Genomic DNA, 60,006 nt, shown 5'->3' with positions numbered 1-60,006 from the left:
CATATGAAATGCTGAGACAACACCTATTTCTGCAGTAGGACTGTAAGCTTCTTGTGGATCTTGCAATTAAGACCTGCTGGGTCAGAAGAGACTTGGTCATTAGCTCTTTCAGGTGAGCAGAGTATCCAATTTTGAGACATACAACACAAGCTTCATCATTAGCATCTCTGACAAGTTGTGATCAGTAAGTATAATCCATTCAATGACAAATATCAGACACCCCCAAACTGATGAAAGTGAACTATACACACCAACTATTTTACTTTCTCTTGCATCAGGCAGTCCTTTGTGTAGTTTCTGAAGTCAGCTCCATTTTTTTCTACATTGCAATCTGCTATAGCAACTCTTGGCTGACACATCAGTGGCATCTACATCTTCAGATAAAGAAACATGGTAAAAACAGTGAAATAAAATTATCTGTAAAGCAGGATGCATCCTTGTCTCCTCCCCAGAGCAGCAGCACTGAAACATGGGGGGAAGTGAGAAAGAGAGGGAATCAATGCACGCGACACCAATTGTTTCTAAAGCAGTTTAAATAACAAAGCATACCGTCATTAAGTCAGCCCTCATCTTGGATGAAGGTTTCACATACATGTTTTCTGTCAGTTATAGAAAAGACAAGCAAGCCCCCCCGCAATTATCCCACTGCAATACTTACCATCATTGCTTGGTATCAGCTGCAGATATAAGCATAGGCTTAAAGTCTACAGCAAGCAACTGTGGTGACAGAAGTCATCATGCCACTGTCCCTTTTTTTCGCCCACAGCACACCTAATCTAAAGGTATGTTTGTAGAGAAGAATCAGAAGTAGAAAAGAAATAAAGGGGGCTGTACTTGTAATTCAGAATTCTTCAGATGCATGCAACCATTACTGAAAGTTATAGCAGCAACAGAGCATTATACTCCCTCCACTCTTTCTCTTCAGTGATGAGTATGGCAAAACAGGACAACCTGGGGGTGGGGAGAAGCACCTCCTGCCCCAGGACACCAGGCATTTTACAGGAGAATGGGGAAGGCAAACAACTGGTACAGATTCTTTAAATGGAGGAGCTGGATTTAAAGAGATGGAAGAATGGCACGCATTGCCATAGTATCAACAAATCTTGAAAGGCTGCAAGGTTCAGGTTAAATAATTTGTAACTGCATCATAGAACATCTCATGACATCCTTCCTCCATCATTCAAGTGTATCCTGGGGTAAACAGACTACTATACCTCTGTAGCTATTGTGAGGCAATATCCTGAGCAAAGGCATTGCACGTACCTCCAGGAGGAGCCAAAGCATGAAATAAAAACTTGCAATCCCATTTTTCCTGAGCTATACCACTACTGGACTTTAGCCAAGACTTCCAGTGAGCCTGCGAAACTCTTCACAGCTCTTCTCAATGGACTATCTTCTTGAAATAATAAAGCACTTTATTTCACAGGAAATCAGCTGTAACTAGAAATGGTGTTATTTCACAAACCATGCAGTAATCTGAGTGTCCTCCCTCCCAGTTTTGAGCAAAGATCTTCCATGTGCTATTTCAGTAACTCCAGTCCTCTTACGCCTAACAGACATTTAATTAATCGCTCATTCGGTGAATGGATCATTTCCCATTCCCCAACACAGAAACTAACACAAGCAGGGATGATATTCAGTGATGTTCAGGAACGTCTACAACCTGCTGCTCAAGATCTAGCCCACCTCCTACAAGCCAGTCAGAGGGTATGCTGAAACTCAGACAGCACCTAGTCAGCTGGCTGAGCCATGCCAACACTAGACAGCGAGCGCAGGTAAGAAAACAGGGAAGCAAGGTAGCTTGGCTGCCCCCATACCCTGCTGAGAACTCTCACACCATCACATCCATTCTCTCAGCTTTTTCAAGGTTGATTTACGTCTCTACGGACGTACTGAGGACAGCTGCCTTTAGGAGGGAGCAAAGCTCCTCCTGCTGGTCACACTAAGCCACATATCTGTGACAGCCAAACACTATTACTGCAGTTATCAGGCAGAAGCCACAACCCTTAGAAGAGCCTCAAATCAGCAAGCACAGGCTGTCACCTGGTGTGTGACAAGGGCACGTCCCAGCCTGCTCCCTGCCGAGGGCCTCCCCCACCAAGGCCAGGCCAAGAATTCAGCCCTCCTCTTTAAACCGCAGTCTGTATTTCCTCCCAGGCAAGGCCCAAACACCTCGGCAGCTACAGCCCCCGCACGGGGCCCCTCTCCCCGGCGGGCGCAAAGGGCACAACCCCGAGGGCCACCGGAGCCGCCCCGCTTTCCTGCACGACACACGGCAGCCTCCCCCTCCGAAACTTGCACCGTCCCAGCCCCGACACGCACCGCGGCCGCCTGCCAGCCTGCCCTCACCACCGTGACCAGCAGCCCCTTCCAGCCGCCTCCCCCCCAGCTCCTTCCACAGACCCACCTCAGCGGGCGCCGCTCCCGCGCCACCGAGGCTCGCCCGCCTCAGGGCCCCGCTGCCGGGAGCGCACCAGCCCCCCTCCGGCCCGCCAAGGGGGCGAGCCCCGGGAACAGACTCCCGCCTCCCGCCTCGCTCCCGCCACGGAGAGGCACTGCCCTACCAAGAGCCAACAGGCACCGAGGGACAACCGGCCGCTACGCGATGTCCTTCGGGGCCCTCCACAACCCGCCGCGCCCCCTCAGCCACTTCTCAGCCTCCCCATTCTCTCTCGCCCCCTCACACAAGCTCTTTCCACCCCCTAAGAACCAACACCTGACTCCCACCCTCCCTCTTTTCCGACATCTTAACCCGGTTCCCCGGTCGCTCCTCCCGAGCTAAGAGCATCCCACGCCATCAACATGGCGGCCGCCACCGCCTCCTTCCCCCCCACCCCGCCTCCGCTCCCGCGCCCCACTGCGGCCGCGCAGCGCGGGGCCTGCCGGGAGATCGAGTCCTCGCTCTCCGCTCTGCTGCGCAGCGGGCGCTCTGGAAAAACTACAAGCCCCAGAAGACACCGCCGTCGGCGGGCGCCAGCCAATGGGGAGGCGGCGGCGCGGCCGCTCGCCCCGCCCCGGCGGGCGAGAGGGGTGATGTCATTGCCCAGCGGGCGGCCGTGGGGGCGCGCCGCCGTTCATTGTGCTCCGCCGGTGCCGCCTCCTGCTGCCGCTGCCAGTGCTGGCCACGGCGGGGGGGTCCCGCTCCTGCTCCCGCTCCGGCCCCCTAGCACCGGCCCGGGGCGGCCCTGCTCCTGTACCAGCCCGGGGGCCTGCACTGCAGCGGGGGCGGCCCTGCACCCGTCACCGAAGGGGGTTGCCTTGCACCGAGCTCCGCTGCACCCATCCCGGGGGGGGCCTGTCCTGCCCCGGGAGTGGCTCAGCACCCATCCCGGCGGGCTGCGCTGCACGGGGAGGGGAGCTCAGCACCCATCCCCGAGCGGGGCTGCCTTGCGCCCGAGCCCGCTGCACCCATCCCGGGGAAGCTGCCCTGCACCGGGTGGGTAGCCAGCACCCATCCCCGGGGGAGCGGGCTGCCTTGCATACATCCCCGGGGTGCTGCACCGAGCCGAGGGCGGCCCGGCACCTACCCCCGGGTGTGAGGGGGCTGCACCGCACCCAGTCCCTCTATCCCCGTCGTGGGGTGGCCCGGGGCTGCCAGCCTTTTCCCATCGCCGGTGACCGGCTTCTGGCTCCCGCCTCGTTTTATGGTCGTGGAGAGGGAGGAAAAATCCCAAACCAGGTGAGTTCTGCGCGCCTCTTCTTTTTTTGCTTGTTTTTCCTCCCCCTTTTACCCCCTTCCTCCCCGCCGCCGCAAACCCCCCCCGTCTCCCGATGCGCTTCCCCGCACTGTGCATTCCCCAGCGGCGAGAAGCGCTGCCGAGCGGGGCTGCGCCGCCTTTCCCTGGCAGTGCTGAAAAAGGGGGGGGGGGGGACCTCCCCTAAATCAGAGAAATACCGCGGAGATGCGTACCCCTCCCCGCCCTTCGGGCCCGGCGGGCAGGTGCCTCCCCGCCGCGGCGGCATCTCCGCGGCCGCGCTGCGCGTCCCGCAGCCCCCGGGAAACTCCCGCAACTTCGGGATGCTCCGGGCGCCCCGAAATAGCGCGGACGCCGCGGGGGGAGCCCTGTCCCGTTTGCCTTCTGCACCGTATAACAGCGGAGAAGAAGATGGATTTTTAATTGCTGTCGCTAAGTGCCGCTGAGCGCCTCTGAGACCCGGGGTTCCTGGGGAGGAAAAAAAAGTATCTTTTTAAAAGTCGAATAAGCGAGGTCTGTTTTAGGATCAGTTTTGGGGTGCTGGTGCGCTATGTCTTGCAGCTTCTGTGTTTTGACGCCCTCGTTCCTCCCCTTTTTCAGAGATGTGGGGGGATTTGAGTCAAACTGGCTCTCAATTCCAGCTGCGTGCAGTTGGTCTAGGTTTCTTTTCCAAGTCATATCATGAGTATGCATCTTAAAAATTGTCGGTTGGACAGCCTGATGGTTTATTTCAACTTCCAAACTATCACTCTGGTCTTTTTCCCTTTTATCATAAATACAAGAAGTGCGTATATTAAACTTTTTAAAAACTTTGTGGTCCAGCAGAGCTTGGTTTTAATGTGTTTTTTTATTTGTTTCCCTGTTCTTTGCTGTTTGCGAGATGCAGTTCCGATCTTTACTTGAACAGTGCTGTGATATTAGTGCACGATACTAGATTTTTTTTCCTTAGTGCATAACATCGGGAGGTTTTTCCCCTTCTATAACTACATTATCGCTGCAACTGCTCGTGGACCCCAGATATCTGACTTTGTGCTGGTGGCAGTGAAATGCGTGCACGCAGAGGGGTCCTGCTCACCTCAAATCTGTCAGCATCTTTCGGTGCCCTTTAAAGTTAATCTGCTCCAAAGCCTGACTTGGAGGCTGTTCTGAGAGCAGCAAGAGAGCGTGCAGCTGAGCTGGGCTGATTTTTTTTTTTTTTTTCCCCTCTGCTGCATATTTGCTTCTGCGCTTCTCTTGTGTAACTGGCACTGTGTGTCCTCTGGCAGACTCCCTGGAATCTCAGCGCTGGGGAAGGGTGACATGAGTGCGGTGGGGACAATGAAACTCCCTGTTTGGTTTGATCAAAGTGTTTGTAAACACCAAGGCGGTGGTTGGGGTGTCCGTATGCAATGCACGGCGTTTTACAGCCTCCCCTCTTCAGGTGGGATAAACATGCTTTGTCTACACCTCCTCCTTGCATTTATTTTATCTGTGTTTTTTCCTTCCTTCCTCTTTGTTACTGACTCAAAGGGAAGAACAACACTGCGTGCAGGAGTTGCCTTTGTTTGGTTGGTCTTTTTGAACATTTTTATTTCCTGGAATGGCATTTTCCTCTTTATTTTACAAGGGAGGGAACGGATAATCTAATAGAGGGTTTCCCCTCTTGGCTGTAAAAGGAGAAGTTTTATAGCAGTGATTTTGTTAGCTATGGAGAGAAGGCACTGGAAATGAAGTGATAATTTGAAAGTGTAGCCTGGGAATTGTTCTGGGAAATGTTGATACAGAAGTTGTGGAGAATAAGCAGGGAATCCATGGCCAGGGATTTTTTAGTTTAAAAGTAATGACATTTTTGTGATGTCCCTCTTTAATTCTGCTTTCATCTTTATATGTGTATATATCTTTACAAAGATATATCTGTGTTGGTATTTATGCTTGTTTTATTATTTTTCCAAATTATCAAATTTATTGAATTTAGAAAGACTTGTGACAATGTTGTCTTGTGTGCTGGTGTTTTCAAGCTATATTATACTACTGCAAGAAGTGGATAAAAATGTAGCTCAGAAATCTGCACTATTAATAAGATGAAATTTTGCCTTGCAGCAACAGAAATACAGATGCATAAAAATGGACCAAAAGCTGCAAATCACTCAATAGATGAGTGATTGCTGTGAAAAAGCACAGATGAGCTAAGGGCCCCTTCCTTTTGGGTAATTTGAGTCCAGATCCTGCAAAGACCTAAATGCAATGTATGCATTTACTGTGATTCAAGAAGTCCCCAAGATGCCAATCGCTGGGAGCAGAGAGACTATCCCAGGAAGGCAGCGCGAAATATTTCCTCTGGTCTCTTACTTTTTCCCCGATTTCTTACTAGTGTCCAGTGTCTGAAAGGGGATTCAGGGCTAGATGGTCTCGTGATCATACCCTGTACAGTTTTCTTGTATTGTAGTCCCGTTCTTAATCAAATTGAGTTTGATGCCATTGATTGGCTTCTTAGTAAAGCCAGAAATCACATCTTTGTAAATTGGCTTTATCAGCATCCCCTATGTGCCCTGCTCAGTGTTAAATTGCCCATCCCAGAACTGTTGTAGAAAGAGGTTGAAGCTGCCCTGGGATGCTTGGGTGTCTCCCAACCTGATGTATGGGGGGACCCAAAGACTGGTGAGGTGAGGGGAACTGGGAAGAGCCAGAGCTGGGACAGACTTGCTGCCTCTTAAGCTTCACTTTCTTCTCTGCTCCAGAGCTGAGCTATGAGAGGACAGTGTTTTTTGTTGCCTGGAGTTGGCGTCTGGTGAGGCAATTGGAGTTTCTGAAGGGAGAGACGGATGGATGAAGAAAGCTCTTTGGGGAGGGAACTGAGCAGTTGCTTCCCAAACAGGCATGGGGAGGGAAGGTGAGAATTGAGGAGTGGGAGAAAGGTGTCTGTGAGCAAATTGAACCTCTGTTTGTTGCCTTCCCGTGAAAGAGCTTTCCTCTGTTTGCTATCTAGGCTGCGTGCTCCTCTTCTTCCCAGGCCTACCTGCGGGTGGTAGATGTTGCTCGCAGCCTGAGCTGGAGCATTGGGGCTTTCTAATGCAAGCTGCAGAGCTCCTGGTTTTAGCTCTGGAGCTGCTCTCATTCGGTCCTCGCCATGATAGCCAAACTGGCATCCATTAATTGGCAAGCTGAGGTGCTTGCTCTAAGTTTTGTGGCGTGTCCCAGGCAGGTGTATCTGCAGCTGGGTGTTTTTTTTGGGGGGGGGGTATAGAGTTGTTGGCATTTTCTTATTTTTACATAAAATATAGCCAATATAGAAATTATAATAGCTGAGAATTAGATAAATTCCTTTTATAATTTTAAGGCATACTGCCTTTTTTTTTAGGGCAGGATCAGCAGTTTGAGTGCAAAGCCTTGCTCTTGGCAAGTACAGAAAGAGGAATGGGGAATGTGCTAGGAGCTAGTTCATGCATATTGCCAAATAACCACGCAGGCAATGCGAAAGTTCGAGATACTCATTGCAATGGTGTGGCTAGCATGGCAGGAGAGCAGAAGGTAGCACAGTGATGAGGCTGTTTAAACCAGGAAGCCTGCATGGATGCTTGCAAGACTTTGGAGCAGGAGATTTAGGAGACAATAAAATTCTGTATTACAGATATTGGGTTTCTGACACCAAAAATGTCAACCCTTGGGGCAGAGATGCTCAGCAACAGCACTGCTTTGGCTGGAGGACAGATGAGATGACCTAAGGCAATGTTTTGATTTACTCTAGTTTCTGTAATTTCATTTTGCAGCAAGTCATTTAGCTTCCTTCCCCCACAGTGATTCTGTCAATAACTAACTAAATCCTCATTTTGTTTTTAATGGCTCTCTTACAGCATGAAACAACTGATCTGTCATGTTTGTCATATAACCCTGGTGCCTCTTGCTCAGCCTGCGCTTAAATCATGAATTTAAACAGGGAGGGTTGAGTCAAATATTCCTCAGGTGCTAATATGTTGAATTAATTAGGGCAGAACAAGGATGAACTTGTCCCTTAAAGTCATTGTCAGTATTTAAACAGAGTCAAGACCACATTAAAGTCTGTTGCTGTTACAGTAGTTTCATAACTAATCTGTGCTATTAAACATTGGCCCTGAATAAGGGATTAATAAAATTTGTGTTATAATGTCATTTGATTTCACCCTGTGTAGATAAAAATCATTAGAGAGCTTTGTTGCATTGAGCTGGGGATAGATATTTAGGTTGCAAACAGCTTGAGACTGAATTGCTATTTGTCATCTCGCCTCGCCTGGAGTTACTGCTCTCACTACACTGCACTTCTCTCTGTATGCAGGGGTGCACTGCTCCCTAATATACTTAAGGCAAAATTTAAACCACCTGTTTAAACTAACCTAGCTATTAGTTTCCTGAGATAATTAGGGAATACTTGTACAAACAGAGGAGAAAACCTTCAAGTAAGGTCTTGCTTTGCTCAATATAGATAGAGCCTAATGGAAATCTGCTGCTGTCCTTTTAAAGATCACAGAATACCCTGTTTATTTTCCTTTCTTTTAGGTGCTGCTGAACTAAAAGTTAACTGTAACCTTTAAGTATCTGAATAGTGTTTTCTTTTAGACCTTACAAAGAGTAATGGGAAAGGGAAGAGAGAAGAGGAAGGGGAGGAAAGGCTGTGCTGGCATGAAAAAAGATGAGCTTGCACGTGGTTTCTCAAAAGACTGTATCCTGCAGGGTAAATTTAAAAGGGGAGGAAAAAAAAGGTGTTAGAGATGTCAAAGTGTGCAGAAGTCAAGCAGTGTTTGGGTAACTCTGTCCTGCTAAAGATGCTCTCCACAGAGAGAGGAACTTAATGCAGGGCCCCAGCAGCCTGACCCACTGCTGCACTGTGCTGCTGCTTGTCTGTAATGAAGTTACTGAAAACTAAAGTCTACTTTTTTGATTAAGCAATAAGTCAGTTACTCAAAGGGCAGCATGTGTGCGTTTAAGGTGGGAGTATTTCTTGGTATAAATCCAGCCTATTATTTGCAAGAGGGAATTGCCATGGAACTACCATCCTGTAGGCTGGTGCTGAGCCTTGATGCCAATTTGTTGGGAACAGTGAAGGAAACGAATCCGACTGTGTATGAGACTCTCATATCCTGCAGTAGCAATCAGTTGTATGTGCTTTCCAGAGTGTTTTGGACTGAGCCCCTCATGTCCAAAAAAAAAAAAAGAGCTTTTATTGCTTCGGCAGGAGGGATTGCTCCCTTACCTGGCTGTGAAAGTATGGGATCCCTCTCCAGAGTAATCAAGTGGTTAGAATAGAATAGTTCAGTTGGAAGGGACCTACAAGGATCATCTAGTCCAGCTGCCTGACCACCTCAGGGCTGACCAAAAGTTAAAGCATGTTAAGGGCATTGTCCAAATGCCTCTTAAACACTGACAGGCTTGGGGCATCGACCACCTCTCTGGGAAATCTGTCCCAGTGTTTGAGCACCCTTTTGGTAAAGAAATGCCTCCTAATGTCCAGTCTAAACCTCCCCTGATGCAGCTTTGAACCATTCCTACCTGTCCTGTCACTGGGTACCAGGGAGAAGAGATCAGTGCTTCCCTCTCCACTTCCCCTCCTCAGGAAGCTGTAGAGAGCAATGTAGTCGCCCCTCAGCCTCCTTTTCTCCAAACTAGACAAACCCAAAGTCCTCAGCTGCTCCTCACAGGACATTCCTTCCAGCCCTTCCACCAGCTTCGTTGCTCTCCGGCAAAGCTGTATGGCGTTATACGGAATGTTTCACCTGGGGTGTCACTACTGAGGCAGTACCAGCTTGAGGGGAACTGCTGACACGCTTGTTCCATCTGCTTTCTCCGTGCTTGTTTTCCATCTGCCTAAGCCTCTCTTTGCTCCGGTGCAGCCACCCCACCTCCCCTTCCCCCTCTGCTTTTCTTCTATCTAGTGATGTTCAGCAATAACCTGTGGAAGTTTGGATACTCCCCAGCTACAAATGAATCCAGGTAATGCTGTGAATGGGTGTAAATGGAGACTTGTCTGAAGAAGTTGTGATGCCAATAGAGAAACGGTTACTAAAGATGTTGGGTGGAAAGAAGAATGTGTTATCTGATTAGAAAACCAGCCCACTGATGCTCTGCCCTGCAGCGGATGAAACTTAAGGCACAGGAACTTGTCAAGCCCTCCTGTCTTTCCAACGGTCACTCTTTTTGCTCCAAATACCCATTCATCCATAGATACAAAAGTGGTGGGAGATCCAGAAAAATCTGTGCTCCAGAAAAATCCCAGATCCATATTCAGGAGGAAGATCAACACCTTGAGTTGAGAGGTGAATGCCAATGTTCAGACTTACTGGTAATCAAAGAACAAGTGAAAGGGATTGCCAGGATTAGAAAAGAAATCACGTTTCTAAACCCCCCAGATTTTGGGTTTGCTGTGTTGCAAAGAATGCTTTCGGTAATGAAAAGCTGACTTAAAAAATAATCATTAGCACTTCTCTGTGATTTAAATTTCATTGCCTGAACTCAGAGTAATGGAAAATAGATCAGTCAAGGCTTTTTATCTAGCAAGTTTTTAAAGGAAGCCAGCTTCATGTCTAATTAGTGAGAAGTTCTCCATGGTGCCATCTCTTATGCTTCCAGGGTCTAATGCATGGTATTTTCATGGCGGTTGTGGCTGCGGCATGGGAATATTTACTTAAAATAACATCCTTTCTTAAAAACATAGTAAGACAAACTTGTATATAAATGCATTTCTTAGACAACCTGAATTCTTGTTAGTGACCTCAAGAAATCCCCTAAGGGGTCTCCATGCTGTGTGGTCTTATTTTCCTGTTGCTTTTTGCTGCCAGAAGGGAGTTTTGTATTCCATCTTCTCCAACGCTGGAGATTCAAGCTTTATTATAATGGCTACTGAACTTGGTTAACTGAGAGAGATGACTGCCACTTAAAAAAAAAAAAAAAAATCCTTTTTTTGTTCTTGCTTTATAGCTATTAACTCAAATACCTGAAAAATAAATGTAGGGTTGAGTCATTTGGTATCCCTGTTAGATCCTCTGGAGAAATCAGTTTATTCCATCCTGAGATGAGTAATATTTGGAGGTGAGAATCAGGTAGCCTTTCTCTTTCATCCTGAAATTGCTGTGGGGTTATCAGTTAATTTTTGTGTATCGGGAAAAAGATTAAGAGAAATAACGTTAGCCTTTTTAGTCTTGCATCTCTCCTGAAGTTCATGGTGCAGCGTGTCCTGTGGAGTAAAGGTATTAACTCAGATAAACCTGCAGTAATGAGTTTAATTAAAACCCCAGCGAAGACTGGAGTAATCTGTAGCTTTCATGGGAGCCTAAGGGCAGGTTTGGGATTTCTGTGCATCTCTGGGCTGCCGAGGACCCTGGGATGGCTGTTTCCAGCATCAGGTTCCACGTCCTGGTTGACTGGAGATGTAGCTGCAAGTTCAACCTGTGTGATGACGGGTTTGGGCTCTGCTCCTCTTCTCTGTAATCCCTGTTTCTGTGACATAACTACAGAAAAGTCTTTTCACTCTAAAGGGGTCGTTTTAACACAGTTTGCAGCTAATTCCATGTTTTCTATCTAAAATGCGCTCAAGTGAAGCAAATATCTGCACCATTGCAATTACTCCAGCCCTGCAGGAAATAGCTGTCTCCTGTCTGTAGCCAACAGAAGATCGTGGCACCCTCTAATTTCTTACATATCTGATAATATAAAAAATATTTGCTATTGAGAGCATTGGGCAGTTATGGGGTGATTCTTGCACAATGTTGGGTCTATTAAAAAAAAAAAAATCATGCAGAGACTGTATCTGAGCTGCATGTACCAGAAGCTTGAAACATCAGAAGCAAAATCGGTGCCTGATTTCTCTATTGCATTTGTCCTTGTTCTGAACAGTTTGTTCCTTCTAAAAAGGGAACTGTGCCCATTTTTTTCAAGTCAGCAGCATTCACATTTCTAAAATATGGTAGTAGTGTTTTGCTCGGATAGATAGATGGATGGATGTGTGTGCGCATAAAAACTCCCAAATAAACCCAGGTTTCTGTTAACTCTTTAATTTCAGCAGGCAAAAGGGAACCTCTAGAGACAAGCTATTAACTCCAGGATTTCTGCTTGACCTATTTAGGGGAGGGAGGCGTGAGCGCATGGCTCGGCTGGAAACTGCTTTGTGGTATCTGTAGGAATGAGGTTTCCTCTTGTGTTGTGACCTGCTGTTGGGCGTTGCCATGCGCCGACCATCTCTTGCAGGGATGTAGTGTATGTTCGATGCAGAAACAAACTGTGTCTTTTTAGCAGTCGCTAACCCCAAATTCTGAAGTTTCTTTTGCCTCCCCCCCCAAACTGGAAGACAAATATATCCATATTGTGATCCTGAGGTACTTCTCAGTATTTCCATTATGTTTGTAAACCTTGGAAACTACTTCTGTTAATGTAGAGTGTTTCCCTCTACTAGGAAATCTTTCTTTCCTTTTTTTGCTTTCAGTAGCAGTTCTGTTGTCACAGTTCTGCAGGAAAACTGTGTCTTGGTGCACTTGCACTTAGCTGTGCAGGTAGTTGGTCCCTGTAGGTCACCGGGAAGCACTGACGGAAGTGTCTTCAAATGCATGGCCTGTGAGGAGGGTCTGCTGGGTCACGTTGGACATCCCTGTGCTGTAGATGCTTGAGATTTCCCTGTCCTGTGCCATTATACATGGTTATAATGGACCATTCAGGAACTTTCTACTGCGGATGTGAATGTAGTACGGGGAATTTTTAAAGCTCCTTCTCATGCTGCTGCATGGCCAGAGACATTTGTGCTTCCATCATTAGTAACTTCACCTCAGTCATTGTAAACCTTCAGCCTTTTGTCAATGGCCATCCCATTTATATCAGTGTTGTCTCTAGCCAATCTTAAAATTGTTCTTTTTTTGCTAGGTTAATTTTTTTGGGGCGGTGTCCTCAGGCTGATTCACTTTGCAGCCATGCAGGTGGTTAGCTGGTATTCAATAATAATAATAACAAAAGCATCTTTAAAACAAATCCCCCCTAGTTAGAAATTCAGAACTGAAGAAATTCAAAATAAATTGAGTATTGACTTGCACACGAAATAACCAAGGAAAACATTCATTGTGGGCTAATTCTGTTAGAATAAAGGAGGCTGATTGTGAAATAAATATTAAATAAAGTGTCTCATTAAGTTCTGCAGTTTTACAAAAGCTGTCGCCACAGGGAGGAAAAACCTGGCGTGAAATATTGTTTGTTTACTGCAGCTGTCAGTCATCGCGGCGGTGAGCGTGTTGCATCAATTCGTAGAGTAGCCATTAGTAACCAGGCCATCCCGCTTAAATGTCAGACTGCTTGCTGGAAAACGTGTGAAACTACATAAAAATTCTTTCCATCTTGTTAACACATCTTTCACAATATTTCTCATTTTGCTTGATGACATCAGTTCTTGGAGATACAGAAGAAGGTTTTAAAAATATCTCCTGGGCAATGTTGGGTGATGCTTAGTTAATGAATTTAGTTATGTGGGTCTGACACTGGAGGACTGGTCCATTCCCAGTTCAGCCTCTGATGCAGTTTTTGAGTCATTCATCTGTTTTTGACTGTTCCTGTATTTATGTATAGATTGGATTTTATTATCCATGATAAGGTCTTTGGGATAGGGCTTTTATCTGTTAGTCCCTACCTTGTACAGTGAGAAACTGCAGTTCTCTGCAATCTGTAGGTGTTACTGCAACGTGAGTAACCAGTGCTGTAACTTGGGGGGGAATAGCCATTAGTGATTTTGGGGAATGACAGTCTCCTTAATTTCACTGCAAATCAACCTATATAATTTGCAGTTTTGTCTAGAAAGACATATTTTGGACTTCGAAGGCAAGACAACTGAATTCTGCATCTGTTTTGTGTTTATAGGCAAGTCACTGCTAAACTTTCTTGGTTGCCTCCATCTGTAAAATGGAGATAACCTCAGAGGGATGCCTTGAATATTCATCAGTGATTTATTGTATGCCGCTGAGGGAAAAGTGTTACAGGCAATGTTAATGTCAATGTTAATGAAGTTTATTACTCAGCCTCTCTGCTGCACGTTGATCAGTATTTCAAACATTCACGGTCTCCAACAGTGAGCGCTAGCAAATTCTTAACTGGACTTAGCCTGTAGATGACAATAATAACTTCAATTTACATGGGGCTTTTCCTGTGGAAGAGCTCCAAAGAATTTTGTAAACTGTAAGGCAAACCGTAGTGCAAATATTGCCTTAGCAGCCACCAGCTATCAGTGAGGTGCTGCATGATGGATATTGCAATGCAGCCGGCAGCTGTATGCGAGAGGATAGCAAAAAAGAGAAGTAACACTGCAAGCGGTGGAGGTGACACAGGCAGGGAAATAGGAAGACAAAATGATACTACCTGAATTGTGATTTTTAGCTTTGTGATCAGCGATTCCTGGAGATCAAGTGACTCATGTGAAACATGGCATTTTTGTTGCAGTCCTACAGTGCTGCAATATTGGTTCAATTCCCGTTGAGCAGAAAGAGCCCTGCTAGCTCCCAGGGTTTTTTCTTGCAGACCCTGTGTGTTTCTGGACATCTTCGTTCAAATGCTGTGCTACAACAATGTGATTTCAGTGGTTTCTCAGGCTGGTATGACTGTCTGTGTCATGTCCTCCTCTTATGGAGGCAAAAGGCACAGTCACTTGGAGTTTGCTCTGTACATCCAAAAGACTTGAAAGTATAACCCAGATAACTTACTCTCAGACTGAAGTCCCGTTAACCCTAAGTCCTTTCAGAAAGTGTAAATACATTTGCAAAGATGTTGGCTAAGGATTTGTTGTGTTTGGTTGGGTTTGCTCACTGAATGATGGAGCCTTGGCTTCTCCCCTGAATTGTAGGCCCCTAAGTTGGGTTGTCTAAAGTTGAATGTTGTTATTGTAGGTCCCAGATACCATCACTGGAGAGAGATGGCAGATTCAGAAGTGCTCCGAGATGCTTGTCTCAGTTTGATAGGGAGGCCAGACCTTGTATAAGACTAAGTTGCACATCTTAGCGCCTCAAAGGTAGGTAAGACAAAACAGTGCCACTGTGTAGGGTGTAATCTGCTGGACCACTATAACACATTACTGCTTTAGTAGGCACAAGGCTCAAGTTGTCAAATCATTTATTAATGAGAGGTTCATCAGCTTTTGTGTCCCACATAGGAACACATTTTGGAGAGGTTTTGAGCACTTTCAACTCCAGTGGCTGAGTGCTGAAGCTTCAAGGGCTCAGAACCACTAAAAACCAAGACAGAAAGGTCCAGAAACTGGGTAACACAAATGAATAGCTGCAATTGGAAGCTATGACAGGAACATCTGGAGAAGAAATGCATGGCTGCTACGTGGCGGACAGGCATTTGTGTCCTGAGCAACCAGCCAGCTGCAGCCAAACAAAAATGGCAAGGGCAAGGGTCAGCTCAACTTACTTACAGTGTGGATGGTGATTTGGGGCTCATCCCAGCTGCCTGTTGGTCACAGGAATTGTAGAAAGTTTATTTTCTTTGTAATTTTGCCAAAACAGTCTTTCCTTCAGTAACTTTTGAGCCTGTTGGCCGGGCTAGATGATTGCAAAAGCTTGTTTTCCTCAGAAAATAGGGTTAAAGTGTGTATAACGCTTTAAGGAGAGGGGAGCTTGTTGAATTCAGATGCTTGTTTGGCAATGTTCATCCAAAGCTTGCCTGGTATGGAGAAGAGGTTGCATTGTATCATCTTTAGGTTTGGTCTGGATAAACCAGTATTTCTGTTTGGAGCACCCTGGGCTAATGGAGACCTCAGCAGTCAATAGAGCAGAGTTTGAGGCTTGGCTTCCTGCCTGGCTATATGCTTACACCAATCTTTGCAATAAAAACAAAACACAAAGTGTAATTATAGCCTGGTGGATGAATTTATATTTTTGGTATGTTGTGTTGCTGGGACTATTTTAAAGCCTCTGTGTCCAGGATTCTGATCTTTCTAGATATTTAAAACCCCATCAATTCTGTATTTTGCTAGGCCCCACCCTCCATTAGATACATATATTGATAACAGTCAATGACTGCATTAATGTTTAATCCAGTACATTTTTCAGTTTTAGGATCCCATTCATCCATATTGCTGTAATCGATTCCTCCTGGAAATACCATGGTAATTAGAGGAGAGACTGATTTGCAAGCATTACTGTGACATGTGTAACCAACCTGTCTTGTTTTGATCCTTTCATTACCTTCACTTATGACTTTAATTGTGTACCATCTCGAGTAGGACCGCGGGAAGGAGGAGTGTGAACTTTTCATTTGCATGTTAATGGCACTTTGTCTGGGAAGGTGTTACGGGGATTCAAGCAGTGCTATGCAGAAAAAAATTAACATGACTAGTATGCAAACAACTCTGATGGCTAGTGGTTCAGACGTTGCTAATAATAAGGGTCTTTTTTCTTCCGATATTGGAAATGCACCTTTCAAATGGACAAGGCAATTGGTATGACTTAGGAAGAGAATTGTTATGGAGAACACCTTCCTGTAATTAGCATCTATCTCCTAGGAAGGAAGAGCTTGTAATTTGTGTGCCCTTTTTAAAGGGAGAATGTATTAATTGAATCTTAATATGTGTTGTGACACATAGGGATACAGTGGAAGAAGTTGTACACTGAAACTAGCTAGATTTCTCATGTGCGAGAGGTGCATGTTGCTGGGAGCGTGGGATATTCTCAGGAGCTGAAGGACTGATGTACAGGCTGTTTTGTGAAGCTTGTTTGGCATTTGAGGGTTTTGTCCAAAGCTCTGACATTTTACTCTCCAACTTCTGGTTTTAAAAAGGAACATCTGTCATTTTATCCTAACCCTGAAGTGGTTCTCAGTGTGCCTTACTTAGTGTGTGATTGGGGTCGTTTGTCCTCTTGCAAAGCACAAACTCATAATGGCTATTTTGGCCATTCCTGGGAAAGATCCTTTCCATCACACTTCTGCTTTTACGTGGAAAGGCCTGCCTCTGAACACAGAAATCCCTGTAAATACCAAAAACACATCTTGTGACACTTCAAATCCTTCCTTGTAATTCCCTGCTCTCTTGCTGTTTGCAAGAAACCTGAGCCATGTGCTTTCAACTCACCATCAACATCTCAGCCTGACGGGGCCGGGATGGATTGCCATCCTCCGTGGATCAGACCTGGAGGAAAATGAGTGGCATGGGAGTTACAGCCTGGCATTTCCACTTAAGGACAGTTGGATAAGCCTCAAGAGGGGAGACTTGCTGCTTTAAATTAAGGGTGGCCCACCAAGAAGGGTCCCTTCCTCTGCCTCTTGCTGCTGTGTGTTGCTGCAGCATCCCGTGGTCCATTGTTGCGTCCTGAATAACTGTGCAAACACAAAACACAGTTTCCAGCTGGCAGAGCTCAGCTCTTTCTGGTGGGTGACAACAGGTCATGGTCACAAACAGGCAGGGAAAGGCCAGGTAACAGCAATATTTTTGAGCAGGAGACAGCTTGGTGGGTTTTTGCAGGGAGATGTGACCATGCACGAGAGAGAGGGTGGTTGACACTGCTGCTTTTGCATTGAGGATAATTAGTGGGATGTAAGCTAAGCTGTAAAATAAATGTGAAAAGTAATAACAAGGAGTTGGGGAGCCATGGAAGGAAGAACAATGGGAAACCCTGAAGATGCAAATTGGGAAAATTGTCCTTTATTGGGATTTTTTTTTTTAACGGGGATGCCAGTGATCCAAGATGAGATCTGTCAAGGCCAGAGAAGGACAGTCACAGTAACTGAGATGCAAGGGGATGTTGGGTTGGATTAATCCTGAAGGGACTTTATTTTAGAAGGATTCACTGATGTACTTCTGCAGGAAAGAGCTCTCTTGCCAACAGAGGTTAAGCCAGTTCTTCACGTGAATAACCTGTGCGAATGGTGAAGCTGCTAGCTGGTGAGGCTTTGGTTGGGAAGGGAAGAGCTGTTCTCTGGAGGAAAGGGGGGAGAGGATTTAAGAAGAGGATGATGTCTGTTTTAAGCTGGAAAACTTCCTAGGTAAGTATCATCAGCTCCTGGAGCTTCAGAGCTGCTTTTGCTGTCCAGGAGTCTTCCAACCTGCAGCGCAAGGAAAAATAGTATTTTCTTGCCGTTCACAGCTTTACCAGTTCAACTGCTGCTTGCAGAATGTTAAATTAGGATAGAAAGCATTTCTTTCTACTGGAGTCTGGGGACAGAGGTGGCACTAAGGCGTTAGCGGCTAGGGGAGAATTTGGGTAGTTGCAGAGCAGTGGCATGTGGCCTGTCTGCATGGAGAAACGATGAAGACACCCAAGGGAAGGCTGCGCCATCATGGGTGACCTGTCCTCCAGCACCTTGGAGTGGGTAGGGGGAGAAGCTAGAAGAAAGACTTATCTTCTCTATTTTGGTGGCTGTAACTTTTATACAAGACTTATTAGTTAAAAGGGGGAATTTCCTGAATACAGCCCAGGAATGGTTCCCAGAGAAAAATACCAGCCCTATTACACCTTTCTTGGCAGGCAAAAACAAAAATGCATGTAGAGAGCATGATACCAGGGCAGAGGAAAGGCAGGTATCAAGACTGCAGAATGAAAAGAAGAGAGATCATGGAGAGTAAAGAAAAGCAAAGCAGTTGGGGGCGGCAGGGGGTAAGGACGCTGGAGAACTAAAATAGTCCAACGAAGAGAGCATGAGGCTTAGGTCTGGCTACATGGGGGCTACTCCCAAATTTCTGACCTTGGGCAAATCATTTGATCCGTTACTTTTTCCCATCTTGCCTGCGTGTACGGAGTGCTCAGAGATGGAAAAGAATGCTTATTAAGTGATTTTTGTGTGGCACGGAGTACAGCGAGGCTATCAGCCTGGCTTGGATTTAAGTGTTATCACAATACAGATTTGAAGTTACTCTTAATGATGAGGAAAGAGTCAAAATGTATGTACTGTTTGAGCATGACTTGCTCTCCCTTTGAAACTTGAAGGATGTACGTGTGGGCATGTATGTGGTGGAAAGTGTGCTTGGACACTCCCTCCATGCAATAGTTAAATGTTGAGTGAAGCTTTTGGGTCGTAACGCCAACCTTTTAAAAATGCCACAGGCCTCTTTCAACATGATGGACCGAAAAAATTGTAATATATTCTCTCAAAGCAGAAGTCTTATTTACGTTCTTGGAGTCCATACAACCTTCTGTACAGCCTGGTATAAAGCAAGCTCATAGTGGACACACCAAGGTACCAACAAGTAGCAAATAACAAAAGGGAGAAGAAAAGTCTGAGAAGTACGCAAAACAGAGAAGCCACACATGTAGGGTCTGTAATGTTGCTCTTGTGCTCTTAAATAACCCAGTTGATGTTTGTGTTAGTTTCATGTTCGAATTGTTGGTGGTTGTAACAGCATGGTGAATGAATAATTTAACTTGATACAGTATTATATTTTTAATCGTGGCTTCCTAATCCCTACATGCTCATTACAACCAGGATCAGGATCTGTCCCAATAGTGCATTTGTGTGGAGGGTGAAGGGGATGATGTTTGTAACCATGCTTGGACCTTATTTTGCTGGCTTTGGGGCAGACATGAGAGGACAGACCTTCTCCGAAGAGCACGCACTGTCTTCATTGACTGTTTAAGTGTAATAAATGTACAAAGAAATGCAAATGTGGTGCTTTCTGTGTGATTCTCGTTATCTGCAACTCTTGTATTGTACCTGGGAAGTCTCACTCAGTACTTACCCAATTTTGTGGGAGGGGGAAGAGAGGTTATTAGTTGCCAAGAAAAGAAACTCAAACCAATTTAAGTGAGAACTTGGAGCTGCCAGCTGTAACCCTGGGCAGTATGTGAGGCTACTGCAGAGCAGCAGAAATAGAGCCATGGACCAAGGAGCGGATTAGCGAGCCCACAGTGAAAACTTGGATTTCTCCACTGGAGGTGAAGTTCTTCACTCCAAAGGGTACAAAGACTTTTTTTGATGTGGAGCACTTGTCTTTGCTGCAAGCCAACCTACATTTCTATGCCAAAACAATACTCAAAACTGTCCCCTTGTATTGCACCACAAATGGGATACTTGACGCTTAATACCTAATTTTCCCTGATGGTCTTGCGTTGTTTTGTGCTTTTGACAGTGAACTGAAAGCCGATTTGTGACTTACAAATGCGTGTTTTATTACAGACGGATGTGTTAGCTGGGGTTGTAGCGACTGTTGTTCAGGCTGGCACTGAGATTTGCACTCGAACCCGATTTGTGCTCACTGCTTGAATTCAGATTCCCAGATCTAATGCATGGTCTCACCACAATACAAGTCTCCTTTGCAGTTTTAAAAATGGAGCATTTTCCAACTTTTGGCAGAGGTAACCCTAAAGCTTTTGAGTTTGTCTCCGCAGGTAGCTGGCGGGTGTCCTTCCAGGGTTAGGGATAGTTTTCTGCCAGTTTGTTCTTCCCATTGACCCCTCTGGGCTGCATTTCTCCTGCTCTTGTTTTGCTGTGCTGGGCACGGATTCTCCTCCGTGCAGTGCTGCTGACTGGGCTCATGCCTTGGTGCTCCAGCAGCATTCGCGTAGACATCTTTATCCTAGATTCATCCCATATCTTTCTGTGCTTCCTGTTTTCCCTGTCTTCTCACCCTATAACTTTTATTTTTTCCTTTTTTAACCCTAACCTAAAATTGCCTCACAGTTTCTTTAAACCACTTTTTTCTTTTAAACTAGATTTTCATAGCTATAACATGTTTCCTTTCACCATCATCTGTAGCAATTCAGGGTACTGCCAGCTAAGCAAATACCCCAGTCCAGATGAAGCCAGTTTTACAAGCCTTGTTACCCTGCCTGGATTCTTTACCACCACAGCAGCTTCTCTTTTGCTTTTTATCATGCATGTATCCAGTTCAAGTTGGCTCAATTTAAGTTGTTCTGCACGTGACTATTGCAGAGATGGAGGTGCTTATGCTAAAAGGGAGCAGCAGCATACATTAACAGTGAAGATTTCTCTTCCCTTGGAGAGAAACTAAATAGATTGGAGAACGGAGTAATTTGAAAAGGTGGTTCAAAGCTGGAATTAGCTTGTTCTTGCTGGAGTTAGCTCACCGCAATAAAATTGCACAAGTCATTGTAAACCCTCTGTTTTCAAAGAGAAAACCAGTGACTTTGAAAGCAGATTTACAAAGTGAAGTCTTGAGGTAATGCTTCTGCAAAAGTTCCTTGCTCGGAGCTCTGCAGGATGGGGGGGGTGGTCTGGTCTTGCAGTGCCACTTCAGGGCAATGCATATAATGATCGTCACATAGGGAAGAATAGAATCCAAAATGCCATGTAGGACCTGTCCTGCAAGCTGTTGTCGGCAGAGCCAAAAGGTCTTCTCATATTCTGACTTCTAGTCTTTGTCTTTATCCTCTCAGCAGGGAAACAAAGGTCAATACACACACACAAAAAAATACCGTGTTTGTTTTTCGATTTGTGATGCAGTCCGATTTCAGTCATATATAGTATAGAAATACATATAGGAAGGACTAGAAGTAAATATAGAACTTCTCGAGAAGTCTTTTCTTTGCTTTAGATGGGCTCTGTTAGACATGAAATCTGTTCGTAACTAATGGCAATTTGCTGTGCAATAGCAGCTGGTACTTGTGCATTGCTTTATACTTGATGGGAGCATGCTCGGGGCAGGAAGGCTGCGCTTGTGTTTGATGGAATAAATGGCGAACTGAAATGTGAAGAGGCAAATCTGTATTTTACTAAATGAAAATGCCTTATGCTGAGTTTTGAACTACAATTAGTATTTTTGGGTAGACTGCCCATTCTGTTAAGGAACAAATAGTGGAGTCCAAATAATTTTGTATAAAATTGGGGAACTGTGAGGAATGAACAAATGTGACATATTCCATACCTGCATAAGCACAGTCTCTCTGGTTTGTGCCATCTCCTTTGATAAGCCATATCCTAAAGAAAGAATGTCAAAGTGTATATATTTAAGAAGCTGCTAATGTGATCCTTTTTGTGACCAAAACACACTTTTCTTTCAGGATTGCGTGTCAAGGCCTTGAATACCTGAGTGTAACTAGCTGGCATTAGCCTCTGGACAAAGTCTCCTAGTCGGGATGAAAAACATTCGCTCTGTCACATCCCTTCAACTTAAAGGATTAAAACTGTGTGGTGTCCAACAATGTCAGCCCACTCCAGTGTAATACCTTAAAGAGAATTATTCTTGCTTGGTTTTCTTTGTTTTCCTTTTTCCTCTCAGCCTGTCTTTTAATTCCCCTTTGGCCTGTGCTTTCTCCCTTGCCCATCCATCCCCGCATCCGCCCATGTGTATAGCAATCCAGAAATGCTCCGGATCCCGAACCACCAGAGGACTGCGCGTGCGAGCCAGCAACCCTTGCAGGGAAGGGATGCTGTGGGACCGGCATGCCGAGAGGTACTCTGGCTGGAGTCCTGCATGGAAAGATCCTGTTTTCTGTGCTTTTGGCTTATTGCCTGGGTGAAAGAGCTGAGTTCCCTTGTCCCCTGGGTTGTGATTGCATTTCCAGTAACTTCAGCAGCCTCAACGTTTCAGCTCTGCAGTGTGTGGGTGAGGGTTAACGTATGAGGCTTGTGATACAATTCACAGGGTTTGAGCTGAAAAGTTATTGTGGAAATCTGTTTCTCATGCTCGATAGAAAGTGACCTCCTTTTGGTATGTGCAGGCTGTAAAGGAGAAGGTGGGTGTCTCACCTGCAGTACTGCAGGCGCAGCCTGGCCAGGGAGGAGGACGATGATGAATCTCCTTCCTTCTGCCTCATATCCAAAAGATAAAGGATCCAAACTAGTTATCCTTGTTATATTCTGTGGCCTTTAGCTAATTTGCTTGGGTGTCCCTGATTGTGGCTCAGTTTTGTGGATGAAGTTTGGGGAGGAGCACGGTCTGGTTCAGTTTGTGGTCGCGATGAAGGCTCTGCAGTGCAGATGTGTGCTGACGCCTGTGACTTTGGTCGAATACAGCCCTCGGTGTACGTACACAGCCAGCATTGGAGTGCGATGGTGTGGTTTCATACACAGCTGCTTTTCGGGGAATATAAGGGAAGGAGCTTGTGGCTTTCATTAGAGAAGGGGCTGCCTTCCAGCCAGCCGCACGTGTGTGGTTGTGCAACTTCTGGTCACCCCTGCGCAATCACAACGGATGGAGGTGGCAGAAAACACCTAACCCACAGAGGTGCATCGCTTACAACACTGTATAATAAACATTACTCCTTAGGATCCTGTTGTTCCTTCTAGACAAAAGGCCTCGCGTTGGAGCTCAGGAGTGAAGAGAAAGATTTGCAGGAGGGGAAGGGCTGGAGACAAAATGAACGAAATAAGACCTGGTGGTGAAATGAGTGATGTAAATCTGCCACGTGGATATCCTCAACTTCCCAGCTTTTTAACATGTAGCCAAAAACAAAAGACAGTGTGGCTGGAAGGAGCAGGGTCTCTGGGTCCTGCTCCTGAAGTTACAGCCAAATTATCTCCCACCTATATTCAGAAAAATCTACTGTAAGGTGTGTGGTGCTGGTCGTGTAGGTGGGGTGCAAGGCGCTCTGGATTGCATGTGTTGGAGCAAACGCTGGGGCGTCTTTGCTGCTGTTACCTGTCTGGCAGATTAAAACTCACAGAAAAACTTGTGGTTTTGGCTTGCTTTGAGAACGCATGAAGAAACTCCCGTTAGCGGACACGTGGCAAGAAATGCTGTGGTGATGCTGAGTATGGGAGGGGACTTGTGCTGCTGCCAGGCTCCCCTGGCCATGCAGTGCCAGCAGCCTCCCTGGGGAGCCAGTGGTGGAGCAGTCGTAGAGCTGAGACCCCCCCCCAGCTAGTTCAGGCTCCCTTTGGCAGGCAAGAAGTCACCACATTTAAAAGCATATGATTCTCATTACCCGCGCCTGAATGTCTGTTGGGGCTGAATTGCCTGGATCCCTGAGAGTTGCTCAGTAAGCAACAGCAAACATTTTTCCTGGGAAGGAGCAGCTGTTTATATATAGTGTGCAGTGGGTTCACGAGTGATTATTAGGAAAACATTCCTTTCTAGTCATTAAAAAAAAAAGGCATTTTTGTTGTCATCTTTCCTCTAAAACACACAAATCGGAGAGTCAGGGATTTTCATTTGCCATGACAACCAATGAAACTGCCGAGCCATGTGATTTCTCTATCCTTCCTATGATTAAATCTTTTTTTTTTTTAAAGGCCACGTTGCTAACAGAGTTGGGAAACATCAGGTGTTATTTGTTTTTCTCATGTAGATTAGGCAGGATTTAATTTGCATGTTTGCTTGGGAGCTGTAGAGAGCTGGGGGATATTGATATTTCCATGATTCATGGTAAGAACAGTGTCTTAGTTCTGAATTACTGTATTGTACTGCAGTCGCTTTTTTTTGCTCTTTGAGACAGTGCAGACTTGAGGGGTCCTGGCTCCCACAGGACAAAAACCATTGTGGGACCCATGAGTGCTGCTGAACAGTGATGAGGTTCAGAGCCTTCAGCCTTGGAGACGTTGGTTTACACATGACACAAACAGCTTAGAGACTTTATGAGCCAATAAATCTTTTCCTATTATGCTGGGGCAAGGTTTTGCAAAGGCAGAAAATGTGATGGACGTGACTCTTGATGCCTGGTCCATGTGAGGACTCCTGTTGGCTCCAGGTCTGAGCACTTCATGCTAACCGAAAGCCGGGGGGGGTGTGTTACTGTCAGCAGAGCTTGAGTGCCAGCATTTATCCTCTCTTTTAAAAATTGCTATCTTCTGCTCAGGAATTTCCCCAGGGTGCCAAATATAGATTCAACACCAAAAAAAAAAAAACCCAAACCCAACCCCAAGAGCTGCTCTGTTGCTAAGGAATAAAAATAAATGGTCATAAACACAGTGCTGACGTGCCAAGTCATGTCCCCATGACCATGAAGCTGTGAGTGTGAAGGTCCCTAGCTGGGCAGTGACAGCACTGCCCAGGCTGCACACGTCATGTTTGCATCGGTGTCTGTGGAGGACTGGCTACTGTTTGCTTTAAGTCAACAAAAGGAAATAGCTTTCTGCTTCCTAATGCTAGTCCCAAAGAGGTCAAAACTTCAGTAGGCTGCTGCCAGGAGATCAGCAGTAGTAAAGGACAATCTCTGAATTTTTATGTGGTTAACATAGCAATGTCTATATCAGAAAAGCCCTGAGAGATCATGTTTGCGATGGGAATGTATTTTTGAGCAAAGGGCATGCACATACTGTGTATTGGGAGACCTTGGGCTATGTCATCAGGTTGTTCAATGTTGACAACATCAGAAGGGTGAATATTGGTGCCACAGAAGCTGTGGTTGTGCCTTCACCTTCTCTCCAAATGCAAATCTTTATCTGCAAATCTCTGTGATAATGTATTAACCCATGTGGCTGGAGATAGGGAGTAGCTGAGCTGGGAGTAGAGGTATGCAGAGGTGAAGACATGATTTATCTGGGCTAGAGAGCTTCTGTGACCAACATGGTCTTTTAATGTGTGTGTGCATGCGCATGCGATGCTTGGTTTTGTGGGGGCCTGCCTGCTTTAGCCCTCACGGTACCACTTGCTGCATGAGCTCTAAATAATAAATCTCAGTCCTGGTTTCGGCTGGGATAGAGTTAATGTTCTTCCTAATAGCTGGTACAGTGCTGTGTTTTGGATTTAGGATGAGAATGATGTTGATAACACACCGATGTTTTAGTTGTTGTTAAGTAGTGCTTACACTAGTCAAGGACTTCTCAGCTTCTCATGCCCTGCCAGCGAGAAGCTGGGAGGGGGCACAGCCAGGACAGCTGACCCAAACTGGCCAAAAGGATATTCCATACCATGGGATGTCATGCTCAGCACAAACATGGGGGGAGTTGGTTGGGGGGGGTGACTGCTGCTCGGGGACTGGCTGGGCATCAGTTGGTGGGTGGTGAGCAATTGCATTGTGCATCACTTATTTTGTATATTTTTATATCATTATTATTCTTATTATTATTTTCCCTTCCTTTTCTGTCCTATTAAACTGTCTTTATCTCAACCCATGAATTTTACTTTTTTTTTACCCTCCATTCTCTCCCCCATCCCACTGGGGGGGGGCAGTGAGCAAACAGCTGTGTGGTGTTTAGCTGCCTGCCAGGTTAAACCACAACAATCTCAAAGACCCTGTCCCTGGAACACATTTTTTTATTATTTTTTCAGATTTCAGGCTTTTAGATAAGCTGTTTGAGTAATGTCCCTGCAGTGGTAGGAGACCTAGAGCAGAAAGCTTCCACTAAAGAGTGGAAAAAACTGCTTTTTTGCTTTTTGGGATTTCTTTTAGTGTCAAATTTAGCCCATGCAGTCTCTTGAATTGCAGCTGGCCCAAAGCTGAAATGAGGTTTTAACAGCAGATAGCTGCCCTAGATGAGTAACTGTACTTTTGTGGTGGTTTAGGACAAATGAAAAGTACTGTAACCACCTGAAACTATAAGGGGAACTGAAAACAGGCTATGTGTTAGCGCGTGAGCTGAAATTTAACCAGAACATGAATACTGTTCCTTACTCTATGAAGAGACCTGTGGTATCCTTACAAAAATCTTACTCGGAGCTGTTATGATATTAAATGACCATTATAGAGATACTAGTTACAGTAAAGATACTTTTTTACAAAAATGAAGTTCTGGGACCAGGGCTGTAACATCTAATTCTGCTGTCCCACCCCCAAATTTTTCCCATCTGGTTTGGGTCCCTCCTGCAGCTGGCTGGGTGCGGGCAGGGCTGGGAACCTTCTCTTTGGAGGCAGTAGGGCTTAGATCCACTTAAACCAGCCCTGAAGCTACACCCAAGTCTCTATTATTTCCACTTTCTTCCCCCTCTGAAGAATTTGTTTTCATGAAACATCTGCTTCTCTGGCAGATACTTGCAGTTAAAACTGTACTGAAGTGTTTCTTTGCAGAAATGCAAAGAATATTCCCCATCAGCTCAGCTGCTTGCCAGACAGGCTGGCTGATCCCAGTTGGGGGGTTTCCATCAAATGAGAGCATTTTTAGAAGGGAAAACTTTTTAGAGGGGAGAACTCTTGCTGGTGGTGCAGTTTTGTTAGGAAGCAGAAGCATATATGCTTGGGTGCATGAGCATGTATGATGTTACAGTGAAATGTGCTTCCCATCTGGAAATAAGAGGAGGTGATGAATTGGGGAGCAATAATCAGCCTAGGACTAGCCTAGACCCACCACCCCAAACTTGACCTTAGTGGCAGAGAGGACCCTCTGTTTTGGGATTTCAAGCTCATCTTTGGAGGGAATGGGGACCTGGGAGATGAGCTTCCCCAGGCTGCCCTCAGCTGCTCCAGCACCTTCCCCATCTCCCTCCCTGTAAGGATTTAAATAGCCAATGCTATTGCATTACCTCTGCCATCTTAATGGGAGCCTGTAACACTTCACTCCATTTTATTCCTCCATCATTTCATGTTCAAAAAAAGCTATCATTTCTGGAGGAGAAACCTTCCTTTAATATGCACAGCGGAGGCAGAAATCCTTCCTAAATGCAAACGTGCTGTTGTGAATTGCCCTTTCCTACTGTGGTGGCACAGGGGTGTGATGCACAGCTCTCATGTGGCTGGCTGATGTTGTGCGTGTGGTTGTGATAAGGGAGCCTCTGGCTGAAACATGGGATCACTTCTTTATTTCCTCCTCTAAGTTTAAAAAAACCAACAAAAAAGCAACTTTTCTCTTAACAATCCTACTCTGTAGTAGCACTTGAATTAGAGGGCATGCCTGAAAGTTTTGCCTAGGGAGGCCAGCCTCCTTCTTGAGCCACCAGGAAGATGCTGCCCTACAAAATCCAGATGCAAAAGACTGATTGAAGATGGGTTACCTGTACTGTGCAAATAATTGCCCTAGTAATTTTGTGTTCCTTCTTGGAGAAAGCTCCTTCAAGCAATTGTCTTGGGAAGCCTTCTTTGCTGTGCTTCAGGCTGTGACATAAAATGTATGAGAGGTGCTAGTCAGGGGTCAAGCTCCTCTCAATGAAACATCAGTCCAAATGCTTCAGAGGAACGTGATTTTTTTTTTCCTTTTTTCTTTTTTACAGCTTCTACAGTGCATGTACAGTTCTTACAGCTGTAGTGTCTTGGCTTTTGCAGTTTTGCCTTTGATTCTTGCTATTTTAAGCGAACCAGCACAAATGCACGTAGCTGTAGTAGGAGAACGTGCATGTCCTCTTTGGAGATCTGGTGATACTGGATGCAGATTGAATCTGGTGTAGAGGAATGGCAGGTATTGTGTCTGCTCCTCAGGAGGTCTAGCTGTCTGAATATTAGTAAGATCAACTCGATGGATGATGAAATGCATTGTCAAGAACAGCGTGCAAGATAGTTTTGGGGGGTTTTTGTTTGTTTTATGATGGGGGTGGTGAGACACTGGAACAGGTTGCCCAGGGGAGTTGTGGATGCCCCATCATTGGAAGTGTTCAAGGTCAGGTTGGACGGGGCTCTGAGCAACCTGATCTAGTGAAAGATGTCCCTGCCCACGGCAGGGGGGTTGGACTAGATGACCTTTAGAGGTCCCTTCCAACCCAACCCATTCTATGATTTTTATCTTGCTTATTACCTCTTCCCTTTACTGCTGGTATTGCTAATTTATTATTATATTTCAGGAAAGTTACCTTTAGGTCTGATACATCTGTCCCAAGCCACAGAACCAAGAGCGAAAGGTAATTTTTCTTTTTGTGGATCCTGTTGTCCATTCTGAACAAACAGCAAACTTGCATCTTAACATAGCAGTTGGGTTTTAGCTTTTTGATTGCTATTGTGGGACACTGTTGGGCTGGCCCAGTGTGGCCTCACCGGTGTCATGGCATGACACAGTATGGCACGGCATGGGAGCGTCATGCATGATGCTGCATGGACCCCACAGCCCAAGCCGCAGGGTACCAAGTGCAGCCTGGCAGACACTAATCTCAGCTACATGAAAGCGAGATTAGATGAGGCTTAATTACTTGTTACTTCTACTAGCTTTGGTGGAGAAGTGATGTAAATCCTGGTAAATCACAAGCTAACTTCAGCAGAAATCAAGAGATGGAAATAACTGCTTATTACTAGATTGGACATGAGGAAAAATTTTTTTACTGAAAGAGTGGTTAAACATTGGAAGAGGCTGCCCAGGGAAGTGGTTGAGTCCCCATCCCTGGAAGTATTTAAAAGACGTGTAGATGAGGCGCTTATGGACATGGTTTAGTGGGCATGGTGGTGTTGGGTCGACGGTTGGACTTGATGATCTTAGAGGTCTTTTCCAACCTTAATGATTCTATGATTTTTTTTAAATTAAAAAGCATTCTTACAAAACAACACCTTATTAGCAAAAATTTTTAGTTTGTTCATACCACAGTCTCTGGCACAATCAAAACAAGATGCTCAACAGCAGTAAGACATGTCATTGTAGTTAAAATTTAAGAAAGTTTTCTTGGACATGCTTTTATAACCCAAACTCTCTAATGTACATACTCATTTTTCACAATACATTTGTGGGACTTATGTCCTTGGTTAATGACATACTTGCACTTATGCTACTTCCACACTTGCAACCTCATTTGAGTCACCATGTTCTTGTAAATATTTTGCTGAAACCCTTTAGTTGTGATAGCTTTTCTCCTATCTTGTCAAAAATGTTGGTGTCAAACTGTCTAATCTTGCAAGTGTTTTATCAGAGTCCTGTCACCAGTGTCAAAACATCTCCACGTACGACTGTAATGCCACTCAACCCCCCCATGCCAGCCCAGCAAACTAATGTATCGGGAGACTTCTTTGCCTTTTACCTGGTTAACATGCATAAGCCTTTCTTCTGCACCAAGGGCAAATCATTTCTCCTCCAGCTTTGCCTCCCTGCTTGTAGGGCTGCTATCCCCACAAACCTTGCCCAGCTCATGTGAGACACCTGGGGTTCAGCCTGATCCTGCACCTGGTCTCTAAAGGCAGACAAATTCTCACCTAAGGTCCTGATGGGTTTCCCTGTTTCAGTGGGTCAGGTCTTGGTGCAGGAGCTTTATTTCACATTGTAGAGAGCTGGACTTAGGAAGCTTTCCTGGCTTTTCCATGCAAGATGTGTTCCAGTTAATGCTTGGCTGTAGTTTTAAAAAATCTTCCCCCCCTGCCCCCACCCTCCTTTGGGAAGAAGCTGTTGTTTTTGAGTGGATAAAACAGCATTTTTGGCTGGATTTCTGGCAATGCAGTTTTCCATGCTTGGAAGTCAGCCTGTTTGCTGTGCTGGCTGAGTCTTTAACTGCTTCCATGCAAAAATGTGTTGCTGCAGAGCATATAGCTTGGTGGTCTCATGCTTTGCTAAAATGCGGCCAAAAGCAACAGAGTGTTGTTTTGAGCATGCAGTATTGGGTCTCCATGTCCAGGCATGTCTTGAAAGATGTTTATAAAAGCACGCGTTAAGATTACACTGACTTTTTCGCAGTCAGAACCCAGATTCTGCGAGTAAATGGAGCGCGGGGCTGTTCTCATGCTTGGAAACAGTGTTCCAAAGATGGTGTGTATCCTGGGCATGCTGCCGCTGTGTGGTTTGGTCACCAGCCAACTATTGTGGCATTGTGGATGTGCATGTTGGCATTCTTTTTTTAATCCTAAAGAAATTAATTTTCTATTTGTTATTTTGCAAGTACCGTCTGTGTATCTCATTTTTCCTAAGTAACGCAGAAATCAGATTAGTTCCTTTATCTGTGCGAGGAGGAGAGTCATTGATTAACAGTTCAATCCTCAGATATATTTGATGGAATAGAACTTGCTGTCTGCATGTGATATTTTGCACTTCCGTGGCCGTTCCCAACACCGAAGTGCGTTACAAATGTCACTGAGCTGAGCCTCCCTCCAGGAGGTGGGAAAGTTAAATGGGGACACTGGACCGCAGAAGCTGTGACTTGCCTGGTGTCTCCTGAAGAGCCTTTAGTGGCACTGAGACCCTCAAGAATGTGTCCAACCCAAACACCACCCATCCTTCCACCATCCAACAAAAAAGGATTAATGATGTGTGTTAATGCTGCTCTTGACACCAGTACTAGCAAAGCCACCCAGAAGGCTTTACTCAGCGGTGGACAGCATGGACGCAAGGCCTTTTCACCATCAGGGGATGCCAGAAGCGCATGAAAATCCAAAGATTGCTCCTAAATGTGAGATCTGTAACCTCCACCGTTAAGCAAAGCAGGCAGACGAAGAGGGCAGTCTGCAGTCAGTTATCTCTGGAAGTGAGGAGAGCTGGTGTCCAGCCATGGGCTGTGGCAAGGCTGGGCCCTCTTGTGTTGAGCGTGGGCATCACAGCTGAGCATCCTGCTCCACCGAGCTCCTTCTGCCCAGTAAAGCAGAGCTCTTCCTTGGGATGGTATTGGTGCTGGATTTACCTGCTTGTTTTATGGTGAAGCGCCTGTAATCGCTGATCAGTGGGTTCCTCCGTAGCACTCGCATAAGCTCCTGGCAGCCAAGTGACATATGAGCCATGACCTGATCAAAATAGTCTGGCGAGCTGCAAATTTTTCCTGGTGGCAAAAGAGGTACGGGGAAGGGCTGTGTGCACTGTGCAGTCATTGATTCAAAACCTCTCAACTTCAGCTCTTCAGTATTTTCTAAAAATATCTCTGAGATAAAACATACCTGTGGCATACAAGAACTTGGACCTACTCAGCTCGCTTGGTTTCTATAGGAGAAATATCCTGAGCAAAGGGCTGAGGAGCAGGAATCTCTCCAAATAAAATTTTTGTGTAGGGCTGAGGTTTTCATAATGTACTGCTTTCTCTAGCTGGAAAGTTTGGGTGCAATTTGCTCTTTTTTTTAATGTGTCTAGACTTTTAAATGACTGGCAGCTGGTCAGCCAATGCTGATGGGGCTGCCATGCACGGGGAAGCCCCATGCCTCCCTGCACTATGTGCATAGTTGCTTGATGTCTCCTGTAAGTGTTGGAGGGACTTATTGAGCCTGAATTTGTCAGTGGTAGTGTGAGCACACTGCAAGCCCGATGCACCACGGAGGTGTGTGCACTAATAGTCTGTAGGTGATGCGTGTGCAGGATAAAAGCTGCTGTGTTTCTGCTTGGGAAATCATACCTAGAGGCATGGTGTTTCTGCACTCGGGACCTTCTCCCTTCCTATGAGGGACCATCCTTGATGAAAAAGGGATGTTTAGGATTGCCAGTGTGCAGGCAACTGGATGTTGCTTGCCTGGAATGGCAGGTGTGATGGGCAGAGATGGGAAATGCCGGGCCCTGCAACTCCCATGTGCCTGCATAAATCTTTCTCCCTTGAATTTGGGAAAGATATCCCTGGAGTTTTAATGTGCCACCTAGCTGAGAGCGTGGGTCCCTTGTGGCTTTGCCATGACCAGCACAGAGCAGGGCTGTGGCGTGGGCGGTCCAGGCTTTTGTGGGGATGAAGTCGCTCTTAACTTTTCCTGTGTGGATGGAAGTGAAATTAAACCTTGTAAAGAGAAGGAGTGAGGAAGGTGGGCAAGGGAGTAGGAGGAAATCCAGGCTGCTGGGTTGCAGAGGGCACGAGCTGGGCTTTTGCTTGCCAAGTGCAGGAGCCCGCTTGGGTTGGCAGGTGCTTTGGAAATGAAAATATTTTATTCTGAGTTACGTAATGCAACAGCATGTCCAGACCTGAGTTCCCTGCAATTTTCTGGCCCACAAGGAATAATTTTCTACTTGAAATATTAGCCTTAGCTTTGAATTTCCTGGCTCATATGGCATGTGCAATCAATGTAATATCTGTATACGTAACTGCTGCTGTTTGAACTTGAGATGTTTAGGTAAATTTATTTTTGTTTATAGCTGTCGGATGATGAAGAGCAGAAAATACTTGTCATTAAGAATTGTATAAATACATCAAAACCCACCCTAACCTACTGGTTAGATCCAGCAGGTGGAAGAGGCTGCAAATCCTTCTCTGTGTCTAATTGAAGCAGTAGGTTATAATGAGGATTTGAGGGGGAATAGAGCTGTGGTGCAAATTATCAGAGTTCCTGGCTTGACATAGTTTCAGTCTTTATGCCTAAATGTGGAGAAGCCTTTGCAGCTGTGGGTAGTTTTTTTTTTTTTTACCCAGCTCTTCACTAGGTAGAAAAACTGGCTGGACGGCCGGGCCCAGAGAGTTGTGGTGAATGGAGTTAAATCCAGCTGGTGGCCGGTCATGAGCGGTGTTCCCCAGGGCTCAGTACTGGGGCCGGTCTTGTTTAATATCTTTATTGATGATCTGGATGAGGGGATTGAGTGCACCCTCAGTCAGTTTGCAGATGACAGCAAGCTGGGCGGGAGTGTTGATCTGCTCGAGGGTAGGAAGGCTCTGCAGAGGGACCTGGACAGGCTGGATCGATGGGCCCAGGCCAACTGTATGAGGTTCAACAAGGCCAAGTGCCGGGTCCTGCACTTGGGCCACAACAACCCCATGCAGCGCTACAGGCTTGGGGAAGAGTGGCTGGAAAGCTGCCTGGCGGAAAAGGACCTGGGGGTGCTGGTTGACAGCCGGCTGAACATGAGCCAGCAGTGTGCCCAGGCGGCCAAGAAGGCCAATGGTGTCCTGGCCTGGATCAGAACTAGTGTGGCCAGCAGGAGTAGGGAAGTGATCGTGCCCCTGTACTTGGCACTGGTGAGGCCGCACCTCGAATACTGTGTTCAGTTTTGGGCCCCTCACTCCAAGAAGGACGTTGAGGTGCTGGAGCATGTCTGAAGAAGGGCAGTGAAGCTGGTGAAGGGTCTAGAGCACAAGTCCTCTGAAGAGCGGCTGAGGGAACTAGGGCTGTTTAGCCTGGAGAAGAGGAGGCTGAGGGGAGACCTTATAGCTCTCTACAACTCCCTGAAAGGAGGTTGTAGTGGGGCGGGTGTTGGTCTCTTCTCCCAAGTAACTAGCGATAGGAGGAGAGGAAATGGCCTCAAGTTGTGCCAGGGGAGGTTTAGATTGGATATTAGGAAAAATGTGTTCCCCAAAAGGGTTGTCAAGCATTGGAACAGGCTGCCCAGGGAAGTGGTTGAGTCCCCATCCCTGGAGGTATTGAAAAGATGTGTAGATGTGGTGCTTAGGGACATGGTTTAGTGGTGGATTTGGCAGTGTTGAGTTTGTGGTTGGACTGTATGATCTTAAAGGTCTTTTCCAACCTAAATGATTCTATAATTCTATAGCCATGCATGGGTCTGCATCACCTGGCTGTGCTAAGCCTGCTCTGATTTGACCTGTTCTGTTTTGGGCACAGTGGTCCCCTAAACATGGCTTATAAGCAGGACATGCCCACAAAGCCTTCTGATGCTTCTTCAGGCTACAGGAAATGAAAACCCATGAATGAGACTGGTGAGGAGTGAAGGGGATGCGCCATGCACTCCCTGCTGCGGTTGTCTCCTGGCCCTGCGGAGATGTGAACTGCTGCTCCATGACTCCTGCGCCTCTAACTCAGAAGAGGACTGAGATGCCATGGAGATTTAGAAACAACAGGTTATTTCTGTTTTGTTCTTCTAAAATGAAGGTGTGAAAACATTCTTTTAGACATGAAAGGTTTTTAACTTCAGATGAAGGCTGTCCATCGTGTTTCCCGAGCATGTGTTATCTTGTGATCTTTAGGGAGGGTAAAAGACAGGCAGAGGTGGGCACACTTTGTGGTCAACTGAGAAAGGCTTGCTCTTTTGAAGTTTCCCACCCTACTTTTGGCTCCATGAGCCAAAACAACTGGGGCAAATTTATCATCGTAGAGCCTGCTCTCATCATGCCTAGAGGTGGAAAGTCTTCCTCGAGCAAAGGAGTCGAGAGAGAAGCTGCAGAGGTTTCTTTATCAGCTAAAAACCTCACTCATACTTGCTGGTTGTTTTGTGCAAAGGCTGGTCCTAGTGTAAAAGCTGATGAAGGACAGGCAGAATTGTGGTTTCATCCATCTGAAGGAGAATTTGATCACTCCAAAGTCATTCATGTCTCCCAGATAGTATTTGAACCTTTGCCTTGTGTTTCTGACACTTAGTTGGTACCCAAAGAGGCTGAGCATGGCATGGTCAGACCAGGTCAGAGATGAGGAGGAACCCACTGTGCCCATCCAAACTAATTGGTGAAAAAGCACTGCAAAAAGAAGATAAAATAATTGGTTCAGGTGATGATAAACACTGTCAAGTAAACCCAAAGTGGATCAGGGAGAACTAAGAGGTAAATGGAGCAAATGCAGGGAGAGGACATCATGTAGGGGAATAAACTAAAACATACCTGGATATCTTATTCCCCGAAGCATGTATTTATTGTGCATAAACGCCTTGCCTTGTGGCTTGTGGTGAACAGAAGCAGGAGGGAGCGTGTCTTTCTCCTCCATCTGTGCTGCTATTCAACATCTACAGGCAGTGAAGAGCCCGTGGTAGGGTGAAACAGAGGACCAAGTCCTGCTGGCCACACTATGGGAGAGTTTCTAGTAACCAAGACACTGGGAGAAGCGGGAAGGAGTGGTGCATGTCTGCCTTAGCAGCAGTCCTTGCTGTATAGGGAAGGCAGCCCATGGCTTCTGTGCCTCCTTTTTTGGGTGTCTCCATGGGAGCTGGAGCTTGCTTGTGTGAGCTTGCATGGGGGGAAGGAGGGGTGAAAGCCCCTGGCCCTTGTGCTTTTATTTTGGATGGATCTCACCAATCTTTTGGTTGAATTGGAATTAATCATTGAAAAATACGAAGAGCATTTACTGCACTGTCTTGCCCAAGTAAAGAAAACCAGCTAAGCCTGAAATGTGTCCTGCTATCCTTTGGCTGCATTCCTGCAGATGGACCACCTCTCTGGGTGGTTGCAGCGCTTTGATTCATCCCTCTTGGCTCCTCGTTCCTGCCTGCAGTGACCATGCGTGGAGCTGCGTGGTGGAGTGAAGCTGAGCAGCGACCCAAACGAAATAAAATCCTGCAAAACTGATCCCCTGCGAGGCTGGTGGGAACAGTCCAGGGGGGTCATGAGACATGAGAGCTGGATGGGGTGTGAGCTGCGTAAGCTGCCTCTGGGAGAAATGACTGTGAAACCCAATTTTCTGCCTTGCTGCCAGCCTCAGGCTCTGCTCCTGTTTCAGCTCATGATAGGGCATGTCTCTGTGCTGTAGCCAGCCCTATTCATGATTTAAACAAATGTGGTGAGGGGTGGCTGAGGCATGGGCAGGCATCCCGTCCCCTGCCCTTGCTTGCAGGGTCTTGTCTCTGCCAAAGGGCGGGACAGGCAGCTGCGGCCCTAATGCCTTCAACCACTGCAGTGATGCGAGGCAGAGCCCTGCGCCTGCAAACACAAGAAAACAAAAAGGAAAAAAACAAACACACACCAAACTCCAAAACCAAGCAAACAATGTTGCACTCTGCATATATATTTATTTTTTAAGGTATATAATTCAAAGTGTGATGTATTGCTGAGATGCACATTCCCTGACCGTGGCAAGCAGGGCAGAGGTTGAGACACATCTTCCCTAGGGAGAGGGAGTGTTGCATGAGCCTGAGTCAGGAGCAAAGGTCACTTGGCTGAAAGGCTCGGCTTGCAGAGGGAGAAGATTTCGTAAGGGTAACTGATGCAATGTTTCTGTGTTCAGCGCTGACGCCGTGGTGGGTTAGTGTGTGTGCACGTTGGAGGGAGAAACACCAATTTTGGTGAACAGGGAAATGACAGGGCAGTGATGGTCAACCTCACCTGCCCACTCACCTCCCAAATTACTTCTGTCTCTTCCTTGCTGCTCAGTCTGTTGCTGTCTCCCCTCCTGTGACCCCACTTTTTGTCTTTTCAGTTCTGGCATTTAATCTTATTGTTGCATTTTTGTTTTATGGCCTTGGCTCATCTTCCAGTTCCCGTTTGGGGTCATTATCACATGTGATTAGTCTTGGAGCCTAATGAAGGGGATCAGACATAACTCTAGGGTATGTCTGAGCCATTTAGCATTTCTGAGCTCAAAGATCTGCAGAGGAAGTTTATTTTTAAGCTTCCTGAGACGATAAATTTGAATGTTGGATTGTTTAGGGTACAAGTAATAGAACTGAAATCCCTCCAGGGGGGAGCAGTGCCTCTGGGATTTGAAGCATCCCAGGGATAATTATCCAGTGCTGAGTAAGTCTCGTTAGTCTTGAAATAGCTTTTAGTGGATGATCATGTTTTTCTTCACGTTGGCTAGTGTGAAAGCTTGAAACCGTATATTAACATTTAGCCTTCATTGTAAGAGCACTGTCAACATGTTGTTATCCAGTCCCACTCTGGGAAAGCCAGGCATGGAGATACAAAATGATTACACAAAATAACAACCCCAGAAAATAAAAAAGGGCATTTTTTGAGGCTGCTCTTTAAGGTCCCACTCTTTCACGCTATTAAGAGATAGGAGGGGGCTGCAAGGTCTTGTGTGGCAGAGCAAGGTGAGGTTACAACATCCTCAGGACAGCTCCAGCTGCTGCTGTTTGGTGGCACTTTGCAGAGGACCATAGCTCCAGCTCAGCAAAGCAGCAGCAGGGCAGGTGCTGTGCTGTGTCACTGGCCCAGGCGAAGTGACATGTCTGTGTAGTGACTCAGCTGTGTCCCTGCTAACCATCTGCTGATGTGATGTAGATCGTTAGTCACTAATTGGTGTGGTTACCCTTTTTTTAGGCTGCTGGAAAGGCCAAGGATCACATAGATGTGAAGCAGCTGAGTCAGTCTTCCACCTCTTTTGCCTTCAGGTCCACCAGGCTCTCGGTAGTGCTTGGAGAGCTGTTTTGGTGTGCCCTGCCAGGCAGACCCAGACTGTCTCAGTTTTATCTTGTACTCTCTGGCTGTTTGACTATAAGCCTATCACAGCTGTATGGTGGGACTGGGGTCTGTAGCTGGGGCCTTCTGGTGTGCAGCCACAGCAGGGTGGCAATGAACTGTCCCAAGGAAGGACTTTTGGAGGCAGTGGGAGAGGGCACTCTGTCTTTGGGCTGAGTGCGAGAAGCTTGTTTCACCCGTGCTGCATTTGCTTCCTTTGTCAGCTCTGTAAAAACCCTCTAAGCAATCTGGGGCTTTACTGAGGATAGCAATTTCCTAATACTTTTTTTTTTTTCATCATTTTTCCCCCACCCATCTCCTATTCTTCCTGTCTTTGGCTCTAACTCCTCATCCAGTGCCTAACCTATAGGTACTGGTGGGTTAGGTACCGATGTTCAGGTATTACCTTACTTGGTATCTCAACTGACAGCTTGTAAATCTGCCTCTTTACTGATGTTTCTTATGCCATTACCCTAGAGCAGTCTTGAGGACAGGTCTTTGAGGCCACGTGTAATATCCGGATCCTGCTGGACACAGCTGGGTTTGGACACTCCTTGTCCAAAACTGCTCCCTTGGCTGTGGGTTTTTCTGCCTGCCTAAAATCTCCAACTGAATCTTTTCTGCCTGTTGTTGCTTTTCTTGAAGGTTACAGACCCCTTCTCTGGTCATGGTGCCGGCAGCACCCTTGGGTGCACTGGAGATGGAGGTGTGGATACTCATCCCTCATGCCTTGCTCAGCCGCAGCAAACTACATTTATCTGTTCAGTCCTCCCCATTCCTTGGGTGGCCTAAGGAAGCCCTATAGGTCTTCCCCTGTGTAGGCAACCCTGCTCATCTCCTGTGACGTTGCTGAAACGTCAGTCTCTGCATCCTGCCAAGGAGGTTGGACTTGGTGGGGGGGATGTGTGCTGGATACCCCCCCAGGCTCCTCTGTGTTCACTTCCCATTTGAGCTTTACTCCAAGCAAGCTATCCTCACAAAACTAGAGCAAATCATCTTAGTGGGAATAGTCCTAATAACATCTATTATTTCTTTATTTACTTCAGCCAAACTGTTACCCGATAAAGTTTTTGATTCTTGGAGAAGTAAAGAGGGGCGTCAGCAGAACTGCTACCCTGGACTTCCAGAGGGCAGACTTTGGCCTGTTTAGGAGACTGGTTGGCAGAGTCCCTTGGGAGGCAGTCCTGAAGGGCAGAGGAGTCCAGGAAGGCTGGATGTCCTTCAAGAAGGAAATCTTAAAGACGCAGGAGCAGGCCATCCCCATGTGCCAAAAGTTGAGCCAGCGGGGAAGACCACCAGCCTGGCTGAACAGAGAGCTTTGGCTGGAACTCAGGAAAAAAAGGAGAGTTTCTGACTTTTGGAAGAAGGGGCAGGCCACTCAGGAGGACTACAAGGATGTTGTGAGGTTATGCAGGGAGAAAATTAGAAGGGCCAAAGCCCAACTAGAACTTAATCTGGCTACTGCTGAGAAAGACAATAACAAATGTTTCTATAAATACATTAGCAACCAAAGGAGGGCTAAGGAGAACCTCCATCCTTTATTGGATGTGGGGGGAAAACATAGTGACAAAGGATGAGGACAAGGCTGAGGTACTTAATGCCTTCTTTGCCTCAGTCTTTAATAGTAAGACCAGTTGTCTCCGGGTACCCAGCCCCCTGAGCTGGAAGACAGGGATGGGGAGCAGAATGAAGCCCCCATAATCCAAGGGGAAATGCTTAGCGACCTGCTACACCACTTAGACACACACAAGTCTATGGGGCTGGATGGGATCCACCCAAGGGTACTGAGGGAGCTGGCAGAAGTGCTCACTGAGCCACTTTCAATCTTTTATCAGCAGTCCTGGCTAACCGGGGAGGTCCCAGTTGACTGGAAGTTAGCAAATGTGATGCCCATCTACAAGAAGGGCCAGAAGGAGGATCTGGTGAATTACAGGCCTGTCAGTCTGACCTCGGTGCCGGGGAAAGTTATGGAGCAGATCATCTTGAGTGCCATCACGTGTCACGTACAGGACAACCAGGTGATCAGGCCCAGGTGATCATGGGTTTATGAAAGGCAGGTCCTGCTTGACTAACCTGATCCCCTTCTATGACAAGGTGACCCGCTTAGTGAATGAAGGAAAAGCTGTGGATGTTGTCTACCTAGATTTTAGTAAAGCCTTTGTCACCATTTCCCACAGCATTCTGCTGGAGAAACTGGCTGCTCATGGCTTGGATGGGCGTACTCTTTGCTGGGTAAAAAACTGACTGGATGGCCGGGCCCAGAGAGTTGTGGTGAATGGAGTTACATCCAGTTGGCAGCCAGTCACGAGTGGTGTTCCCCAGGGCTCAGTACTGGGGCCGGTCTTGTTCAACATCTTTATCGATGATCTGGACGAGGGGATCGAGTGCACCCTCAGTCAGTTTGCAGACGACACCAAGTTGGGCGGGAATGTTGATCTGCTCGAGGGTAGGAAGGCTCTGCAGAGGGACCTGGACAGGCTGGATCGATGGGCCAAGGCCAACTGTATGATGTTCAACAAGGCCAAGTACCAGGCGGCCAAGAAGGCCAATGGCATCCTGGCCTGGATCAGAACTAGTGTGGCCAGCAGGAGTAGGGAAGTGATCGTGCCCCTGTACTCGGCCCTGGTGAGGCCGCACCTCGAACACTGTGTTCAGTTTTGGGCCCCTCACTACAAGAAGGACGTTGAGGTGCTGGAGCGTGTCCAAGGAAGGGCAACAAAGCTGGTGAGGGGTCTGATGAGGAGTGGCTGAGGGAACTGGGGTTGTTTAGCCTGGAGAAGACGAGGCTGAGGGGAGACCTTATTGTGCTCTACTACTACCTGAAAGGAGGTTGTAGCGGGGTGGGTGTCGGTCTCTTCTCCCAAGTAACAAGCGATAGGACGAGAGGAAATGGCCTCAAGTTGTGCCAGGGGAGGTTTAGATTGGATATTAGGAAAAATGTCTTCCCCGAAAGGGTTGTCAAGCATTGGACCAGGCTGCCCAGGGAAGTGGTGGAGTCCCCGTCCCTGGAGGTATTTGAAAGACGTGTAGATGTGGTGCTTAAGGACATGGTTTAGTGGTGGACTTGGCAGTGCTAGGTTAATGGTTGGACTCTATGATCTTAAGGGTCTTTTCCAACCTAAACGATTCTATAATTCTATTCTGTGATTCTATGACTCCCTACTATGATTTTAGCAAATGAGCTCATTCTGTCTTTAAGGCAAACACTGCTGCTTTTATTTTTAAATCATTTTAATTTCCCTGTCTGTTCTGCTCCCATGCACCTCCCAGCCTTGCTCTGTGCATACCTAGCACCCGCCTGGAGGAGCTCCTGGGGGGTTTCTGGGTATTGCCCTAACAGAAATAAATTACACGTTCCCCTCAGACAAGGTGGCAAAGTCCACACTGTCCTTTGGAGCTGACACAGTTAAAAGCAAAACAAACATTTGGGGAAGTCTTAAGAAATGGTGGCTCAGGTTTGTGGAGCCTTGCTCCAAAAGCTGAAAACGAGCATCTGTAATTCATGGGCAGCCAGGTGAGATGGCATGAACGCCAAAATGTGGCCAAGGTTTCGCAGCAGCTGACGCTGGATGACGTGGATGCCCCGGCTTGGAGAGGGAAGGGCTCTTCTCCCTTATCTAGGGAGCCGTGTATGCGCCAGGAGACCTTTGTTCTGAATATTTGGAGGCATAAAGTTCAGCAGGAATAAAAGGGCATTTCCCCACCACCGTGGTTCATGTCATGTTGCTCTCTCTCTCTCGCAGCTGCGTAAATGAGTATGGAAGATTATGATTTCCTGTTCAAAATTGTTTTAATCGGCAACGCCGGTGTGGGGAAGACCTGCTTAGTCCGTCGCTTCACTCAGGTAAGGTTGGCTGCCATTTGGATGCGGGATGTCGGGGTGGGAACAGCACTGGGATGGGAGCGTGGAGCCCATGGCTGTGCACCAATGGCTTCACTGGCATTGCAACTCCAAAGTAATCTGTTGTCTGCACTCTTGGTGCATGCATCACCTTTAGCAACATACTGGCACAAGCAGCACATCTGTATCTAGTGCTGTACTTAGCCCTGTTGGGGACCTTGCACTGGAGAGAGCTCATATCTCTCTGAAGATGGAAAGTCCTCTCTGAAAGCCACTAGGAAAACTCCTCCTGATTTGAGGTGCTCTAGACTGGTTGTAAGAACCAACACATCTCCTGGTGTGCTCCCATGTACTGCCTTCTCCCCATCCCTCCTGCCACTGCACAAAACTCTCCCTGTTATTTGTCATTAGTAGACAATCATATAGTCTGGGTCATGGGCTGTCAGTCCAGTGTCTTCTGGTCTTCCCAGACCTTTTTTGTGGCAGAGTAACAGGGAAAGGACCAGGCTTCTGTGATCCGGGGCAAGAGAAGATTTTGCATGATGGACTATAAAACGTAAGTTGTGGGATTTTTGTTGCACTCTCCACTAGGAATTGTCAGCAATTTTCCCCCTCACTGTTAATTTTTGTTTTAAAGCCATGGCAATGTTAAACACTCTTCAACCACATGTGACAGCTGGTGGCAGTAAAGCTAGTCGACCCCAAAGGGTTAACCGCAAAAATCTGTGGCCACTTCTTCTGTTTGTGCTTGGGCAGCACAGCTGCTACAGGGGATGGATGTTCCCCAAAATCAACATGACTTTGTAGACCTAGACACCAGAAATCAAAAACCTCTGTTTACTTTTTTTTCATTCGTTTGCTGTTGCTCCTTTCTGATGGTGCTGCAATCAAATACCACCAGCATCACGCAGGCCCCTGCTGTTGCTCCAGTAGTGGCTGGCTCTGTGCTTCTCTCCCGAAATGCTGTGCAGGGATGTGACCCCGGTGCTGGGAGCTGCCAGAAATGCCTTTCTGTGCCGTGGCGTGTGGTGGAGGGGAGAAGGAAGGTGTGAGGTTGCAGGAGCAAAGGCATCTCATCCCACATGGGCGCTCCCACCTTTTTCAAGGTGTTGGGAAGTGGGACAGAGGGTCTCCATCTACCCTTCCCCTGCCTCTTCCAACTGCACAGAAGCAGAAGGGCTTTTTCCCCTCTCTTTTTCCCTGTATGCATCCTCTTTTTCTCCTGTGTTCCCATTTCTCAAGTCAATGACTTGCTACATGACTAGGGATGCGTAGGCAGCAAAAACACTGTGGGGTTGAATTATGGTAACCTTTGTACCAGGGAAATGTCACATTTTCCTCTCTAAATGTGATGGAAATAAGTGTCCAGGGAAGGGGACAAGGAAGAAATAGTTTTGGGGATGGAAAAGGGTGAGGATTGGCACCCAGAGAGAGCTACAGAAATTTGACTAATGAAACTCTGTTTTCTTTCAGGGACTTTTCCCACCGGGTCAAGGAGCCACGATTGGGGTTGACTTTATGATTAAAACTGTGGAGATAAACGGTGAAAAAGTAAAGGTAGGAGCCTGATGGTTTTCAGTGTAAACTCATGTGGCAGTACTATAGCTGAGGTTTCTGACTGGTGGAAGGCCCGTGGGCATGTCGGGAAGCACAGGGCTGTCTGGCATGGCTCAGGCAATGCTGGCTCTAACGATCTTTGTGCCCCTCTCCACAATTACCATCAGGATCGTAACAGTGAACCTAGTCTAAGGGAGAAAATGGAAAGGGCAGATCTTGCAAAACTCTGTCCTTGCCTAGGAGACACTGAGATCGTGCCTGGCTGGGGTTGAGGAGGTGCAAAGAAGCGCTTCAGTGCAACCTCCGCTTACGGCATTTGTGGTAAACTGAAGTCTATTGCATTCCCACTGGGATGTGCTCGGTGAAGGTCTTCTCCTGTGAGCTCCTGAGATGGCTGGTGGAGGAGAGCAGGCTTCTGGACTTGTGCGGTTCTGCACAATGAAGGCTTGTCTTCCACTTCTGCCGAGTTACAGATTTGGGAGAAGTTCAGATGGTCACAATACTGATGCTTTGATCAACGGGTTGAAGTGAGAAAGGCAATGTCTGCATTATTAACTCTTTCACCCTCCAAAATAGGGTGGTTGCAACCAAACTGCTGCTGGGAAACTGTCCTTGTCCTGAGCAAACTCCCAAACTGAGCCTGAGCATCACTTGGCGGAGAGCTACTTTGCCTGGGTCAAAACACACCAGGGACCAATCTCATGCTTTAATGGGATCCATGGTTGGGTTCCAGCACCCAGAGACATTGGCTGGCGCTGCTTCGTTCATTAGTAGAGATTTTGCTAGAGCTACTGTGATGCTCAAGAGACAAGAGAAGAGTATGGTTATCTGAGCCTCTAATGTCAAGGTGTCTAGGGTCCCTGAGCTGCTCCTGGAATTACTCTGCCTGCATTAAATCCGGGTGCACTAAAGTGAAAAACAGGGTTTTTTCTCCTTGCTGCCTTCATCAAATCTAGTAGTGAGCAAATGGTAGAGTGGCAGCAGTGTGACAACAGCTGGATGTGACATTGAGACCCATTTTTAAGCTTGTGCTGGGATGGAAACAGTGGAGTCGTGCAGATTTTCAACCCTGGGTTTTTTACCTGTATTTCAGTGCAGAGGTTTTTTTGAGAAGAAAATCAGGTGGTGTGTTCCTAAGTTTAGGACAGATCTTAAAAGCTGTGATCATGTCAGCAGGCTGCCACCCTGCTGTATGAGGAGCTGTGCAAACCTATGGCAAGTCACGGTCCTTGACCAGAAGACCTTCCAGCCTAAGCAGGTGAAGGACAAGAGGTTTAAATATTTTCCTCTGATAAAGACCGAGTTAATGTTCAGCACATTGCTGTGCAAGTGGGACAGAGCAGCAGGCAGGAGAGCAGTGAGGATCATGTGTAGCCCCTGTGGTGTCAGTGCTTAGTTCGGTGGTTGTGATGCTCATTAGCAGGCATCTGCTGTAGTGGGATTGGTTGGGACACGGATGCTGCTTGTCTGGGCTCCTCAGACAGCAGAGATGCTTCTTTCTCCCAAAACCAGCTCCAGTGGAGCAGCTCAGAGGATCTAAGCTGGTAAATGGCTTAAGTACTGCACTGAAGGTGGAATTCATTTTTTCCCTTGTATACCTGGCTTAAACCAGCTGTCTCAAGATTGTCCTGGTCAATGGAGAGAGAAAAGCAATCTCGAGGACGATGAATCCCATCCACTTCAGACACCTCTCCTTTCCAAGCATCTGGTTCCCTGTCAAGTACAGATAGAGCCTTAAGAACATCATTTATATCTGAGGTCTGGTTTTTGGACAGGTGAACTCACCCTAAGGATTTGTCTGCACTTGACTTGTTGCTCCCATGACATAATCCCGTATTAAGACTAGCTTGGACTGAGGATGCAAACTCCTTAAGAGAAAGTTGGGAGCAGTTGTGCCAACATGGGCTATCTTGGGGCAAGGATGGTTCAGGGAAGCTCTACAAGCTACATACAAACTTGTCAGTGTGGTAAGCCCCTGCTGCCCTGCAAATGTGTGATGAATGCACAAGTGTCCACCCAAGCAACTCTCTTAATCACCCTGGGCCTGGCTTGTGTTTCACAGAGCCTTAGCAAGTGGTAGCTGGTATACCAGTTATATTTCACGTAGCAAATAATGAGTTGTTAAATCAAAGTCCCTCTCCCAACCCCACCAGTCGAGTAAATTGGAGTGGCCAGAGCTCAGCCACAATGACCAAGCTTGGGAGGAAGCTTAGCACGATACATTTGGGCATTTGAATGAGCCTTATGGAGTCTGAAAGGCAAACGGATTTCTTTCAGGGAGTGATCTTGTAGCTGAAACTTTCTGAGTAAGCAGTGCTAGTGAGAATAAACATTTAATGAGCGGGAAAAGCAGGAATGACTCAGAGGACAGAGCAATAAAAATGACATCTCAGTCAAACAAGGCGTTTCTGTGACTGCTAGCTCATTTCACAGTGCCCGAGCCGTGACTCTGCTTCTGTGCCGGGTAGCATCTTCTGCACGTCTGCTGGGATCCAGGATGAGAGAGCAGAGCTGTTTACTGAAAAGGTTTTCAGACTTGAAAATAAATGATAGATTTCTGGGGAATAATACTTTCCAGCTTTCAAAACTGCATTTGACAGTCAGTGGAGAGGGACTTGCTAGCATGAAAGCTGTGTGCAAGCCATATTGGATATGAGCCGCTACTAAAGCTCGCTGACAGATGAGCTGAGACAGTACTGTGCAGTTGAGGGGGCTTTTGATCTGCCTGGCCTTTTCTAATAAAACCAAAAAATATATACAACAGCTGTACTAAGAGGCTACACGAATTTGAGCCAAGTCAATAACGGTTATCATACTGGTCAAAGCTAAGCATCCTCAGTGCTGCAGAGGGCTGTGCTATATAGACCTGTGATCTTACTGTACTTGGTGGAAATGTTCATATGCGTAAAGCTAAATGTATGTGCAAATGTTGGGAGAGCGGGAAGCATCAGCTGGCTCCAAGAAAAATAAACATCTAGGTTTTCTGCAGGCTGAGTCAGGCACTGCCCTTCGGTTCCTCTGAAAAAATGATACATGTAAAATGGTTGCTGTGAAATATTTTATTTGGCAGAAATAATCAGTGGGGTGAAGTGCGAGATGTGCATTTTGTGTGCAGGACGAGTTTGTCAGTGGCTGTAAGGTCAGGGGCCCTTCCCTGCCTTCTGCACCCAGCTTGCAGGTAGACTCGCGGCTGCAGCCAGTAAGAAACCTTTTCCCCCAGGGCAATCCCTTTGGCTTTCAATGTCTGTTATATTAAAGTGGTGGAAGAACGTATTCACATCAAGTTTTTATCAGCTTGGAGATCTTCTCAATAAATGTGAAACATATGTAAGCTGGAGCTAACCAGTAGACCAATCAATAAATGTTTTTCCTGGGAAATAGCCGAGCAACAACAAAATTATCTGTATTTTTCCATCTGCCAGAGTTGGGAGGCTGTTTTTTTTTTTAATGGGGACTCATTCGTAATCTGAATTTCATGTGCAAGTAATTTCACTTATTGTTTCATGTGTCACTTAACTGCAGGTGCCAGGTTCAGCTGTTTAAATACAGCTAGGCCAAGAGATTAAGCACAAAGGTGCCCAGGAGCTGTGAGCCAGCCACAAATTACTTTCTCTGCAAAAAATGTACTCTTTCAAAATCATACCCCATGTCTGAAAGCTGCTACTGGGAGCTCTCATTTCAAACTAACACATTTATGATGAGTAGCTGACGTAGTTTGACTTTGGAACTGGGCAAGAATAAGGTTTTTCTCTGTTCTGGGCTGCTGAATATATGGAAAAAATCTCAAATACTTTACCTTTTTCTTCCCAAAAGAAGAACATCCAAAGTACACAGGATTCTGGCTGGAAATCACCCTTTCACATATTGAATTCCAGGGAGGGGTGCTTTAAAAAAAATAAAAGCTGAAGCAGGGAAGTACTCTTTTATATTGAAATGTTTTAATTTTGATGTTTGTTTCTTTGACTGCCTTTTTGAAGAATTGAGGTTTTGATGACCCACCAAAACCGATCAGGTGGTCAAATTATAAAAACACTATGAGTTTAGTTTGTATTGTATGCTGTCTTCCTGGACCCAGAGGGTTTGGCAAACACTCATGACCTCTTTGATATAGTTAAGGACATGTCAACCAGTTCTACATGTTGGGAAGGCAGGCAGCGAGCAACTGGGTGAGATGGCTGAAGTTGTAGAGAGGAAATGTGTTAAGAGTCCTTGGATCAGCCTTCAGCTGAGCTCCTTGTTCAATCCTGTGGTTTCCACCCCTCAGTGCATCATCTCAGGATAACTATAACTAGCTTTGGGAGCTAGAGGAGAGGCTCTCTTATTTCTTCTTGAGATGGATGCTGCTGTTGGTTGGACTTCAGGGGCAGGAGAAGTGACTTTCCCCCTCCAGTGCCTGTGTTGTAACTCCAGGCCAGCAGCTCTGCCCACAGCAGAGGGAGATGCTAGAAGTCGCATGAAAGCCTGCAGACCTGCGGCTTCCAGGGGCCGTTGGCCACAGTGCCAGCTGACTTTGTGCCTTGCATTTCAATCCACAAGTGCAGGAACGGAAACAAAAAGTGCTGGGGGAGGGGAAGCCGAAGGGAAGAAGAGTTAAGTGCTTTTACAGCATTGGTTTTACCCTAAAGGATTTTTTTTAGGTCAAAACAGTGCTGCTATCAAATAAAAGTTAAATAATATTTTTTTCCCTTTTACCACCCTTCCTTGTTATGCCAAAAGCTGCAGATCTGGGACACAGCAGGACAAGAGCGATTCCGGTCCATCACGCAGAGTTACTATCGCAGCGCTAACGCGTTAATCTTGACCTATGACATCACCTGTGAAGAATCCTTCCGGTGTCTCCCCGAGTGGCTGCGAGAAATCGAGCAGTATGCCAGCAATAAGGTCATAACCGTGCTAGTGGGTAAGTGATGATCGTCCCTAGTGGGGTGGTGGTGCGATGAGGGGGCAAGCTGTGTGTGTCAGGGGTTTGGTGGCAGATGGAGGTGTTAGCAGGAGGAAAACGTGGCATCTGTGTGAACTGGTGGTGCAGGATGCTCAAACTGGTGCAGCAGATCTTGTTGCCAACCAGTTGTAACTGCAGGTGGGCACAGGGTACAGCCGGTGCCTTAAACCCAGTGCTTGGACCATTCCTTCTGCAAATAACCCCAAGATGCTGATAGTGATGTTCGGGACACCACAGCCGCTACTTGAAGTGTGGTCCTGTCTCAGGTCTAAGGCTATTGCATGCAGAGGTGGATACTTCCCACCAGTTGGTCCCATACGGCACTGAAGTGTTGATGGTGCAGCTACCAACTGAGCTAAGAAAAGAGCAGTTTCCCTTGTGACTCCCAGCTCGGATCTCTACAAATGTATAAGGATCTGCTCAAGCTGGGGAAGCCTGTGGGTTGCTGTACCCCATAGCTGTGGGACAACCAGAGTCTTGTCTCAGGTGGGTCAGGATCTGGGAACCATATCAGGACATGATGGTTGTGTGGATCGTAGCATTTGTAGGTGGGGCAGAGCTGGAAAACTGGCTATTTTTGCATGGATTTTAGGGAAACTAAAAATAAATAACTGAATGTTATGTTAATCTGTAGAGCTTCAACTCAAGCTCAAGCAGACCTCAGGCCATCTGTCTGCTACAAGCAAGGTGAAGGTTATTTTGCCTACCCATGCTTTTCCATGCTCTGCTTTCAGCATCTGATAATTAGGACTTGGCTTTTAAAGGCCCAAGGATATAAAAAGAACAATGGAAAAATAACTTGGGGAAAGCCAAAAAGTTTCATACTGCAGTGTCATTATCTCCTTTAACAGTTGTTTGCTTAAAAGAAAAATCTAGAGGATTGTAAAATGTGTTTAAGGTGGCTTTAAAAAAAATCTTTGAGTTTTACATGCCCCAGTGGTGTTGCAAGTGAGCCTTGGGATTTAAGGAGCTTCCATACAAAGAAACTCATTACACTCGATGCGAAGGTTATGGCATGTGTACAAATGGTGCAGATATAATTAATAATTTACTACAAATGTATATGTGAATTTCTAGGGAACATTAAGTTAATTATCAGCATCTACAGCACAAAATATAGATAACAGCCATAACAGACACTTTGAAGATGGTGATACCCATAAACTGCTTGCGCGGCCAAGAAGGCCAATGGCATCCTGGCCTGGATCAGAAATAGTGTGGCCAGCAGGAGTAGGGAAGTGATCGTGCCCCTGTACTCGGCACTGGTGAGGCCGCACCTCGAATACTGTGTTCAGTTTTGGGCCCCTCACTACAAGAAGGACGTTGAGGTGCTGGAGCGTGTCCAGAGAAGGGCAACGAGGCTGGTGAGGGGTCTGGAGAACAAGTCTGATGAGGAGCGGCTGAGGGAACTGGGGTTGTTCAGCCTGGAGAAAAGGAGGCTGAGGGGAGACCTCATCGCTCTCTACAATTACCTGAAAGGAGGTTGTAGCGAGGTGGGTGTTGGTCTTTTCTCCGAAGTAACAAGCGATAGGAGGAGAGGAAATGGCCTCAAGTTGCAGCAGGGGAGGTTTAGATTGGATGTAAGGAAAAATTTCTTTACTGAAAGAGTGGTGAAACATTGGAACAGGCTGCCCAGGGAAGTGGTGGAGTCCCCATCCCTGGAGGTATTTAAAAGACGTGTAGATGAGGCGCTTAGGGACATGGTTTAGTGGGCATGGTGGTGTTGGGTTGACGGTTGGACTCGATGATCTTAGAGGTCTTTTCCAACCTCAATGATTCTATGATTCTATGATTTGTTTAGAAAGATAACTTCGGTGTATGCTGTGGGTCCAGGAAACTGCTTTATCAGGAAAGAAAGGGCATCTCAGATAAGAGGAGGGCAATGAGACGTGGAAGTGGAAGTGCCAGTCTTCTTCCCACTAGTTCTCACAAAATCGCTGGTAGAAGCAAGGCCAGGAGATGTTTCCTCCTGAACCTGCTGAGTCCATAGACACAGTTCCCTGTTATCGCAGGTCCTAGTCTGTTATCTTCTTTGTAAGATTAATTTATGCCAAAAACATCATGTTTGAAGTGAAGTGGCCGGTAATAGGGTATAATCATATCAGACACTTGCTTGAGGCATTAATCAACTCTCTGCTAAACCGAGCTCTCCAAAAGAAGGGGCCGGCTTCTCTCCCCACCTCGCTCTGTGCGTGCTCCCCAAGCCCATCCCTGCTCAGCCTCAACAGCCAAATCCTTCATGGGAATACTGAAATAGGAAAGCAGCCTTCCGTGCCAGGCTTCTTTTAAAGCTTGTAATGACATGAGAAATACCACATTTAGTGTCTCGCATGCTATAATTGACATTTTAAGTGCTCCTCAGAGCAAGAACAGGAGAACTTTCAATAGATACTAAAATGGAAATCCCTTAATGTTGGTTGATAGCAGCAAACAGATGCACTGATGCTAAATTAAAACTGACTTGGATGTTCACAGGGCATATTGCACTAAATGAGCTGATATTAAATGAACTTGGTCACGTGTATCAGGGAATCCATTATTTGGAGGGGAGAGCAAGCATTAAGAGTTTCACATCAAAACCACTGTCCGTACATATATACAACACCAAACTCTTCTTTATCTCTTATCAACTTCTGTTTCTCTTGTTTTGGAAGTCAAATTAATTCCTTTTCCTAAAATCTTTTATCAATGCAGGTAATAAGATTGATTTAGCTGATAAGAGGGAAGTCTCCCAGCAAAGAGCTGCAGAGTTTTCCGAAGCGCAGGACATGTACTATCTGGAAACCTCGGCAAAAGAATCGGATAATGTGGAAAAACTCTTCCTGGACTTGGCCTGCCGATTGATCAGCGAGGCACGACAGAACACCCTTGTGAACAATGTCTCATCCCCCTTACCAGGAGAGGGGAAAAGTATCAGCTACTTGACTTGCTGTAATTTTAATTAAAAGAGCTGACATGTGATTTCCCCTTCTGCCATTGCCCAAGAGGATTTCTCTTTTTTTCTGGGATTTATCTCCTTGAAAGGAATTCCTGCCACTTTGACCCATCTGACTTACCCTGAGTCAGGTTGCAGACCTGGAAGCATGGCAGGCTGATGGCTCCAGCTACTTGGCAAAGTAGCCGAATATAACATGGTTTAAATTTCATTTTTCTTGCAGTCTCTGGAGTGGGTTAGGAAAAGGAGAGTTGCACAAGTGCTTCATGTAATGCAGAATGTGAGCTATTGCATTCCCTTATTGTGTTCCCTTCTATGGAGACTAGAGCAGCCTCTCTTGAAGAAGATATTGAAGAGATCAAAATCTCTTACAGAACAATGTCTTTGGTCCTTTTTAAAATTAAAATAATAAGAAAAAACCAACAATGAACACTGACCCTGGACTACACTGGCAATCTTCCGGGCTGCCAGCGAGTGAGCTCTTAAGACATGTATATAGTGTCTGCCCGCGCGTCTTCATGGAGGACTCTGGTGTTTGAAATAGTGTTATGTCTCTCATCTACAGGCACTTTCGTGAACATGGAATTAAAAAAAAGTTACATATATCAACACTTTCAAGATTTAAGAAGACATGGATACAGCTCAGTTGCTCCCTTTGGTGCTAGCAGTTCAGCAAATATTCCATAGATCAAATGTAGTCTTACTACATTACTGTCCTCTGAATGTGTAACAGACTGGTTAGGAAAAAACACTAATTAGCACTGTTCATTAAAAAAAAAAAAATCTCGTTACCTCTTTTTCTAGGCCTGAACATAGTGGGAAAGGACTGTGCTGCTTTGATATCCAACATAGGATGAAAAGACGCTCCAGAAATTAAAAAAAAAAAGAAAATTAACCGTCCCTCGTCTAATTAGTAATGTCCTAATGTAAAAAATCAGCCTTGGGAAACATTATTGGTAGAGTTGGAAAAAGCACACCAGACATGACCAAAATCTTGTGCGTGCATGGATTGTGTATAAGGGTTCAAAGAGAGCACAGCTTGAAGTGGCAGTCTGCAATATGTCCAGCTTAAAAATAAAGCTTGTAGATACAGTTCTTGTTGAAAGGCAGGCGTACAATTTTGTAGAGGTTTTTTTTTATGCTAAGTGGAAATAGCAGTGGGTTGCAAGTGGTATCATTCTGTCTGACCCAACCAGCACTCACCTTGTGGAACTGCTCTCCAAGATGCTCTTGAAGGTATCTTCTTGGCACCTAGTCCCTCTGCTAGAGTAGCTTTCAAGGCTGTAGAGTCATTTAATTTACTTGATGCTTTGTACTCTTAATCTCAGACTCCAGTGTATGTGTAACTGTTTAGGCAATTTCTTTCTACAAAACCCCGAAGTGGAAGCACTATGGAGTTTGCGATGTTATTACACCTCTAGTGCCATACGCGAATAATGCATTGCAAATTTACATGTTGATGTTAAAGCAAAATTGGAAGATAGTGAATGCGCACATGAAAAATTATTTTTAGAAGTTTGAGTTCAGTTTAGCTAATCTGGATAAAATCTCTCCTGGCAATTACATGGCTGTGATATGCTGTAATTTAGAGTTAATCAATTTAATATTATTTGGCATTTACTGAAGATTATAACAAAGCTTTTGTATTGACATAAAAAGCTGCCAGTAAGTACTTCTTGGAAAAAAAAAAAACCAATAAAAAAGCATTTTAAAATGCTTTTAAAAATGCTTTTTCACATTTTCCTGGAAAGACTTCTTTGGGCTGTGTCATGTTGTGCCTTTGATCTGTAATGGTGAGCTGACTCTATGTCAGAGAGAGGGGGGGATTGGTGTGTCATATCACCATTTTTAATATTTTCTTGCTATTTTTTTTAGGTCACTTTCTTCTTTTATGACTATTGGTAAAAAGGAAGATGTAGAAGTTGTGGTACAAGGCTTGTTTGTCACTTAGGTAACACTTAGCAAAGTGCTGCTCTAAGTGTGAGATGTTGGGGGACATGTCATCTGCTGTGCTGGCCTGTACTGGTCCTTTTCAGTCTCTGCTCATGGTGTAATCCAGAAGATTTAGAAATGTGTGGGACTTTGTGGCTTCTGCTGTGCTGGACCGTGTGGTGCAGCCTGTGCTGAAGAGCGATGTCTGTCTTGAGCATTCCCCAAATTGCCAAATGCAGCCTCATTTGAGCTTGCGAAGACCACCCAACTCCGAGACAGCTGATTCTGCACGGCTTTTAGCTAGCTGTTTAGAGCGAGGCTCAGCGTGTCACATGCAAGGTAACACACAAGTTAAAAATCAATGCTACATATATTTAATTTGTAAAAGCTCTTACTCTCCAGATGCTGGACTCGTCAGCATATAATTGATAACAAATAGGGCAGGGCTTGACTGAGTTAATCAAGGAGGAAGGAGACTGCCTGCTAAAACACCTGTGGGTTCCTCAGCCTGACTTCTAAAAGCATCAAAGCTGGGCAGGTACTTTTCATTCCTCCTGAGTACCACTGTAAATGTATTTTCAGGTGCTCCTTGCAGCACTTCTGGAGGTTGAACTCTAACACGTTATCATGACTGAACAAGCTGAACTGGTCAAATAGCAGAAACTGCGAACTTTATTTTCTTGGATATTCACTTTGAGGTTTCTAGAAGGCTAGGTCTCTTTTTCCAGTGCTTTCCTAGCCTGTAGGTGACTACTTTGGAGACTAGCTGCCTACTAGCAACCTCAAAGCATTGGTTCTTTTTATTGCTAGCAAATCTTCTCCATGTAAGGGCTCCATCTCCAGACAGTGATGTGCTTTTGCGGCGGGGTGGAGTGCTGCAGTTGGGCTGATGTTACAGTGAAGCATCTGACTTCTCCAGGGACAAATCTGAACTGATTCCTTTCTAGGTTTATTGTGTTGACTTAAAAAGTTGAAAGGAAACAATGGTGGTATGTGCAATGTTTTATAAGGTCGTAAGCCAAAGCTGTAGTTTGAAAGTCGCCTCTTTTTCTGCAGTTAACAAACGCACTACCTGTTGAAGAAGTGATATTTTATTGTAGTAACTCCTTTGCAGGAGTTATTTTTGTACACCTTTGAATATGTCTCTAGTGCGTACAACCCACCTCTCCTTGTAGCACTGAGGGCTTATCTTCTTTTCTACAGTCTGGTCCGCTGCTGAAAAGGCTCCCCAACTAGAAGAGGAGCTCTATCAACTGCTAATGACAACTTAGTGCTGCTGATCAAAGTCTTGAAAAATAAAAGGAGATATAATTGGGATTTGTATTTTTTTTCCTGATAATCAACTCTCCAACTATGGCAAACACCTTGCTAGATGAGTGGATTTTTGAGAGAACTGTCAGTAAAAGCCTTGTGGTGCTTGCTGGGTCGAGTGTCCAAAAGCCATGCAGAATTGATATAATGGGGCCAAATTTGGCTGGAAATGTTCTCCACTATCAAGAGAGCAAAGCATTGCTTTTAGTGTGGCTGCTAGATTTTGATGTGTTTTCAGGGTGATATACTCACAGTTATGGAGTAATCGTCTTATTTCTGGGTTAATATTAATTTTTATAGTAGTCCCATAATGAGACCTTTTCTTGAAATTTTTTAGCACAATGAGTAGCTCCATGCAGAAGCCAATATTGGATGGTCAACAGATGTTTGCTTTATCTAGCAAACCTGTTTGCAGAGATTAGTAAAAACATTTCCTGAAAACTGGATGGTCTAAACTCTGTTTTCCAGTTCAGCCACTGATTCAGTCAGACTGATCTTGGGTAAACCACCAAATGTTCTGCGCCTCAGATCACTGTGTGAAGTACTCGCTGGTATTTTGCGTTGGGTATTTACACTGCAAGTTTGCCGGGACAAGCCATGACTCCCTTCTGTTCCTATTTGTGTTCCCCATGAGAGACCAAGTGCTGGGGGGGGGGGAAGCCCTTCAGGTTGAAGAGTTATGATGGAAAAAGTGAAATTATGAACTCTGTAAAGAAGGGGACACTGGGTGCCTCTTCCTACCTCTAACACTGAAGTCCTGATTTGATCTACAGGTAAGTTGTTTGAGCGTGCAGAATGTGTTTGTGCTGAATGCTAAATAGCTTTGTGATCATCATTTAATGAAAACCACACATGACAAATTGTCAGGCAAGATATTTTGTTCTTTGCTGTAGAACACATGAAACAGCCCTTAAAATCTGTCAGCCTGCTGGTGCTGTTTGTCTTTTTGGAAATAGCTATATTGGTAACAGTTGGCTCCTGCTAGTCTAGGTTTAGTGGTTAATGGCTATTGAATTCCATCAGTAATAGCAGCAGCAGACTGAGGTTGACACAGGAGACAGTGATTTGAAAAGAGGGAAAGTCGAAATTAGTGATGCAGAAGCATGGTGGGTACACACACGGGACAAGAGGCTTTCCTGAGCTTTTGCTGACAAGGGATGCAATTAGTTGTAGTCAAACCCACTGGGTTTTGCCTTGTTCGTTATCCCCAAGGACTGCTGTTTGTTCAGCTGCTTTTCCACTTGTCTTTTTTTGGCGTGAAGAACTGTCTGTAAATCAGGCTAAGACATGTTGAGCTGGCGTGATTTCTGTAGTCAAAGACTGAATTCAGTTGGAAAACAGGTGAAATTCTCCAGCTATTAAAACAGGCTGAGCAAACATGCAGGATACGCTGCCTTTTGGGGACCTGTGGTGCCATGGTGGTCAGATACGGCTGGAGGCACTATCACAGAAACCCTCTCCTGGCTGTGGGGCAGACTGAGTGCTATAGCACTTTGTGCAAGGGGAAAGATGACCGTGTGGAGCAGAAAATGCGAAGTAAAGAGATGGTTCTACTCACTCAGGATTTTCTCAATCCCATCCTCTTTTAAAAAAAATGCAACTATGACTTAGGTTTTGATTGCTCTGGACTTTGAATTTGAGTCTCATCTAAATTCTTCTGCATTCTGTTGCTTTCAATATCAAAGTACCCATTATCCTTATATGGGTTGCTCCTACCAACAAAGACCTTTTTGAGTGAATTCAGTTAGAAAAAGGTGTTTCTAGAGGACACTTTGTGAATTCCTACTGAGCAAGTATGGAAACTCTCTGAAATGTTGATGTACAAAAGGGCTCACCAGAAAACCCACTGGAGCCAAAATAAATATTCTGATCAATTCTGGTAGTGAAAGATGTTATATCAAAATGTTTTCTTAATTTTTTTTATAAGCTTTGCTTATTTGAACAAATTTGGCTCTTGAAGCCAACCTTTCTTTCCTTGTGACAGGTCTGTCCTCTTGTTGCCGTGGGTAGTAATTGCTCTAGTTACTGTTCGCAAACAGCAAAGGATCATCATTTTGAAGGACAGTCTTGTTTTCTTACGATGATGAGTGGTGGGGAGACACTCACTTGACTTCCTACAAGTGACCAGTGCATCCTAAGCAATGCAGCCTCAGCTGGAACTGGTTGTGTCTTTGAAATGTGATCATCCACTTGAGCTGTAGTTAAATGTACCGCAAATGTTACAGATCTCCCATTTGCCTCAGTTTAGGATTTATCTTGGCTAGGAAAACAAACAACAGGTTAATCACGCTGACGGTGACGCAAGGCTCCCAAAGTAGCCTGGTGCATTGCTCTGACTTACCTTGCTAATCACCACCTTGCTAAACTGACCCGAAGTCTCCTTTTGCTGTACTACATCTAGCTGAGATAGCTTGCTGGCTGTCATCACCCATGGATGCCATCACACCCTTTCCCCTCATGTGAATGAGCTGTAACTTAAACCAGAAGAAAAAGCTATGCCATGTGAGTTGAGTGTTGTGGGTTGGTTTTTTTTTTTCCATGTGGGGAGCCACAGATCCAAAAAAAAAAGCTTATCTCTAACGTTTGCACCTCCAAATAGAGTCAACTGGGTAACTGGGGAGAGATAACCCAGGTATAGCAGAAACTGAGATGGCAATGAATGTAATTTAGGCTATAAATGTTGTCTGTGAAAAATTAGACTGGTTTTAAGAGTATAGCTAAGGTTAACAGCTCAGCTCGTCTGTCTGGATAAACAGGAGCTGACTGTACCGTACTCAGACATTGTCTCTGTTTTCACATTAATAACTAGCTATTAGCACTTCCTGGATGTGATCGCATTTGTTGAAGCAGTTATCCTTTTCCAGCAAGCTCAGAAGATAATTTTAGCTCTGGTTAGTGCTACAATTAAACTCAAGAAGCAGATGCCACCTTTGCATTTGCACCTTTGCTTTTTCCACTACTGCTTATCTTGGGGCAATGTTCCCAAGGACAGGCGTGCTTGTGAGCGCACTGCGGTGGTGTCCCTGCCGAGCATCTTCTGGAGTCCAGCGCTGGCCCACAGGTGCCTGACATGGCCAAAACCCGTGTCAGCCATGGTTTTAGCTGGGGTTCCCTGCAGGGAGAGGGGATGTTAGAAGTACTCTTATGCTTTCAAGGGCAGTGATCAAGGGCTCTGGTGTCACATGAATGCAAACCTCAGAGCTTTTCAAAGCCTGATTCCTCTAGTACCGTTCATCTGTGAATCTGCTCCTTCCCAATACTGCTCATGCCTCAAGCACTGTGGAGGTCTTAGACTGGAAACAGTCCTGGTTGCATGAACCACTGGATCAGACTCCTGCTTTAGCTAGAAGGAAGAGCATCCGTGGCTCATCTTCTGTGCCATCTTGAGTTTCTTACTATGCACATAAACCTAACTAATATGATAAGCTCATTCTCAGCCAGGGCATCCTGTAAGGAATGTTTCCCTTCTTATGGGACCAATAGGAGAGATTCAGATGTTCAGAATCGGTGGGGGTTTGGTGCAAGTGAGTAAATCTCCAGTGAGCAGGTGGATGCTGATCTCCATCCAGGGAGACGTGGAGGAGGAGAGTCATTCTGAGCTGTCGCTTGGGTGGTGGTGTGAGTATCTCCAAGGTCTGGGTTGCATCGTTGGCATGAGCTTTAGTAAATGTAAAGGCTGCGGTGTCTCCAGCAGCCAAGCCTTTACGGAGGGGGAAGCGGAGGAGAGGGGAATGCTGTTTTGACATTTTAATGGAATGAGAATAAAATGTTTGGTCTATGGCAGGGAAAGCTGCCATGATTTCAGGCATTGCTATTGCCTCAACTCTTGCAGACTGTTTGGAAGAAGCCTTACCACTGGCCTCTGCGTACAGTCAGCACTGGAAGGGGAAAAACCAACTTCTTAAGCCAATGTTTTGGGGGAGAAAAGGCCATCTAATGAGAGTATGGAGGAAGCCCAGTGCTTGTTGCTATGCTGGTTTGGAGTGACAAGTATATCTCTGGATATTAGAGAAGTAGTTTAACATGTGCCATGGGTTTTAGCATAATAAGATGCACTGCAGATATGTCACATCCATTTTATTCCCCACAGCTGTTTACAAAAGGAAAAAAATAAAACCCCCTGATACTGAAGCAGCTGCAGTCACTCAGCTGTCAATATGGGACAAGGCTCTTTCTGCTCCTCTTTTATTTCCACTTCACTCTGTTCTGCTGCACATATTTGGCTGTTCTGTGAATTTGCAGATCATGAGATTTTTTTCGAACTGCCTTTGATCTATACAGAAAGACTCGCCCAGCTCTCATTTGAATTCATTAATACTTTGAGTAGGCATTTTAATTTTATGTTTACTGGCTCGTTTCCCTTTGTAATGTTATCTAACTGACAAGTTTGTCGTGCTCTGCACTACCTTTAGGTTTTTGAGTCTAAAATGTTTCCTCTTTCCTGAAAGCTATGATCATTTTTAGAGATGTTATAAAGGCATCTTCATTTCCTCAGAAGAAAACCTGAATTACTCTCAGCTCTGATTACTAGCAAATCAATATTGAAGCATGTAATTTTTTTTACAGCATGAACAAAGTACGTTTTATACCATCAACTGTAGCTTGAACTGTAGTTTAAAAACCTGCTTAAGCATTAAAAGCAGCATTTTGTTTGCAACTTCCATGCCAGGGAAGTCACAGCATTAAAGGAATTTCCTGGGTTGGAGTTTTTCCCACAAAGGTCTGCTGTCTTTTCCCCAACAATTGTGAATTTAGCACAATGTACAGAATTTTAGCAAGAACCCCGATTCCTAAACACGTGGCCAGGAGGATGAGGAGAGGATGTCTTTCTTGTTGAACAAGCACAACCATTTCAGTGGAGAAAATGCACTACAGCTGGTCGGACCATTGATCTCAAGTTGCTGGGGTAGTGCTGTCTTTGGGAAGGCTATAGGTGTTAGTGAATTGCCAAACTGTGAATAATTGACTGTCAAAAGCATTTGGCTTGTCTGTTTTTCTAAGTTCCTGTTGTCAAGTGTGGTACAGTGGGGTTGAGAAAGGAATGTATTTTGGATGACCAGGATGATGAATGTATGATGCTTCATGTTTATTTGTAATGTCCTTTTTATACTTAGAAATTGCTTACACATGTATCTGTATGTAAATAAATGTTTAATCCTTTCCACTTGGTGTTTAAAGTGTTCGATTCATTTGTTTCTTGATTTGAACTGCAAAGTTGCCTTAAAAATATGGACAAGACAGGTTCACTTGACATGATTTCATATCAGACCAACAAATGAATGGCTGCCAAGGATTTTCTGCTTGGGTTGAGCATACCAAGGCTCTCACAGCATTGGGACCTCACAAGAAGAGCAAAAGTAGAGCTGCTGTCCATGAGAGCAATGTCCCTTTGCACTGGAGCAGAAGAAAAACTTTATTCAAAACAAGAGCGATCATAGCAAAGTTTGAAATGCCAAAGAAATGCTGGCATCAGTCACTAGAGGGTGGTCTTTGACAGAGGTACCATCTTCACTCACCTTCATTGCAAACCTGTACCTGGTTAAACTCTTGTCCTAGCAAGATGCTAGGTTTGTGTTGGATGCAGATGAAGGTTGGATGCTTCAGCTGTCTCTTATTCTTTGTCCCAGTGCCTTTTTTTTTTAATGCTGGTTCTTCTCTTCAGCCTTCAACTGGCTCAACTGGCTCTTTTCATGCTCATAGAACTCCACTGGAGTTTCCCAATGACCTGCCTTTCTGGGGGCCTAGAACCCTTTTGGACAAGATCTCCCATTTTAAGCCTTTAGTCTTTTGGTCAACAGATAAAGTTTGTGCTCTGACTCATTCTGGGGATCAGGCTTCTTCCCCTGTGCTCTGCTCCATATCAAAGATGACTTCTGCTAACACACTGAGAAATGAGCTGTGAAGCTTGAAGACACCATGTGTCCTTTATTGCCTCTTCCACTGACCTTGAAACTCCTTCCTTGGTAAATGTCTGACATGAGGGCTGGACCATCTGCTCCGTGTTCCCCAGGAAGCTGGCAATTTGAGTCAGTGATAAAACAGAGAGGTATCTGGAGAGGAAAAAGTCCCTGCATGCTTCTAGGTAGGAACTGGGCAAAGGGAGAGGAAGAAAACATCCTTAAAGCTCAGACAGCTTGGGAATTGAGTGTTTACTGAAAGTGGAGGGCTGGAGTGTGTTGCCTGTGGGGGTGATGGCTGGAGAAG

The 60,006-nt window shown here is 45.7% G+C and overlaps 1 protein-coding gene across 3 annotated transcripts; it reads left to right on the top strand.

The window, feature by feature from the left end:
* Positions 1-3,098: 3,098 nt before the first annotated feature.
* RAB30 (RAB30, member RAS oncogene family) lies at positions 3,099-53,808 on the top strand. 3 transcript variants are annotated; one of them, XR_012994429.1, is made up of 6 exons: positions 3,099-3,679; positions 41,028-41,128; positions 42,599-42,682; positions 47,399-47,582; positions 50,319-52,830; positions 53,695-53,808. XR_012994429.1 is itself a non-coding variant. In XM_076328359.1 (6 exons), exons 3-6 carry the CDS (start codon positions 41,036-41,038, stop codon positions 50,567-50,569), a joined length of 612 nt encoding a protein of 203 aa, XP_076184474.1. In that variant the 5' UTR covers positions 3,099-3,679; positions 28,207-28,263; positions 41,028-41,035; the 3' UTR covers positions 50,570-53,808. The 3 variants fall into 3 exon arrangements, 2 of the variants coding, with proteins under 2 accessions (XP_076184474.1, XP_076184473.1); XM_076328359.1 differs by adding an exon at positions 28,207-28,263 and having other exon boundaries at positions 50,319-53,808; XM_076328358.1 differs by having other exon boundaries at positions 50,319-53,808.
* The last annotated feature ends 6,198 nt before the right edge of the window (positions 53,809-60,006 follow it).

Source organism: Aptenodytes patagonicus, chromosome 1 (assembly GCF_965638725.1).
Source record: "Aptenodytes patagonicus chromosome 1, bAptPat1.pri.cur, whole genome shotgun sequence".
Lineage (NCBI taxonomy): Eukaryota > Metazoa > Chordata > Aves > Sphenisciformes > Spheniscidae > Aptenodytes > Aptenodytes patagonicus.
Note: the sequence above shows the minus strand (reverse complement) of the source record. Positions and strands in the feature narration are given on the sequence as shown.

What these genes read in the sequence shown, in the direction of transcription:
- RAB30 (XM_076328358.1), top strand. Translation starts at nt 41,036, where the DNA reads ATGAGTATGGAAGATTATGATTTCCTGTTCAAAATTGTTTTAATCGGC. An exon ending in TAGTCCGTCGCTTCACTCAG is followed by an intron (nt 41,129 to 42,598) that starts GTAAGGTTGGCT and finishes GTTTTCTTTCAG; the next exon opens with GGACTTTTCCCACCGGGTCA. An exon ending in TAAACGGTGAAAAAGTAAAG is followed by an intron (nt 42,683 to 47,398) that starts GTAGGAGCCTGA and finishes TTATGCCAAAAG; the next exon opens with CTGCAGATCTGGGACACAGC.